General features: G+C 38.2%; 2 protein-coding genes and 1 long non-coding RNA gene across 8 annotated transcripts; 1 reads left to right on the top strand and 2 right to left on the bottom strand.

Annotated features, from left to right (window-relative positions):
* Positions 1-343: 343 nt before the first annotated feature.
* LOC127428353 (uncharacterized) lies at positions 344-9,256 on the bottom strand. 3 transcript variants are annotated; one of them, XR_007895089.1, is made up of 4 exons: positions 7,887-9,256; positions 2,706-3,192; positions 1,796-2,356; positions 346-1,699 (listed from the first exon to the last, which is right to left on the bottom strand). It is a non-coding gene; the product is annotated as an uncharacterized LOC127428353 (long non-coding RNA). The 3 variants fall into 3 exon arrangements; XR_007895090.1 differs by lacking the exon at positions 7,887-9,256 and having other exon boundaries at positions 344-1,699; positions 1,800-2,356; positions 2,706-5,737; XR_007895088.1 differs by lacking the exon at positions 7,887-9,256 and having other exon boundaries at positions 348-1,699; positions 2,706-5,737.
* A 2,568-nt stretch (positions 9,257-11,824) lies between these two features.
* On the bottom strand, positions 11,825-35,951 carry tp53rk (TP53 regulating kinase). The gene is made up of 2 exons (XM_051676675.1): positions 35,670-35,951; positions 11,825-12,479 (listed from the first exon to the last, which is right to left on the bottom strand). Exons 1-2 carry the CDS (start codon positions 35,896-35,898, stop codon positions 11,995-11,997), a joined length of 714 nt encoding a protein of 237 aa, XP_051532635.1. The 5' UTR covers positions 35,899-35,951; the 3' UTR covers positions 11,825-11,994.
* A 5,531-nt stretch (positions 35,952-41,482) lies between these two features.
* On the top strand, positions 41,483-55,647 carry slc2a10 (solute carrier family 2 member 10). 4 transcript variants are annotated; one of them, XM_051676627.1, is made up of 10 exons: positions 41,483-41,834; positions 42,488-42,579; positions 46,583-47,788; positions 47,869-47,991; positions 48,094-48,229; positions 48,578-51,174; positions 51,307-51,519; positions 51,798-51,914; positions 52,436-52,667; positions 52,862-55,647. In XM_051676627.1, exons 2-6 carry the CDS (start codon positions 42,576-42,578, stop codon positions 48,666-48,668), a joined length of 1,560 nt encoding a protein of 519 aa, XP_051532587.1. In that variant the 5' UTR covers positions 41,483-41,834; positions 42,488-42,575; the 3' UTR covers positions 48,669-51,174; positions 51,307-51,519; positions 51,798-51,914; positions 52,436-52,667; positions 52,862-55,647. The 4 variants fall into 4 exon arrangements, with proteins under 4 accessions (XP_051532587.1, XP_051532588.1, XP_051532589.1 ...); XM_051676628.1 differs by having other exon boundaries at positions 41,483-41,527; positions 52,436-55,647; XM_051676629.1 differs by having other exon boundaries at positions 48,578-51,156; positions 52,436-55,647.
* The last annotated feature ends 5,301 nt before the right edge of the window (positions 55,648-60,948 follow it).

The following is a 60,948-nucleotide window of genomic DNA, read 5'->3' as shown; positions in this document are numbered from 1 at the left end:
ATTTTGAAAGGTGGTGCCATGGCGAGGCAATAAATTAAGGGCACAAATGTGAAACTTCAAAATTTTTATCTTCTCTCTTCCATGTTCTACTTAACGGCTGATGTGGCCCTTGTACCAAAATAATTGCACACCCCTGCTCAATTGAATATGTAAGACTAATACTGTAAATTTGCAAGCAGATTTCCTTGAATCCCAGCAAACACACAAACATTCCTGAATTTTGTGAACACACAAAATACTGCATCAAAACTTAAGTGTATGATTTTGCAAATCAGTATGTCCTAATCTGCAGGTGCAGCATTTTACTGTCATTTTCAGTGACAGATCATGTGAAAAAATAAAAAAGAAGCAATAAATGTTTTGTACATAAAAAAAAAAAAAGTTTACGTTGTTTTAGTAGCATTTAAACATGATTTAATATATAAAAAATTTGTTATTACGATACATCTCCACTTTATACAGAGCACCCCCACTATTTTCAGAAGCACCCTCAGTGATTTTGATCTGGGACTGGGCCTGTTTAAATATCATACAATGTAATAATTGCAACAGGCCTAATTACTGAATCCTCATTTATGTTTTTAGTTTACAGATTTATTGTGCATCTATTTTAACCTTGGATAAGTTTTCTTTCATTGCCTAACTGCACCGTAATTTGATGACCAAATTTTCTTTATTGCAATGTAACCGATTACGTTGTGACAACCAGAAAAGTGAAATTCCTGGATTCATAGCCACAATGTAACTTTGGAACTGTGCCAGTCCGTCATGACGACTTTGTGGCAATGTTGAGGAACAAAAGTTTTTTGCTGGTTACCAGTTGGTAATTTTTGCTTTTAATGATTATTCTATGGGAGAACATGCAGTAGTCTAACCTTACTTATGTCCTTATTTTCCCAACATAATTTAAAGGCTATTTAACCTCTTTCCTAGCACCCCCACTTTGGTGAGAAATGGGGTAAATGGCATACCCAAAATAAAAGGTTTACTGCTCATGAGTCCCTCTTACTACACACATAATCAAGGTATCTTTAGAAAGCTAACACTTGAGATTTTACCATGAAATCTTCAAAATTACTCAATCTGTTACTAACACAGAGATAAAAAAGTGCAAACACAAAAGAAAAAAATCATATTTCACACTTATAAATACACAATGCTGTGGTATAGGCACCTAAAACACAACAGGCTAAAGCCCTGAGTCTTACCAAGCTATGTTTCAAATTTGAAGGTGATACTAGTGAAAAGTAGCTTTCTGTAAGCCTTTCTCTAAGTGTTTGTCTGCCTTTCTGAAAAAGCCATTTGGAGACTCCAAAAGTGACACATGTTTACCAGCTTATGAGGTATATCAAACTGTTAGATCAGTTTCTGCTTTAGAATATCACAAAAAACATTTTTTTATATTTTAATAGTTTATAGTAAGATTTACAATCATATAAATGTGTAATAAATGCTTTTTAGTCACTGTTGGAGTCTGAATGTCTGCAAGCTCCAAAATTATTGTCTCTCTGAATGCCTTCTGAGAAAGGGGTTTCTCCTTTCTTGAACTGGCCAGCTGCTGATGCAAGATGAATCCATTGACCACAACAATGTCCACAATGTGGTAAAAAAAAAAAAAGTCTAGTACCACTTTTTGGTTTTGTGGAGGACATTGTAGTAGCCAATCAGGGCATCAGAGAGATCCACTCCCCCCATGTGCCTGGATGGAAAGCAAAAGTGGAATTTTAGAGAAGCTAAAATACATAATATAATTCTATAAAAATAAACATTTTATAATATAATAAAGAGTACAAACCTACTGTAGTCATTGATAACAGCTGGAACAGGGACAGTGAGTCCAACGGCCATCTTTCCCTTTGACCCTTCTCTGCACATAATTACCGATGAAGGCCTTGTGAAAAGTGGATACCTGCAGCACTTCCCTTGTGTCTTTCCACTCCACAAACAACAGATAGTTGTCCCTTATCCAGCGAATAGTGCCGCATGTTACGTTCTTGGGCATCTTGTTCACTGTTGTATTGGGAAAGCCTTTTTGGTTTGGTCTGATGGTGCTACAAGCGTAGATCTTTTTTCCAAGGAGGTCTCTGAAGTGTTTTGGACTGGAGTAGAAGTTATCCACAAATAGCTTGTAACCAGTTCCCAACACCTTCTCATTTACAAGGGTCATGATCACATCATAGCTCAGTCCATTACCTTTCTCTGCTGCTGTAGACTTGACCTCATATACAAAGAAGTCCCAGGTATAACCACAAAGGGAATCTGCCAATACAAACAGTTTGTATCCCCACTTTGTGGATTTATATTTCATAAACTGTTTGAGTCCACATCTTGCTTTTGTAACCATCTAGAGTCATCACTATTGAATAACAAAAACAAGATTAGACATGTACTTCCAAACTCACACACTATGTCTTCGAGAAAACGAAATAAAAGGGATTGGGGCCGATTGCCGTCTGGAACATAAGCTAGTGGTGTGAACGTGTGCTAAGAGCATTAAAAAGAACAGGTATTGGGGCTGATTTCCATCTGAAAAATAAGCTAGTGGTTTGAACGCATGCTAAGAGAATTCAAAAGGACAGGTGTTGGAGCTGTCTGAACACACAGTTGGTTTATGTCTCAGATAGAAATGTGGCCAAATAAACTATTTTATCTATTTCTTTTGGCACAAATGCACATCTTAGCACAAATGAACACACTTTACTTACCAATTAGCATGAGTGTATCGTCTCTGTCTCCCTCTTCCCTGGCACCTCTGGAAGCAGCTACAGGTGTTGCAGGCTGGCAAGGACGTTTAGCTTGGTTTCGGCACCAAATGTGGCAGACCTCTGCCTTTCCTTTTAAGGAGAAAGCGAGAGCTGGGAGAACAATCCATGCAAGACTTTAATGCCACAATTTTCAGTGTACATAAATATATAAACGTTCTTTTCAGCACAATAAACAAACTCATTCACCAACACTCAACAGCCTTGCTTTTAAGCAGTCACTGTGACGCAGTCACACACAGCTCCTTGCGTCTCTCTCCTCGTCTGCCACTGTCTTCTCTTCTTAAATACTCCCACCACTCCTCCCTGGAATGTAAGACCAGTGTGGCGGACAGGTGGAACTCATTTACCATTTATCTCACCAGCCTTGCTGTGCCCCGATGTCGCTCGGCCACGCCCTTCTCGCCACAATATAGATGATAGATAGAGACTGATTCACATTAAATTATATTATGTATACATTTATTTTATCAAATAGCATCAAACATATTTACATACATAAAAGCTTATCCTGTATAATACACTTATGTTAAAAACATTTGGCATAATGATAGCAGACATTTCAGGTGATTAAAGCTGCCAAATAATCACAGATGCAAAAATATTAACAGAACTTCAACTAGAAGGTAATTGTTAACCAATCTGATGTGGTTGTTGCATTTTTATCAGTTAATATCTTACATACTGTTACCATTGCAATGTATTGTGCAAGTGAAAGCAGTTTTTAAAGTGAAATAAAAAAAAGCTATAGAAGTCTTAAGTTTATTGTAATGAAAATGTACTGCACAAACCTTTTATTGTTTATATAAATAAAATATAATACAAATATCAACTGAAGATTAAATATACTAGAAAATCAAAGTCAGTTTTGTTCCAAATTTTAGATCGAGTGACAAAGTGCTCAGGCACAGTACCAGAAATGTTCAATAGAGGACAGCCAAGCTCCATTGGTCGGAGGACAGCCAAGCTCCAAGAGGTACTCACTGCAGCCTGTAGCGCGATGACATACTGGATTTGATCCAATATGAACTGGATGTGTAACAAGCATGCACGGAGTGGATTTGGGTGATGTCATGATTGTTTGAACATGCATGCGCTAACTCAATGGCACTGATAAACTGTTATTGTATGTGTTTTTAGCAGTCATGTTTTCTTTGGTAAAATTGTCGTTAATTAATAATTATAATAATTGTATTTATTTAATCACACATTTGCACATATACAGTGAAATTCTTTTTTTTTTTTTCACATATCCCAGCTAAGCTGGGGTCAGAGTGCAGGGTCAGCCATGATATGGTGCCCCTGGAGCAGATGGGGTCAAGGGCCTTGCTCAAGGGCTCAATGGTGGCATCTTGGCAGTATTGGGGCTTGAACCCCCAACCTTCTGATCAGTAACCCAGAGCCTTAACGCTGAGCCACCACTGCCCCCCCCATCACTGTTTATGTCTGGATTAATGAAAAATATATTAGGGCTGCACAATTAATCGTATTTTAATTGAGATCACGATTTCTGCCTCATGGCAGTCAGCTAAAGTTGCAAATTGTTGCTCATTTTTATAATAGGATGTGCCTAAAGATGATAGGTCAAATCACAAGCTTTTGAGGTTATTTTCACCTCACCTGACCAATCGAGCTTTCTTCAGAAGTTCTCCACTGACCAATCACTTTTCAGTTTCAAGCACGCACTGACATATGGAACCGCAGATGTTTATGAGAATGTTTCATATATCGCTTTGATTGATACAAGGCTCGCATCAGAAAGCTGAAACATGCTGCCTTCAGAGACTGTGGAAGTAGGATGAAAATCTGGTGCCTTTCAAACTGTTCTGAGACCAGTCATTCAACAACTCTGTCTGTTTAGCCATTAACTGATTACGCAGCAAGTCAGCTGAATAAACGTTGGTTGCAGTGTGGTGTTACAGCGGTTTTATTGCGGTTAAAAAATGAATGCTTCAACGATACTAAACACAGCACAAACCAGAAGTGAGCACATACGATGAAGACAGGTGAGAGTGATTGACATGGGGACCAGTTTGGAGCGATTTGGACCACATGGGGTGGGGAGTGACATCACTGCTCCAGAAAAGTTTAGTGTTATTTCTAAGGAAGGGAAACAGATACAAGACTAATTTTAATGGCACAAATCAGCACAAACAAACGACACCGGTTTGGTGCGATTTGGATGACATGGGGTGGAGAGAGACGTCAATGCTCCTGAAAAGTTTCTTGCTATATCTAAGGAAGATAAATAATTACAGTGTTTCTTTTAATGGCACAACCCAGCACAAATGAATGACACTGGTCTGGAGCGATTTGGACCACATGGGGTGGAATGTGATGTCACACAGCCAAAAACATGTCTAATATCTCAAACACTGAACCAGCACAAACATTAATTTTTATGGCACAAACGCAGCACAAACGAATGGTATAGATTTGGTAATGATTTAATTATATGGGGTGCCAACTTCATGGAGGTTACAAACATCCAGTACGTAGTGGATTTAATCCAATACGTCATCGCGATACAGGCTGCAGCAAGGACAGACTCAATAGGCTCGTTTGAGATGAGCAATTTCTGCACAGAACCAATCACCGGTAATCACTGGCAGGTGCATGCCGGTTAGAAATCTGTCCAACATGATGTGATGTCATGAAGACGCATGTCAAAAAATGTCCAGCGAGTGCGAGGCAGACGTAGTTGTAGCAGGCAGGCGGCTCAGTTGCTTTTTCGAGTTGCGCAAACTTCAAGCACGATGGGAAATGACTGGCTGATGACACAGCTCAATGCTCATTGGCTTAAACAACCGTGATGTTTTGTTATCTTCTATCTACCTTTATGTTTTTTTACGTGTATAAATTATATGTGAATATTCCCAACACTATGACAGTGCAATCTCTGTATGAGATATGTGATAGGTATTATATTTCTGTGCCGCCTTCCTGCTACGACTGCGGCTGCCTTGCTCTCGCGGGAGTATTTTTGAGATACGTGGTCATGATATCACAGCAAGTCGGACAGATTTCTAACCGGCACGCACCTGTCGGTGATCACAATGATTGGTTCTCCACAGAACTTGCCCATCTCAAACGAGCCTAATGAAATGCATGCTGTTTTTTCTTCAATCATTGGATTGGATCATAAGCAGAGAATGTGAAACATAAGTAGCCTACTGTTGCACACGTCGCATGTTTTAAAAATGCACTCTTTTAACCATTTAAAATATGTTTTCACTGTAATGTTCTAATTGCAAAATAGACTGCAGAAGATTAAATTTGAGTTTTTACATTTAATTTGATACCAAGTATGTGAACACTGATGACATTTTTGATATAATACAAAGTATTTGTTTTTTAGCCACACTCAAATGGTCCACCTGTTGGCTAGTGACAGGTAACAGGTTTAAAATGGGTGTGTAAGACAGCCTCTGTAGCACCCCCATTTTCACCTACAATCACCAAAATTGGTGCGTATATAGTTCTCATCAAGCCAGAGAACTTGCATAATTATAGTCATTAAGTCTGCTCGACAGGAAGTCGGCCATTTGGGATTTTTTTAAATATTGCAGTCTCTGAACTTTTAAATATACCTCCTAAGGGAATAATGAGTCTGTCTCCACATTTAGACAGCATTATGACAAGACATTGAAGATGCTAAATTATGAACAGATTTTTGATATATCGAACGGTGTTGTCATGTCGAGGCATTAAATGAATGGCGAAAATGGGAAACAGGAATTGTTTCATATCCTCTGTGTGCAATGTGTGATTTACATCAAAATTGAGGTGTATGTTTAGTCTTAGGGGCTAAACACATGGATGTGACTATTTTGGGCCATGGCCATAGAGACTTTAAAATAATACTCTTGTATTAAAGTAACTGCTTCAAAATTGTTTAGAATTATGTTAAATGCCAAATACATGGGTCCATTTCCACAAAGTAGCTTTTAAAAAACATGCAAGGTGGACACATGCATTTGACATTTAACATCAGCATATCTTCTGCATGCATTGTGTGATTTCGATCAAAATAGACCTTTTTCACACTTTGTGGAATAAACATTTGCAGGGTAAACTTTGACAGCGTTGAATGGGAGATCCCAGCAAATATTATTCTCACTTACCCATTTGCTCCAAGACCAAAAGAAAAAATCCACTATTACGTTTGAATGACTTTCCAGAAGAGGAAAAAAAATAGAGAGTGGTAGATTAAGACAGTAAAGTGGTAGAAGATGCCAAATTTGCTGTCACTCAGCAGCTGCAATAGAAACCGCCTTACAGCTATGGTAATTTGTTTTTTTTGTTTTTTTTTACTAATTCCAGGGTAATATAACACAAAGCATAATGTTATAAATTTACACTCAATATTTAAAAAAATGTATAATTTAAAAAAATTTGAGATTTATAAGATAAATAAGCTGGAAACACGCCATCACAGTCTGTGAAAAAGGTCTGTTGAGCTGCATGTTTGGTAATGGAAGATGATCACAAGGATGTGGCTATTATGGGTCACAGTCATGGCGCCACCAACGGGCAGCAGAAAGTGTGGCACTTAAAACAGAATTTGAAATAGTCCTCTTACATTTACCCAAATCGTTTCAAAATTATTTCGAATAATGTCAAGACACTGCTGATGGAAAATTGTGAAGGGATCCTTGATATTTTTAATAGTGTTGTCATGGCAACGGATTAAATTACATGGTGTTGTAGTCAAACTGGAATGGTGGCATATATCTATTACGCATTGTATGATTAGGGTCAAAGTTTACATGAATGTTGAGTTGTTGCGATGTCCATCATGCATTGTTTTCCAAAAGCCAATGAGTGGAAATGGACCCATGGTGCTTGGGCCCGTCATCGCTGCTTGCAGCTATATGTTATTATTATTCTTTTCAAGGCTTTCAGTACTTTTGGGGTACTTAACATGCATGAAAACTCTTGAAATTTTGCACACACATCAGAGTTGTCGGCCATTAGGGCTGGGCAAAGTTGCAGGGGGGCTCTGCAGCGCCCCCTTTAAAATGGGCATGTAACAGGGTCCCTGTAGCACTCCCATTTTCACCTAGAGTCACCAAGCTTGGTACATATATTGTTCTCATCAAGCCGAACAACTTTCATACTTACAGTCATTAGCTCGCCCAACAGGAAGTTGGCCATTTTGGATTTTCTGAAAAACTTAGGCTCTGAACCTTTAAATTCTTGCAGGTGGTATAGCTGTCCATTCGTCTTGGCAAAATGCCTCCAGGTCATGCACAGTCTTTGGTCATCTTGCATGACCCGCACGTTTGAGATCTCCCCAGAGTGGCTCGATGATATTAAGGTCAGGAGACTGTGATGGCCACTCCAGAACCTTCACCTTTTCTGCTGTAACCACTGGAGGGTCAACTTGGCCTTGTGCTTAGGGTCATTGTTGTGCTGGAAAGTCCAAGAGCGTCCCATGCGCAGCTTTCATGTAGAAGAATGCAAATTGTCTGCCAGTATTTTCTGATAACATGCTGCATTCATCTTGCCATCAATTTTCACAAGATTCCCTGTGCCTTTACAGCTCACACACCCCCAAAACATCAGTGAGCCACCACCATGCTTCGCAGTGGGGATGGTATTCTTTTCACTATAGGCCTTGTTGACCCCTCTCCAAACAAAGCGCTTATGGTTGTGACCATAAAGCTCTATTTTGGTCTCATCACTCCAAATTATAGTGTGTTAGAAGCTGCGAGGTGTGTCAAGGTGTTGTCCGGCATATTGTAACCGGGCTTTTTTGTGGCACTGGCGCAGTAAAGGCTTCTTTCTGGCAACTCGACCATGTAGCTCAATTTTGTTCAAGTATCGTCGTATTGTGCTCCTTGAAACAACCACACTGTCTTTTTCCAGAGCAGCCTGTATTTCTCCTGAGATTACCTGTGGGTTTTTCTTTGTATCCTGAACAATTCTTCTGGCAGTTGTGGCTGAAATCTTTCTTGGTCTATCTGACCTTGGCTTGGTATCAAGAGATCCCTGAATTTTCCACTTCTTAACAAGTGATTGAACAGTACTGACTGCCATTTTCAAGGCTTTGGATATCTTTTTATATCCTTTTCCATCTTTATAAAAGTTCCATCACCTTGTTATGCAGGTCTTTTGACAGTTCTTTTCTGCTCCCCATGGCTCAGTATCTAGCCTGCTCAGTGCATCCACGTGAGAGCTAATAAACTCATTGACTATTTATACACAGGCACTAATTGCAATTTAAAAAGCCAAAGGTGTGGGAAATTAAACTTTAATTGCCATTTAAACCTGTGCGTGTCACCTTGTGTGTCTGTAACAAGGCCAAACATTCAAGGGTATGTAAACTTTTGATCAGGGCCATTTGGGTGATTTCTGTTATCATTATTATTTAAAAAGGAACCAAACAACTATGTGATAATAAATGGCTTCATATGATCACTATCCTTAAATAAAGGATGATCAGTCATATTTTCAAAATCAATGCCAAAATTTCACAATTTCTGCCAGGGTATGCAAACTTTTGAGCACAACTGTGTGTGTATATACAGTGGTGTGAAAAAGTGTTTGCCCCCTTCCTGATTTCTTATTTTTTTGCATGTTTATCACACTTAAATGTTTCAGATCATCAAACAAGTTTAAATATTAGTCAAAGATAACACAAGTAAACACAAAATGCAGTTTTTAAATGAAGGTTGTTATTATTAAGGGAAAACAAAATCCAAACCTACATGGCCCTGTGTGAAAAAGTGATTGCCCCCTAAACTTAATAACTGGTTGGGCCACCCTTAGCAGCAACAACTGAAATCAAGCGTTTGCGATAACTTGCAATGAGTCTTTTACAGCGCTGTGGAGGAATTTTGGCCCACTCATCTTTGCAGAATTGTTGTAATTCAGCCACACTGGAGGGTTTTCGAGCATGAACTGCCTTTTTAAGGTCATGCCACAGCATCTCAATAGGATTCAGGTCAGGACTTTGACTAGGCCACTCCAGTCTTCATTTTGTTTTTCTTCAGCCATTCAGAGGTGGACTTGCTGGTGTGTTTTGGATCATTGTCCTGCTGCAGAACCCAAGTTCGCTTCAGCTTGAGGTCACGAACAGATGGCCGGACATTCTCCTTCAGGATTTTTTGGTAGACAGCAGAATTCATGGTTCCATTTATCACAGCAAGTCTTCCAGGTCCTGAAGCAGCAAAACAGCCCCAGACCATCACACTACCACCACCATATTTTACTGTTGGTATGATGTTCTTTTTCTGAAATGCGGTGTTACTTTTACGCCAGATGTAATGGGACACACACCTTCCAAAAAGTTCAACTTTTGTCTCGTCAGTCCACAGAGTATTTTCCCAAAAGTCTTGGGGATCATCAAGATGTTTTCTGGCAAAAATGAGACGAGCCTTAATGTTCTTTTTGCTCAACAGTGGTTTTCGTCTTGGAACTCTGCCATGCAGGCCATTTTTGCCCAGTCTCTTTCTTATGGTTGAGTCATGAACACTGACCTTAACTGAGGCAAGTGAGGCCTGCAGTTCTTTGGATGTTGTTGTGGGGTCTTTTGTGACCTCTTGGATGAGTCGTCGCTGTGCTCTTGGGGTAATTTTGGTCAGCCGGCCACTCCTGGGAAGGTTCACCACTGTTCCATGTTTTTGCCATTTGTGGATAATGGCTCTCACTGTGGTTCTCTGGAGTCCCAAAGCTTTAGAAATGGCTTTATAACCTTTTCCAGACTGATAGATCTCAATTACTTTCTTTCTCATTTGTTCCTGAATTTCTTTGGATCTCGGCATGATGTCTAGCTTTTGAAGATCTTTTGGTCTACTTCACTTTGTCAGGCAGGTCCTATATAAGTGATTTCTTGACTGAGAACAGGTGGCAGTAATCGGGCCTTGGTGTGGCTAGAGAAATTGAACTCAGGTGTGATAAACCACAGTTATGTTTTAACAGGTGGGGCAAACACTTTTTCACACAGGGCCATCTAGGTTTGGATTTTGTTTTCCCTTAATAATAACAACCTTCATTTAAAAACTGAATTTTGTGTTTACTTGTGTTATCTTTGACTAATATTTAAACTTGTTTGATGATCTGAAACATTTAAGTGTGACAAACATGCAAAAAAATAAGAAATCAGGAAGGGGGCAAACACTTTTTCACACCACTGTGTGTGTATATATATATATATATATATATATATATATATATATATATATATATATATATATATATATAACACACACACACACACACACATATATATTCTGTGTATATATATATATGTATATTTAATGAAAATTACTTTATACTGTACATATATAAATTGCAAAATTAAATTAGAGAATAGAAAACAGAAAAATACTTACAGATTGCTGCTTGTGCTAGTACACCTAATCCCTAGTTTATAATTTAACCCTCCCCTCCTAGTTTTCATTGATGTAAAATCATCAATGACTTTGTCATATCTGCCCAGCAATCACGTTTGATACAAATTTTCTCAAGATCACTGAGGCGATCCTGTGTCATGGTGTACCTATATACTGTTGATCATGGTTATCTTATGTTTGTTCATAATGTAAAAATGCATTATGAATATCCATAATCCTAACCATATAGAGAATTTAAGGCTGAGTATCCTTTCAGGAACTACTTGGGGCACCTTTCTCCCATCGCGATCTTGCAAGCTCTATGCGGGGTGGCACAATTTGGGGCACCTTTCTCCTATCACGATTTTGCAAGCTCTGTGTGGGTGGCACGATTTGGGGCACCTTTCTCCCACTGCGATATTGCTAGCTTGGGGCGGGGTGGCATGATTTGGGGCACCTTTCTCCCATCACGATCAAGCCAGGTGCGGCACAATTCGGGGCACCTTTCTCCCATCATGATCTTGCGAGCTCTGAGCGGGGGTGGCCGAGCAGGTTCTCTGTTGTGCTGCCCCAGTGAGCGTTTCAGCCGTAGGTGGCAGCCTATATCGCCTATACCAGGATCTGCCACTGCACATGCTTATCTTTCAGGATGTCCATGCATCATCTGCTGTTTTGCATCTATTCTTAAAATACTATGAAAGCACTCAAAATCAAGATCCAAAGTGAGAATAAAACCTTTGTTTATTATAATGTTCTATTATGCTACTTCATTATTATGTTCTGCGTGTTACAACAAAGAATGAGTCAATCTAATTGACACATATACCTTTTTCAACATCAAACATTGAATGTTCTAGTGACACCGTTTCATGGCAGACAATAACTACTGCATGTTACCCAACCATAGACCTCTTCCGACCTCTTAACCGAACCTCATCCAATTTTTTGATGACCGCAGGGGCCTTTTTGGATGAAGCAGTGTAACTTTTCAGAAGTCTTTTAAACAGAGCCTCTGTATTGGGGTGAGTGCTGAGAAATGCTTTCTCTAACACATACAAGTCAACACCTTTATCCTCAGGCAGGGCAGAGATGAAACTCAACCCAAAGTCAATCAGAACCAGGTTGATGTTTTTGTTCTCAGCTCCATTGACCAGAAGCATGTTGGATGTTGTGAGGTCACCATGGACAACATCTTCATTGTGCATCTGAGCCAGGATTTCACCCATCTTGTCAGCAAGAGTTTGGAGATGTTCTGTGGTTTCTCCTGATGCTTGAGCTGATACAATGTGGTCTCTTACAGATACTGAGTGAACAATGTCCTCCAAGAAGATGCAGTGGGTGGTGTAGTCAACAAAATAAACAACTGGTGCGTTAATACCTAGGACAGAGGAAACAAAAGAAAGTGTCACAAAATACATATGAATGTGATTAACAATATCACTGACTATGCATGCTTTCACAGAAACCATTAAAAACCAACTATATAAATTCCGTGAAAAATTGTAGGGGTACAGTAAAACATTATGGGGCACAGTCTGAGTTTCGTTTGTGTGTAACTGTTAATGTTTCACAACAGAGCATGTATATACACAAGCAGGCATTAAGAATTACTAATTCATAAAAGATTCTAAATACAGGACACCTTCTCTGATAAATCTTTTTCAAGTTATTATTTTAAAATTAACCTTACAAGCAGCACCTAATAACATCAGTCCTGACTGATCTCTTTTATAAGCCAGAAAGCCACTAATAAACTAATAATATATTGATGACGCTTTATTCCATTTGCCATTAACTAACATATAGGTTAAGTAATTCTTAACAAAATAGCAGTTCATCAACATTTGTATCTATTAAATCAAACTTTCAAATGAATGTATTTTCAGTTTTAACTATCTGTTTAGCTTTGTTTAATGCAACAATGCTTAATGTCAAGGTAATTCATGAAAGTTGTAAAATGTTAATTTTCTATAACACGCACATCAGAGCATGTGAGCGAAGCATTGAGCATAGCGGTGATAATTCCACCTGAGCGGAGAGCGCCTTTTTGAAGATTCCACTCCGCTCTCTCAGGCCGCTCAGTGCCGCACGCTCAACCCAGAATGCACTTCGTGATATGCTGGTTTGGGAATCTGCGAAATAAGCAATAGGCCTGATGGAGTTCAAACATTGTTATAGTGAAGTTGCAAACCGTATAGCCAAAATAAACGCAAAGTATAAATCAAAGAACGAGGATATTGAAAGAGAGTGTGGTAAGACTGTGAGAATTAGCAAATATTCACTATTTGATAATAAATTAATAGATAATTATGATATCTTGTTGTTTTGCCATCATGTAAGTACAGGCCAGCTAGATGCAGGCCCGGTTCTGCAGGGTTGCGAACGTTAGAGCACCCTCAGTTGAATATGTAAGCTTAATAATACTGTATATTGGCAAAGCATTTTTCCTTGAATTCCGGCGAACACACACAAAAAAAAACCCTGCATCAAAACCAATAAACACGTATGATCTTGCAGACCAGTGTGTCCTAATTTGCAGGCATAGCATTCTGCTTTCATGCCTCTATTGTACAATTGAGCATTTGATTAGTAAAGATTTCCGCTCTCATATAGAGAATTTATAGCGGGATTATCTCACTTAATCGACCGCCTGTTGCTTTCGATTTCTGCTTTGGGATAAAGTGGCACATAACTGCTAGTCAGTTTCCCAATGCCAAATCCACACCTTAACGGTAAGTGAAACATAAAAAAAAAATTACTCTAGATTAGTGGTTGCAGATAATATCTTCTGACATCGTTTGCTGGATTCATGCGCAGAGAAAAAAAGCTATAAATTATTGTATTGTATTATTGTTAGAAAAAAAAAACAACTTAAACGAAGGCGGTGTAATTTGTGAATACAATTATTTAATTTGTTTTGGGATCATTAAAAATAATTTCAATCTAATATATATATTTGAAAAAATCTTTATTCAGGACAAATATTTTGTATTTGTTAAATCCATGGTTAAACCTTGCTGTACATATAAAGAGCACATGCACAAGACATGATCGTTTGATGCATATAAAGTCCAGATTCACAATATGCTGCTTTAAAAATATCAAGGAAAACAAAGGGGGCACATGGTATCTACTAATTTAATAATTATTAATTACCACAGTCCTTTAGATTGCATTTAAATTCGTACATATAAAATATATGTTAATAAAGCAAAAACACTGAAAAAGAGAAAAACTTTCACTTAGGATGAGAAATTGCTCATTTTAATTTATAGACCCAAAGTCTGATAGCATTAAATCAGTAACCTATTAATGTATCAAATCTACAATATAATCAATCCATGGAGACAACTGAAAAACAATTATAAATTTCACTTTTACCTCCAATATTTTTCCTGGTACCAGTCCTTGTTTTCATTATTGCCATAAATGACTCGAAAAAACTTTTAAGTTTAAAAGATTGTGGTTTTCTGGGTCGGTTGTATCACTCGTGCCCAGTTTAAACTGAAAAGCGCAAATCTGCGCATATGCGAGTTTCCATGCCAACACACGTGTTTTATCACTTCTAGAGGCATGTTTGATGACTTGTTTAAAGTAAATAAAGGTAATTTAGAACTGAAAAATATTAAGGCATTATTTGAAGATATGTGATAACAGAGAAATATTTGACTGATTACAAATGATAAGGAAGGTCTGGTTGTCTAACAGCCGTTGTAAACCAGTCCAAAATAAACAGCAAGATTTTGTAACAAAAACACAGCAATACAATCACATAATTTCAGATGTGTACATTAGTAATCATTTGATAATTTAATAAATGTCAGCCTATAGTCTATATTTCACCCAGCCACCTCAGCCCATGTGGGCAAAGGGGTAGTTGCTCGGGCCACTGTAGCTACCCCCTGTGTACGTGCTTGGAACCAAGTATACTACAGAGAAATTTAATGTCAGAGCGGGATTTGAGCGAACGCTTTTTTACTGGTGAGCGTGAGCGTTACTACTTGAGTGGAGCATCTGCTTGGGCCATGAGCGGTTGAGTGGAGCGCACACGCATGGAGCGGGTTATTGAGTGGAGTGTCACACCGCTTCGCTCACATGCTCTGACGCACATTAAGTAGCCTACCTCACAAAGATGAATTTCTGCCTAAGGCCTAAATGCTATTTTTTTAAAATAGTTTTTCTGTGAAAATATGCACTTGATCAGTGGTTCTCAACCTTTTTACTTTTTTTAATTAATTTTATCACACATTTGCACATATACAGTGAAATTCTTTTTTTCACATATCCCAGCTAAGCTGGGGTCAGAGCACAGGGTCAGCCATGATACTGCACCCCTGGAGCAGATTTGAGCAAGGGCCTTGCTCATGGGCCCAACAGTGGCATCTTGGCAGTGCTGGGGCTTGAACCCCCAACCTTCTCATCAGTAACCCAGAGCCTTAACCGCTGAGCCACCACTGCCCACTTTGAAGCCACCTCTACTTATCAGAAAGTCTAAACACGGCCATGGATGCGCGCTCTCTCTCTCTCTCCCTGTGCGCTGTGTTTGCGTGAGAGACTGCTATCATCGGCCTTGAAAAATGCCTTGAATGGCCTTGAAAAATGCAAAAAATAAAAAAATAAAAAATAAATGCATATATTACATTTGCAAAAGTATAATGAAGGATTAAAAAAAAAAGATGATAATATAAAAATGATTTTTGGAATTTGCCTACCATGCAGCGGGATTTTGCATAGCCGTGAAATACATGACACTTGATAAATTTTTTGCGGTTGAACTTGACAATTCGCAAAGAGTCCTGCAGCCGCTTGATAGTCTCATTACAGTTTGATTTTAATTGATTTTTTTGGCAGTCTTGCAGTGCGTGGTGGTATAATGTCATAGAATTTCCAAGAATTTTGAAGATCCAAGAAAAAGAAACCCACTTGGCACGCGCACTTGGCCACACGAAGCTCCATTCCTTCTCTGTTTGGTGCGCTTCATCTTCACGCAGTTGTGCAAAAAAGCTCAGATTTCTTTCGGCACGGGATTACGAGTTGAAGGCGGTAGTGGACGGTACATCCATGAGTTGTGTGCAGGATGGTCAGAGAAGAGCCTAAAAACATCAGATGTGGATTTGGGGGGGGGGGTTGGGGGGTGAGTATAGCGCTCGCAGCCATGTGAGAGCTGTCACTCGCCGGTGCACCAGTTTTCCACATTCGCACGCACCGATTTTTACTAGCATCTGCGAGTGAAACACTCGCACTTTAGAGCCCTGCACGTATCTTGCAGGTGCCGCTCTTAATAATACTAAAGCACTTATTAACACTAACCAAGCTTTTTGTTTACGGATATATAACAAATAATGAACATGAAGATAAATCAACACATTTTATGACAAATAACTGGGAAACTGGGAAAGCATTAAAAGTATCCCAGTCAGCACATTTCCTTTGGCACAGCTTTGGCCCAAATACACTGCGTGCCCAATTATTAGGCAAATTGTATTCCTCTGGATTAATTTTATTGTTGCACAAACACAATGCTCTCAGTCAATCCAAAATGTTATTGAACCTCAAACCTGAATGTTTAACAAAGAAAAAGTGAGTTTTGTCTTTTTCAGGGGAATATATATGTGTGCACAATTATTAGGCAACTAGTAGTGTGCACAATTATTAGGCAACTAAATTACAAAAATAATTTCTCACAACTCAATTGTTTATTTTCATTTTTTTTTTTTTAGAGTAGGTGCAACAAAGAAGTAACACAAAATGACAATTAAATAACATTTTTGGTCTTTCAAAAATATTCAGTGACCAATATAGCCACCCTTCTTTTCAATAACTGTCATAAGCCTTTCATCCATGGAGTCTGACAGTTTCTTAATCTGTTCAAGATCAACTTTCACTGAAGCAGCAACCACAGCCTCCCAAATGCTGTTCAAAGAGGTGTATTGTCTTCCCTCACTGTAAATCTCACGTTTGAGAAGGGCCCACAAGTTCTCAGTAGGATTTAAGTCAGGTGAGGAAGGGGGCTAAGTCATTATTTGGGCATCTTTGAGGCCCTTGTTGGCTAGCCAAGCAGTGGAGTACTTGGATGCATGTGATGGAGCACTGTCCTGCATAAAGATTGTGGCCTTCTTGAATGCTGAGGACTTCTTCCTGTACCACTGCTTCAAGAAAGTACTTTCCAGAAATTGGCAGTAGGTTTGAGAGTTGAGTTTCAGTCCACCTTCAACTCGAAAAGGTCCAACTACCTTATCCTTAATGATAGCAGCCCATACCAGTACCCCTCCTCCACCTTGCTGGCACCTGACACAAAGTGGTGCCCTGTGTCCGTTAGTGATCCAGCCACTGGCCCATCCATCTGGTTCATCAAGAGTCACTCTCATTTCATCTGTCCATAAAACCTTTGAAAAATCTGTCTTCATGTATTTCTTTGCCCAATCTTGACGCATCAACTTATGAATATATTCAGTGGTGGTCGTGTTTCAGCCTTCTTGACCTTGGCCATGTCTCTGAGCACTTGGCACCTTGTACTTCTGGACACTCCAGGTAGGTGGCAGTTCTGGAATATGGTAGCATTGGAGGATAATGGGTTCCTGGTAGCTTCACGTTTAATTCTTCTCAAGTCTTTTGCAGTTAATTTGTTCCTTTTCTTCTCCATGCATTTTTTGCGCCCCAGTTCACTATTCACAACAAAAAGTTTGATTGTCCGGTGGTCACACCTCAATAATTTAGCTATTTCAAGAGTGTTGCATCCGTCTGAAAGGCATTTTACAATATTTGACTTTTCAGTGTCAGTTAAATCTCTTTTTTGGCCCATTTTACCTGAGGTAATGAAGCTGCCTGATAATTATGCACACCTTGATATAAGGTGTTAGTCACTTTCGCCACACCCTCTCTCATTACACAAGTACATACCACCTGAAAATGATTGAATCCAATAAGCATTCAAGTGTATATGGTTTGGAGTTGGAAAATGTGCATGGAAATAATGATAAGATCAGAATACTCACTTTCTTATTGGGTATGCAGTGTAAACAGCTGAAATGTGTCCCAGCTCAGAAAGTCAATGGCGGCCCAAATATGGTACAGCTATTTTTGGCCAGAACTGAACCAAAACAGTGCAATAACCAGTAGAAAGACAAATAGGAATTTAAAGAAGATAAAACAACAACTAGACCAACCAATGGCATTGTTGAACAGGCTGAGATATGGACTCTTACACCTGCCTACATGTGTTTATCCAAGTATAAACTACATGTTAACCTCAAGTTAACATTTTCCATGGGTTGCCATAGCCAAGCCAAACATGGTTCTCTGCTATGTGGTGTCATCTGAACCATATACCTCAATGCCAGTTGTGACCCAAGAGAAAATTCTCTCCAATCCTAAAGCTTTGGAAAAACATTTATGGTGAAAGTTTGGCCCACATGTGTTTAGCCATGCCAGATCTAGGCCAAATATGACAGCTAACTTCCAAATTTGGCCCAAAGGTTCTTGCAATCTGGGATTACACTCTTATATAGCATTAAGGTTATAATGAACAATACAGATTGCTTAGCATGTGGCTACCTCTGGTGGACAAAATTGGTACTATTTCAACTGCTTTAATAAGCAGTGAATCAATAGATTTTTCTTAAGTTATAGGGCCCCCAAGCATCATAAATTGATGACATTTTGCACATGACCTCAGAATGTTCTGTCATCTGTGTGTTTTAGGTTTAGTTAAATTAGTATTTCACTCACATGATACAAGCCAATTAGTCATTATAGGCCACACCCAAAAAATTTTTGGCTTATAGCTTCGGGACGATTTCACAAAATTATTTTGATAAATTTTTGTTAAGAGGGTCTGTAGATGATGTTTACTTAATTTCAGGCGAATCGGGCAAACGGCCTAGGACAGGAGGTCCTGTTGATTATGTATTCCAATTTCCATGCAAATCGGACAAACGGCCTACAAGGAGTTCGAAAAAGTAGGTTTTTTAAAAAATTCAAAATGCCAGAAAATTGTTATAGACGGAAATGAAATCGGAGATATACGTTTTGTAAGGCTCAATTCAATGAATCAGGGGGAAAATAATTTTGATTTTAGCCCTTAAGGTTCCAGAGATATTAGTGAAAACACAAAAGTGCTTATTATAGTGCCACCTAGGGGCAGATGGGTATGTATGCGCCTGAGTAGTGACGTGGAATTGGGACCATCTGGCCAGGTTTGGTGTGTCTACGATTTACGGTTTCTGATGCCCAGATACTTGGAAGAAAAAGAATAATAATAATAAGAAGAAAATCAGTATACAATACAATAGGGTTCTAGCACCTTCGGTGCTTGGCCCCCTAAAAATGCACCTTTAAGTTTTCTTCTGTTTTTTTATGTGTTATCCAACATAAAGGCCTATCTCAAAACTGACCAAGTACTCTCTTCTAGTACTTTTATATCTCAGTGCTGCCTTCGACACCATGGATCATTAAATTCTATAGGACACGCAAGAGAATTATGTTGGCATTTGTGACCAGGCATTATATGGTTTAGGTCCTACAGTATTTATCAGACCACTACCACTTTGTGTAAACAAGGAATTGTCAAGCTCAAGTATAAATTGCCGCAGGACTCAGTATTAGGTCCTCTGCTTTTCGCCTTGTACAGTATATACTTCCCTTGGGAAACATTATCTGGAACCATGGAATTAATTTTCACTGTTATGCCAATGATACTACGCTTTATATTTCCTCAAGACCAGTGCTTGAAATTACTTTATCTCTGATCGTGTCACTGCATCACAACTCTACTCTTATTAACATGGGGGAGAGATGATGCTGCTGATAAAAGAATCAGGTTCCGAAGTAGAGAAAAAAATATTCAGAGCTATCTACGCCTGACAGTTTCCCAAGTTATTACAAATAAATTCAATAAATTCACACACATGATATTTGGAAATATAATGTTATTTTAGTCATACATGAAAAAGGGGCTAGAGTTTAAAAGCAGGAGTTTTGAGAGCATATTTTATCATTCAAAATCATTTATTTCAGAACAGCATATTTATGCCGTCACAGCTTTTGATGCAACGCATAGAGTTATAATAATCCATTTATACATTTGATATTTGTAATTAACATTAATTTGATCTTAAATAAAGTGGACAGTGTTTAGAGTTTTAGGAGTTTTGAGCATTTTAACATCCAACTTATTTAACTCCACATCTTATGTCAATTCGATCTTGTTTTGATGAACAGGTTAGAAGTCATTTAAATATATAGCCAAATTAATACAATTCATTGCAATCAATTCACAAATATTATATTTGTTATAAATATTTTATTAGATGGAAAATAAAATGGTTGGAAAAGCTGCACGATACGTGATGCCCGTCAACTTAATGCGCATCTCATCGCTGCATCGGGTGTATACAGTGTAAATAGCTTCCTTGTAATGAGAGCGATCTAGTTTTTTGTTATGAGCTGCTGCAGTCTTGAAAGCTTTGATGCTGACATTATCCAGCCTAAAAGCCTCTGACATAAGCAGTTTGTGGTTCTAGGCCAGCCAGCTTTTGACTGTTGGTGGAATACGGGCATAAGACAATGATTTGATCAGGCTCACCCGTGGCCACACTAGTGTAAAGTTAAGTTAATTTGGGTGTCATGTTTGATAGCAATCTGTCCTTTGAAAATCACATTTCCAATGTTTGCAGAACAGCATTCTTCCACTTTAGAAATATTGCTAAGTTATGACACATGCACTCTGTTTCTCATGCTGAAAATCTAAGTCAGTTGGTTCAAAATGCAGCAGATAGCATTCTTACTAGAACAAAGAAATATGATCTTAACAGCCCAATATTATCGTCACAACACTGGCTGCCTCTTAGGTAGTGGTCGACTGATATGGGATTTTTAATGGCCGATGCTGTTATCCAGAAAGCAAGGTGGCCAATAGGCCGATACAATGTCCATATCTCACACAATTTAATATTTAAATTAAAAGCCATTTTGAATGGAAGTCAATGGGAGTTGTTGCTAGGGAGCTCTAAATGGTTGCTAGGGTGTGGCTAAGTAGTTTCTAAGTAGTCTCACCAAAGTCAATGGAATTTTTTGGGGCAGTTTTTTGCCCCTGAGGGGTACATTGTACACCCAATCACTTAGAAATGTCATAGCACACCTCTCCTCAAAAAGCCGGTTGAACTGACACCTCATTGAAGGGTGTACGACAAATGGTGCTGGACGAGTTAGGTGCTGAAATTTTGTATGGAAGAAAAAGAAGAATAAGTATGTGAGATTATAATAGTGATGCCTTGCAAGCACCACTAATAATAATAATAATATGTATCTGATGATAATAATAGTGATGCTTGGGGGGGTCACGTGACGCCATGCGGGAAGCAGACGTGCGAGTGACTAGCTCTGCGCACTTTGCTAGTTTCTTTTATTATTTTCATGTTATAATCCGGTGAGATTCGATACACCCAGTTACATATTTGCTCTTTGAGGTAAACATGGCAAAGAAGTCAAAATCCTCAGACTCGGAGACATTAAAAGACACTTACGTGCTCAAGCTGAAACCTCTGGCGGCCCTGCGAGCTGGGGACTCGTTTTGGAAGGCAAGTCGGGAGAAGAAATTCAGCGTCAACTGTCCAACATCTTGGTGATGCTGACGAAGGTTGTTGCTGACTTGGGGGATCTCGCTGTAATACGTCGATCGATTACGGCGATGGAAACAAAATTCTCTTGAGTTGGTCACAAGAGTGGCAGATGTTGAGAAACGGATCGATTATCTGGAGTCATCGGAAAGGGAATTATCCGCTAATCCGCCCGCGTCCAAAATAGACTTGGAACACGTTTTGGAAAAACTGGAAGATTTCGAAAATAGGAACCGAAGGAACAATATATGGATTGTTGGAATTCCTGAGCATGAAGAGGGCAGAGATATGGTGAAATTCCTGGACGAGCTCTTCCCGAATCTGCTTGACATAACAGGCCATAAACTGGAAACCGGGTGAGCTCACAGAGTCCTGGCTCGCAGATCTGCTGAGGGAGACAGGCCCCGATCAATTCTGGCCAAATTTCTGAGATCATCCGATAAAAATCTCGTGTTGCGCCAGGCGAGGAGCAAAGGAAAGCTCTCTTGGAAGAATCACAATATTTTCTTGTTCCTGGATTTTGCAAAATCGACAAGAAACGCGATCGGTTCAAGGAATGTAAGAAACTCTTACATCAACAGAAGATTGCTTTTGCACTGATGTTTCCGGCCAAACTGAGAATAGACACCAAGGATGGCAGCAAAGTATTTTTATGCCCCAAAAAGGCACTGGCCTTCATACAAACTATGGGTGAGTAAACCATTGGGCGTTTCTTATGTGAATGGACTGACTTGCTGTTCAGTGTCTTGGCTGTCTAAGGAAGCTGGGCGGCATTTTTGTTTCTTTTTGCATTGGCTCCGCCTAGCGGCTGGAGTTTGTTTTGTGGCATGACTTTTGCATTGACGGAGGATCGCTTTTGCACTGAAGTTCCCAGCCAGATTGAGAATGGACACTATGGATGACTGCAAAATATCTACATGCTCACATAAAGTACGTCTTTTATAAATTTGATGAACTGAGTAAGTCATGGTGTATTTTTTTACGAGGCCTCTGAGTGAATTTGACTCTTGATCATCCGAGGAACCAGGATGCCTGTTTTGTTTCTTTGTGTGCTGGTTCCGCCTAGCGGCTGGAGCTTGTTTTGTGGAGTGGCACTGCTACGGGACAGTTGTGGATGAATCTGTTCGTTCTTTGTGCTTATGCCTCCTGTTGGCTGGAGTTAGTTTTTGTGGAGTATTTTTAAGGGACATTAGAATGATTACGTCATCTGCCGCACTCATAATAGCCGGCTCACTGAACAACTGTTTGTCTGTCCGAGGAAACTGAATGGCTTTATATCAGCTGGAGTTTATTTTGTGGAGGAACACACCTTCAAGACAGTTCTGTGAATGAATTGTAGGGCTTTACTGGTTGTTTAGATCAGTGTTACTATCAGAAATAATTAATAATTATTTCTGTAGTTATTAATATTTAAATTAATTAATTGGATCTAACTCATTAAAACCTCATATGGGGCTCCAGTAAATGTAGTGTGCTACGTTTAGGAGCAAGTTTGGTTATTAGCAATAATTAATAATTATCAAAGATAATTACTAATTATTAAAATCAATAGAACATTGATGAGAATCAATGTTAGCTTTTTTTTAATCCTTTAAAATCAACAATTATCAAAGATAATCGTTAATTGTTAACATCGATAAAACATTAATTAAAATTAACACTAGCTTATTGATCATTCAAATTCAACAATCATCAAAGATAATTATCAATTATCAAAAATCAATAGAATATTAATAAGGATTAACTTTGACGGGGCACCACCCTAGAATTAGGGACTAATAACCAAATAGTAAAACAGTCTCAATATTAGATTGTTTTCTTAGGAAAATCGACATCCGAAGAATATCGATTTTCGGGGAAAAAACAATGAATGAAGGTTTGAATCCGAGCACTGACATCCCGTCAGCATGACACAGGCGTATGCAAAACAAACCAAAACACTTCTCTTTGTAATATAAACAAAGTTTATTTATGCAGTAATATCAATTAATAATTAATACAATGCAGTCAATAAACTTCCGACTTACAACTACAAACTAAACAGTGATATGATTAGATATGGATATAAAAATAATCCTATAACACATAAGGTGTGTGTGTGACTGTGTGTGTGTGTGTGTGTGTGTGTGTCTCAGTGTGGTTAGTGAGAGAGACAGATTATCAAGTGACTGCTCAAAAGCTGATTTCGCGATAGCTGGAGAGAAAACAGCTGTGTTCAACACTCAGAGACGCAGTTTTACGAGCCTGCGTTATTTGACTCTAATGGATGAACTCAGCTGCTGTCTCACCCGCGATGGTGAAAATGCACAACAATCCAATTTGGTTGGACCACAATACAGCAAAACAAATTTGTGATAATTAATACCCTGAGTATTAATAATGAGCGGACATGGCGGTCCGTAAACTGTACAAGCAAAAACCTTGAAACACAAGAATAACACACTATAATATTCTATCTCTGCCCAGACGTAACCTCTTACTTGAATCGCATGAGGACACAGGTAGAATGTGTTTTCCTCCGTCCTTTAACTTTGACCCGGTTCCTTGAGGCTCGGGTGATAACGGGAGGCCGTTTCCATCCTTGAAGGGATGTTGCAAGCCGCTGGCACCCCTCATGATTTAATTTTGGGAGAAGACTTTAATTTATTGATGGACTCAGTCCTTGATCATAGTGAAGCAAAAGTGTGTAAGCCCCCTAGAGCAACATTGAGTTTAGAGATGTTGCCACACACAGAGAAAAAGAAAACATATAGTTGGCGCTTTAATGTATCCCTTTTGCAAAATCCTGATTTCCAACAAATGTTAAAGACTGAAATCAATGTTTATATGGAGACCAACTGGTCTTCAGTATCTTCTGTGGCGTGGCTTGGGAGGCACTTAAGGCTGTTCTTAGGGGTCAGGTCATACAGTATGCCTCATTCATCAAAAAATCCAAAGCATGAGAACTTGTGGAGTTGGAAGGAAATATTAAAAGTGCCGAAGCAGAGCTGAAGCGCCGAATGTCGTCTGATGGCCTCAGAGAATTGACCCGATTAAAATACAGATATAATACTATTTTGTCATGGAAAGTGGAGTTTTGGTTATTCAGGGCAAGACAGTCATATTTTGAGTCAGGAGACAAAGCAGGGAAGCTTTTGGCTAGATATATAAAGCAGAGAGAGTCTTTTTCTACCATTCCCTCAGTGAAATCTGCTGGTGGTGAATTTTTTACCTTGGCCATTGATATTAATAATGCTTTTAAAGAATTCTATATTGATCTTTATAGCTCCACATCTTCATCTACTTATGAAGATATTAGAAACTTTGTGGAACCATTAGAACTCCCTAAATTGACGACTGAGCAAAAAAATTCTCTTGATTCTGAGATAACCTTGGAGGAGATTGGCAAGGTAATTAAGGCCTTGCCTACAGGCAAGGCTCCTGGGCCAGACGGCTTTGCTGCTGAATTTTTTAGATCTTATGCTACAGAATTGGCTCCACTTTTGTTAGAAGTTTATCCGGAATCATTAAAGAATGGAAAGCTTCCCCAACCATGACACACATGGATCAGTCTGATTCTTAAAAAGGACAAAGATCCAAGCGAGTGTAAAAGTTACCATCCAATTTTCCTGATCCAGCTAGATGTAAAAATGTTGTCAAAAATTTTGCCTAACCAATTAAGTTATGACATCTCTTATACATATAGATCAGGTGGGGTTTATTCGGGCCGTAGTTCTTCTGATAACATTAGGCGTTTCATTAATATCATGTGGTCAGTAGCGAATGATCAGTCTCCGGTCACTGCCATATCACTTGATGCTGAAAAGGCGTTTGATATGGCAGAATGGGATTATCTTTTTAAGATTTTGGAAATGTATGGGTTCAGGAGTACATTTATTGGTTGGATTAAGTTACTTTATAGACACCCTGTAGCGGCGGTACAAACGAATGGATTAATTTCAGATTATTTTACTCTGAATAGGGGCACCCGGCAGGGCTGCCCTCTTTCCCCATTATTGTTCTGTCTTGCTCTGGAACCATTAGCAGCCGCGATAAGAAAGGAGGATGATTTTCCAGGAGTGGTGGCGGGAGGTGTGCCACATAAGCTTTTGCTTTACGCAGATGATATTTTATTATTAGTCACTGACCCCACTAGATCTATGCCTTGCCTCCACAGAATGATCCATTCCTTCTCTAAATTTTCGGGATACAGAATTAATTGGTCTAAATCCAAAGCTTTGGCTCTGACAGCGTTCTGCCCAGTAATGGCTTTTCAGCCGGGTGCCTTTCAGTGGCCCAAACAGGGCATTAAGTATTTGGGTATTTTATTCCCAGCAAATGTATGTGATTTAGTTGATAAGTTAATTGAGTTAATTTTGACCCTTTAATAAAAAAAGTTTGAGTGATGTGGAAAGGTGGGCTTCATTACAATTATCTATGATTGGGAAGGTTAATGTTATAAAAAATGTATTGTATTTCAAAATGTAACTACCTATTACAGTCTCTCCCCACTGAAGTTCCCCTCTTTTATTTTAAACAATATGATAGTATTGCTAAATCTCTTATCTGGAATGGTAAATGTCCTCTAATGCATTTTAACAAGTTACACAGGCCAATTGGCAAAGGTGGGTTAGGTCTCCCCAAAATATTGTTTTACTATAATGCTTTTGGTCTCAGACATTTGGCGTATTGGTCGCTTCCGCCTGAAAGAGCTCCTCCCTGGCTTTTTATTGAACAGGAGGTCCTTGCACCTATCTTGCCATTGCAATGTCTTCCTACCAAGCTGCCCGGAGCAGTAAAGACACATCCCATTATCTCACACATGCAGTTAGTGTGGACAAAAGTTTCCCGTGTGCTCAATTCGGACATTTACATGAACATTGCCGCAAGTATTTGGTTAAACCCTAAATTGTGTATTAACAAGTCCCCTTTTTGCTGGACAGAATGGATTGAGAAGGGAGTTGCTACACTGGGTGACCTGTATGAAAATGGAGCATAGAAATCCTTTGAAAATATTACACAGCGGTTTGGGATTCACAGGCCTAAATTCTTCAGGCACTTACAGCTGCGCCATCTACTTTGTACCATCTTTGGGTGTAGTACGCAGCCCCCTAAAGCTGCAGACACTCTTGAGATGGTACTAGCGTCTTTTGGAAAGGGTCACGAGGCTTCAGCGTACTACTCCTGGCTAATTCAGAGTCTAGGGGACGGGGTTTTGACATCTCTCAAGAAGTTATGGGAGAAAGACTTGAATTTAGTACTGGAGGATGAAGAATGGGGTAGGACAAGTCTATGTCAAGGGATGCAAGGATGTGCCTCATTCAATTTAAGATTCTGCATTGTTTTTATTGGACTCCCTCCAATAAAAGGGAGGGGGGAATATTTTGTTGAAAGTTGATTTCTTGTTTTCATGTGCTGTTTGTGTTGATTTGAGTGTGGAATCAATAAAAATTGTTAATGACAAAAAAACAAAAAAAATAATAATAGTGATGCTTTGCTTTGCAAGCACCACTAATAATAATAAGTATGTGAGATAATAATAATGATGCTTTGCTAAAACAAGCACCACTAATAATATAAGTTTAAATAGTAGATGATAGATAGCATTTTTTTCTGAATTCTGTTGTCATAAAATTTGTGTAATTTATTTCTGCATGAAGAAATTGTTAATATAATAGTAAGAAAATAATAGTACGCCAGGGATGGAAAGAGTAAAAATCAAACTCAAGTAAAAGTACAGTTACTTCCCCAAAAATGTAGAGTGAGCAGAGTAAAAGTACCTGTCCTAAAAACTACTCGGGTAAGAGTAAAAGAGTAGCTCATTTAAAAGTACTCATGAGTAGTGAGTACTGGGTTGCGAAAGCTATGCCCCATTATAATAAACACTGTATGCAGCAATTTCAAAATGTAGCACACATACCGTAATTTACATTCCCTTTATAGCTGTTTGCCAGAAAGAATGAGAAATATAGGTATTTTATAGGTATTTTTGACTGCCAAATTTTAAAATACATCACTTATCTATGATAAACACTATATGAATGTGATTCCAAAAAATAAAAGGGAGACATGATTACAGAGATGAAAAAACCAAAAAGTTATTATACACTGATCACCATTTTAAACAGTAATGTATGGAACAATTACATTAAAATCAGTTTATGTGTAGGGTCTAAATTTCCTTTAATGCCAACAGAGCGAGTTATTGTTGCGCATAAAAGCAATTTTAAAACAATGCAAAGAATGCAAAAACAACTACAAATGCATAACAAGACTGTCACGTCACGTCCTGCACAATAGAGGGGGTATAGAGCAGGGGTGGGCAAAGTTTTTTTGTACAGGGGCAACATCGGGCTTTAAGTAGTACAGTATATGTGGGACAGGGTTGGGAGGGTTACTTTTTAAATTTATTCCACTACAGATTACAGAATACATGCTGTAAAATGTAATTTGTAACATATTCCGTTAGATTACACAAGGTCAGTAACATATTCTAAATACTTTGGAATATTTCTTCAGCACTGGTAGATTTTTTCAATTGTTTTAACTATAAAAACTCTGCCAGTACAGTAAGAAAAAAAAATACACGTTAAAAAAACATTCACTGAAAAACCTAAATATCTTATGCAGTGTTGTTTCTAAAACAAGATAAATCAAATTGATCTTGTTTTAAGGATTTTTAGATATTTTTACAGGAAAACAATACAAAAATTATTATCAAGAATACGATTTTTGCCCTAATATCAAAGGTCTTATTAGAAAAAAAAATCCAACATAAAAAAATATGATTGTGCCTGGTAATATGTGCATGTAAAATGGCTAGAAATAGCATTTTAGCTTAGCATAAAGCTAACAATTTTTCTGCTCCAAACTTACTTCAAACTTACTTCTCTGTCTGCTCGTATGAATGTAACATATTATAAGAAAGTGTTTCACTGCTGTTCAAATGCTCCTTGGATCGCATCATTTATATGTATAAATGTTTTCCATCTGAAAGGACTAAATATTGCAAATGCATAAAAATGCAAACTCATCTCTTCAGTAATCAAAATACTTTTTGAATGTAACTGTATTCTAATTACCAATTATTTAAATTGTAACTGCAGTGGAATACAGTTACTTATATTTTGTATTTTAAATACGTAATCCCGTTACATGTATTCTGCTACTCCCCAACACTGTGGTGGGCATTGTATTCCTTTTGAGATACAATGTTCTGCATTGATTTAGTTCTTGTATCTTTTAAAGGGATAGTTTACCCAAAAATTAAAATTCTCGTATCAATTACTCTCTCATGCCATCCCAGATGTGTATGACTTTCTTTCTTCTGCAGAACATAAAGTTTTTTTAAAGAATATCTCAGCTCTGTAGGTCCATACAATACAAGTGATCAGACCATTATAGCTCCAAAAATCACATAAAGGAAACATTAGACATCCATTAGACACCAGTGGTTAAATCCATATCTTCAGAAGTGATATAACAGGTGTAGGTGAGAAAAAGATAAAAATTTAAGTCCTTTTTCACTCTAAATCTCCACTTTCACATCTAAAAGTCACATGTGGTGCCTGTTTAGTTTAACTTTCACATCTGAAAGTAAAAGTTAAAGTGGAGATTTAGAGAGAAAAAAAGGACTTACATTTTGTTCTGTTCTGTTTCTTTAATATAAGTCAGTGATTTTATGCAGCCCGCCAATCACCTTTATCTGACCTTCCAAAGAATTTTGATAAAATTGTGGTAAACATCCGAACGCTCTCTGAGCAAAACTCATTGGCGAGTTAAAAAACACTCAAAACGTGCAACAGCATCGGTGCTCGTCAAGCTATCCGCGATCCAGTTCCGGAGAAGCGTGCGTTTAATCTTGTCTGGACATAGTCCCACTTCCCTCTTCTCCAAAACATGAAGCAGTAACATTGGGTGAGCACATTTTATCGCATCTTATTCACTCAAATGTATTTATGCAACTGCTTAGCTGCTGGGTGCCAACCCGTTCTCATTCCCTAAGTGTCCAATTTTGACGCTTGTGCAGAAGCTGTCTGTGTCTGCATAATGACGCCAAAGTTGCCTCCTGGCATCCTCTCCTTGACACAGTGAGAAACCCCATTGTTTTCAATGAGAAAACTTTGTCATTATTTATCAATCTTTTAATATTATTTTGTGTGTTTAACCTCAATGTTTTATAATACTTATGAATATATTAGTATGATATCACATTATACAATCATATATAATATTTTAGATCCCCTAACCCAACCCCATTTCTTAACCTAACCGATAATCAACAATATAAAACATTTAAGAGACACTTAGATATTCATAATTTGATATACATTACACTATTTACGGATATTTTTAAGCACCCAACCACACATTTATGCCTAAACCTAACCAGTTCTCAACAATAGAAAAGACGTAAGAAGCAGATAAATTACAGTCACGATCATTTATTTAAAAAAATGCACTATAATATTCCAAACCATATGATGGCATTGCGTGAAACTGAAGGTTTTAATCAGTAAAAATATTCCCCCTCCATGAAGGCATCCTGATCCTGTGTCATCCTGATTCTACCGGCACATCTCATTCAAAAAATACACCTACATCCAAACTTGAGATCGTTGTAATTGGTCACAAAAAAGCGAGAGCCAATGGCATAATCGCTGAGTCTCTGACATCAAACCCGTGTCATTACGCTTGAGGTGGCAAATTTTGAATGTGTTAGAATGAAACTTGTGCAGGATGTGTTACCGTGGATGCTGGGTGACCGTGATCGGTGACTAAAAATTTACATTTAGGTTTGTTCTTCACATAAAATTATTGTAAGACTCGGAATACACCCGGAATTAAATGGGTCACTTCAGCAGTGAAGGATGTGTACAGACAAATTTAACAGACAGATAAACAACAGATTAAATTTTAACCACTGTGAATAAATGTTGCTGATTTCAAATGAAATTAAAATCATTCCCCCAACATATGTCACGATGACAAAATTGTACCTCAATGTATAATTAAACGATGCTAAAATTCTAATGACTATTGCGTCAGTCAGTTGACGTCAAAGGTTTCTCATTGAAAAGAACGCACTTGCTGGATGCATTGTAAAACTGCCGCCAGAAGGCACTTTCGGTGTCTATAGATTGATGCGCTGGGCTCTTGCACAAGCATCAATCTTTGACACCTTGGGAGTGAGAACGTGTTGCGGGTGCAGTCAAAACTACAGACTTAAAAAAAAAAATAAAACCTGTTACAGAAGTGATGTTAGCTCATATGCACAACCTTTTTTCACAAGAGGCAAAACTTTGATTAAAGACGAACCTTCAAAGAAAATACATAGGAAAATTTGCTTTTAATCTCCATTCTTTTCTGTAGTGCTCGTGAAAAGATCATATGAATTGTCATTGAACTTGCCTATGCATAAACCCTGACAGTTTATGGTTCTACATCGTTCAAAACCCTGAACATCATCAAATCAGTTTGTTCAATGTTTCTAATGATTATTGTCTGCACAAGTATCTGGCTCAGATAAGGAAGGCAAATTTTGCCCTCACTGAATGTGAGGATAATGAAAATTTTAAAAAGGAAAAACAGACATAATGCTCTTTTTTCAGTTTTAGGCTACATTTATTTTGTGTAAAAAGATGGTTCTACATTAGATTGGCATTGTTCTCTTATGCGTGTTGATATTGACAAAGATACAGTCTTTGGCAGATCTAAATATTCCTTCTCAGTTTTCATTTAAAATAAAAACATACAAAGTAGGGTTATTGTTAAAGCTAATCAAAACCTATTTGTTAGTTGAGGTCTAAGGTCATATTTGTTCTTCAGCCAGATCTTAAGGAATTTATGGCCAGACCTTGAAAATGTTATTTAAATACCTCTTTTAATGTAATTAAATACAATTTTAATGTAAATAAACACATTAATAACCGTTTTGTTTTTACATGTTAGTTACAATAAAAGTGTTAGGTAAGTTTATAAATACGGATAAAAAGTGTATAAATCCAAAGGATTATTTACTTATTTTTAAATAAACATATATTGCGAACAAAAAGAGTACCACCCCCTTTAAGAAAATATTTGAGAACTTCTTAAGAATTTTTCAAGAACTGCACTTAGGAACGTTCTTACGAACTTCTTATCATTTATTTTAAGAACTTTCTTAATTTTTTAAGAACAATTTCGTGAATCCGGCCCCTGGTCTGGATGTAGGCTAAATATAGAAAATTACTCAAAAATGTATCATCGATATCATGGATTTTTTTCCTGACAAATACTGAGATCGTTTTATTCCCCAGTAAACAGAAAAATGAAATTTACCTCAATATGCTTCTTCAAATTAGATGTAGAGTTCATGCTGATATCTCAACTGGCTTGAGCAAGCTAAACTCACATGACACGATCAAGCAATCTGCCGCCTTCATTGTGAAAAGCCCTTTTAGGTTCGGCCGTTGATGTTCAGGTGTTGAAATGTTGCTTGACGCATCCTCCACATTCATCATGATAGCGCGATGGGTGAAAGGTGCCATGTGTTGTTCCCAGCAGGCTACTCAGCCTTACAGGCTCCATATGGTTAGGATTAGTGTGGGGGCGGGGTTAGGATATATGCTGCCTCCCAGAAACAAACTGAGGCACCTTTGTACAACGGGCTCAAGATAGCAGTTAGTGCTCCTCCACCTGCAAGTATTCTATGCGTGTTTTGATTTGATGGGAATCACGAGACTATCGTAGCCAAACACATTGATGGATAAAAATAAAATAGGAACAGGGAATTAGCAAACATAGACAGAGGGAATATAGTGCAGTAAAAGTACAGAAACAGCCCTTAAAATGTACTCTAGAAAAAGTATCCCATTTTAAAACTACTTTAAGTACATTTCATGAGAAAAACTACTTAATTACAGGAATGAGAGTATTTCTAATTCGTTACTTTACTCCCCTGCAGTACACACAGTAGTCCATCAACCATGGATGGCATATGTGCATTAGCAATCGCATTTTCTCACAAAAGACCGAATCAAATCAATTGTACATACAGTACACAGTGAATATGGCATTTACGCATAAAACACACGAAGAGCTTTTACTATGAAGTTGCATACAGCATGGGTCACCTGCTTGGATTGTTATGGACTGACCGTCATGATTTGTGAATTATTAGAAGAACTTTTGATCCTGACTGATGGAATTTGCACTTCAGAGGAAGATATTAGTTGAACGCTCAACAAGAAAACGTTGGATTTTCATGAGTTTCGTGAATTACATCTGTTTAAACAAAATATCCACATACAGTATTTGCATATGGTAAATATATAAATTTGATTGATATTTGCCTTTTTATCATTAGACAAGAAAGCTAAAAGTTGCAGGGAACTGCTGAGGAGAGGCTGATCAAATACGCTTTAGAGGAAGAAATATGAGCGCTCCACAGGATGCTGGATTTGCTCAAGTTTTGTGAGGTTTGTGTATTCCATGTTTAAACGAGGTATCCGCTAATGGTATACGACATTAGTTTTATTGATATTTGCCTAGGGGATTCATGTTACAGGTACCAAATGTGGGCGACATCATGCCAAGACATTGATGATGCTGAATTGCGAATGGATTTTTTTTTATATATATCGAACGGTGTTGCCACGGCGACACGATAAAGTAACGTAAAAAATGAGAAACAGGAAGTGTCTCATATCTTCTGTGTGCAATGTGTGGTTTAGATAAAAATTTGTAGCTCAGTGGTAAAATATGCTGGCTACCACCCCTGGAGTTCACGAGTTCACTAGTTCGCTAGTTCGAATCCCAGGGCGTGCTGAGTGACTCCAGCCAGGTCTCGTAAGCAACCAATTTGGCCTGGTTGCTAGGGAGGGTATAGTCACATGGGGTAACCTCCTCGTGGTCGCTATAATGTGGTTTGTTCTCGGTGGGGCATGTGGTGAGTTGAGCGTCGTTGCCGCAGTGGATGGCGTGAAGCCTTGGTAACCGTGGTAACACGCTCAACAAGCCACGTGATAAGATGCGCGAGTTGGCGGTCTCAGACGCGGAGGCAAATGAGATTCGTCCTCTGCCACCCGGACTGAGGCAAATCACTACGCGACCACGAGGACTTAAAAGCGCATTGGGAATTGGGCATTCCAAATTGGGAGAAAAAGGAAAAAAAAATATTGAGATGTATGTTTAGTGTTGGGGGCTAATCACACGGATGTGACTATTTTGGGTCATGGTCATAGAGCCACCACCTGGCAAACAGAAGTGTGGCTCTTCCAACAGACTTTAAAATAGTCCTCTTATATTTACCCAAATTGCTTCAAAATTGTTTAGAATAATGTCAAATGCCAAATGCATGTGTCCACCTTGCATTGTTTTCCAAAAGCCACTGGGTGGAAATGGACCCATAGTGCTTTGGCCCGTTATCGCTGCTTGCAGCTATATTTTTTGTAATGCCTTAGATATATAGCAAAAGTCGTAAATGTGTATGCCATTGTGAACTCATCCCATGAAACATCCGTCACATCCAATATTATCGGCAAGTCTGGCCATTCCTGTATAATCTGAGTCGTCTTTAAAGCTTGTGCAGCAGCTTTGGAGCAACTGTGCTGGCTGACTCAGGCGGCTGCTCTCGATTCGCTGTCGCACTACTTTGTGGCATACATCAGGCGGTGGCGGCTTCTAAAGTCGGCCCTGTTTTAGATAAACAAAATGAGATTTCACTTGAATGCCTGCCAGCTCGCGAGCAGGGGGTATGCATTCTGTTCCTCTCATGTACTCTCAGGAGAAGAGCAACGGTCGGTGAAGATTTTCACTAAATAATACTGTGATGAGAGCCTGCGGGTCGGTCTCAATCACGAGATTTTACTGTGTTCAAAGGACTTTTTTATTGTTTTACTCGCCAATTTTCAATATTTATTATGGTTTTATTATGCAAATGTTTTATCCATCCTATTTATTGGTTTTGTTTTTAACTCTCATTTAAGCTCATTCTTATGTATTTATTCAAAGATTTTGTATTTAAGAACGGGGAGATGAGGGTCAATTTTATTTAAAATAATGGTTTGTTCCAATTAGTGAAGGTGAGAAGATTGTGTATTTAAACCAGCCGCCACTAGGGGAAAGGCAAAAATATGGATGACAAGTGTTTGAGCACATGGACAAGGTTATGCCAACACTGCTTGAGTGCAAATATACTCCGGCCTCAATTGTTTAGGGAGGGGAGTAGGTACTGCTGTTAGTACCAAAAACAGGGATAGTTTTTAGACTGTTTTTTTATTATTTTATTTTTTATGTAATCTTGTTTTTATGATTGCTTTTAAATACTATTTATTTGCACATTTTGCACCTGGATTAAACATCTTTTTAGAACGCCATTCCTTCTCTCCGGTGTGATTCTCCTGTGATCACAAATACATTAGATTTCGGTTTGCTTCTCACCAAATTGCACTGTATGCTTTCAGAACAAGGCATGAGTTGCATACAATATTTTATTAGACTTCTGAATTATATTCTGTGTCCTTTTGAAGCTTGAAGAGGTGGTCACCATAAACTGTCATTGTATTATCCCTGAGCACAAACTTTTTTTCTAAATTTCTCCCTTTGTAATAAGAAAATAAAAGAAAGTAATATGGGGTTATAACAAGGGTTGTGTAAACAATGACTGAATTTTATTTTTTGGGTTCACTATCCCTTTTAAGGGACTCCTTTTTTTGAAGCAGAATATTCAGTCATTGCTACTGTTTAACAATTTATTTCGATTCAGTTCTATAAAATACAGTGTTTTCTAGCTTTATTAGTGTATAATAGGTATACATATACTCTATTTAATGTTGACACCCTTGTTCAACCCTAACGAAAATTAACCATTGTTTAACTATAGTAATAGTGTACTAACCATGACTGTAGTAACCATGTTTAATTTAGTGGTTAGTTACGATGGTTTTGCATGGCTTAAACACACTAAGCACTGGAGATATTTGTATACTAACCTGCCCTCCTGCAGCGCAATATGGATCGCACCTCCTGCGTGGTTCTGCGGCGCGTCAGTTTCTCATCGACAGCAGGGTGGCGATATAATTTTGGGAATCTCTCTTTAATAATTACGGACCGGCCCAAAAGCCTGCCTCTATAGACACGGGCTTCAGCACCCTGTTTAATCAACTGTGCCTCTGCTAAATAAGACGACGCATTGTGTTTAGGTAAGTCTGATTGTGCCATGTTTCTAACCAGAATCTTTGACTGCCACAATGTGCTTATCTGCTTCCGGAAAATATTCTTCTTCTTTTGTTGGACACAAGCGTATACCGCCACCTACAGTTGTAACACCTACTTAGCTATATTTAATACTCATTCACAAAAGAAAAAGCTAAGCTTGCCTTTGTAAAGGTCTAGATCGCTTTTATTTTACCCTTGCTGAACATGAGTGAGGATGGATAAGGAACATCTAGGTATGGTTTATATTAACATACTTCAATTTAATCATTAACTTATGTAACACCTTACTCAGTTTTTCACAATGTCTTCCCTCCTAGAACTTAAGGCTACTTCCACATATACAGTCTAAAATTTTCTTATTAAACAAAACCAAATGTAGGCTATAAATCAACTGCATACATTCTCTGCACAAATTCACAAATATTCTGTTGTTACAGATCAGAACCATTTTTTAATAAACGTACTATGTCCATATCAGAGTCCGAAAATCACTTTTATTATTATTATTATTATTATTATTATTATTATTAAGGGGCCATTTTTGCCCCTGGGTTTGACTTTCAGGGGCATTAGCTACCTTTATGAGGGCTTTTTTCTAACCAATTATAACAAACTGCCTTATAGTCAATTCATTGATACAAATTCTATGAATGAGAATCCTCTTACCCCCAAAAAATCAATAAACGTCAACTCATATTACGCCATAACTAGAACTATAATAAAATATGAAGAACTATATCAGATGTCACAAATAAAAAACAAGAACAGAATTCATTAAGATGTTCTTTTAATATACAAATAATAACATACACTGTACAGTATACAATGCGCACTATATAGATACACTTTATTGAATAATGTGTATCTATATAGTGCGCATTGTATACTGTACAGTGTATGTTATTATTTGTATACTGTTGAGTGTAATTATGTGTTTAAATTGTGCTGTGTTAATTTGATGTTATTGTAAATTGGTATATGTCTCATCACTGTCACGACTGCTATGTTGATCGGAACTGCACCCAAGAATTTCACACACCATTGCACTTGTGTATATGGCTGTGTGAAAATAAAGTGATTTGATTTTGATTTTGATTTTTTTTTCTTTTTTTTTTTTTTAAGTCATTTTATTCATTCTCCATGACATTTTTGCTCTGAGCCCTCCTCAGTTTCTGACCCTGATCCATATCCAACATGCAGGATCTTAAAATAGGGTAAACAGTACATTTTATTCTTGTGTGCTTTTCACATATGTTCATTTTAATGCACTTAAATCCTATACACTGTGATCTTTATTTCTACATTTAATTAAATGCTGTACTGCACTGTCATCATTGTTGTCTATCAACCAAATTTATGAAAAACAATAAAATATACGATAATGAAAAATAAAAAGGTGAACAAAAAATAAAACCTAAAAATAACCATTAGAGAACGTTCGGTATATATATATTTATATATATATATATATATGTTGTACTTCCTTCACCAGTTGAGGAAGTTCAACCTGCCACAGGTGCTGCTGATACAGTTCTACTCAGCAGTCATTGAGTCTGTCCTCTGCACTTCAATAACTGTCTGGTTTGGTTCAGCTACGAAATCGGATATCAGAAGACTACAAAGGACAGTTCGGACTGCTGAGAGGATTACTGGTTGCCCCCTGCCCTCCCTTCAAGAACTATACACTTCCAGAGTGAGGAAAAAGGCTGGAAAAATCACTCTGGACACCACTCACCCAGCCCACTACATTTTTGAACTGTTGCCTTCTGGCCAACGCTTCAGAGCTCTGAGCACCAGAACCATCAGGCACAGGAACAGTTTTTTCCCCCAGGCTATCCATCTCATGAACAGTTAAAACTGCCCCTTTGAGCAATAATTTATGTGCAATACACAGCTTAGTCTTTTTATATTATCCAACACATCCTACCTCTTCTGCCATTACATTCCCTTGCACTATATATAACCGATTTGTATTTAGATTTGCACTACGTATGTGTATGTGTGTGTGTATGTATGTATATATATTCATATATATGTATATGTGTATATATGTATATATATATATATATATGTATGTGTGTGTGTGTATATGTCTGTATATGTATGTATGTGTGTATGTGTATATATATATATATATATATATATATATATATATATATATATATATATATACACACACACACATATTGTCTATTGTGTATCTATATATACTTTTTTCTTTTCAATGTTTATCTATTTTTTATTCAATTTTAATTATTTTTTTATAAGTCTTGTTGCTGTTTTTGTATTGTTGTGTACTGTTAGCTCCTGTCACCAAGACAAATTCCTTGTATGTGTAAGCAACGTTAGGAGAACGTTCTGTTATTGCTGGGAAGTAATAATATGCTAAATTAACGATGCATTATAACCTATAAGCCTACACACACCGGCACCACAACAAAATAAAGAATGTGGAAAATGTAGGCGGCGAAGCGTCTCTCTTTACGTTTAGCCTAATACGCACAAACATCTGTTAGAAACATATCAACATGTCGACGACGCTATTATTGCCTATTATGTAAAAGCAGCTGAAGTGATAAAGACTTAATACATTCCACTGATAGATTAATGGTATAATGTGTAGCCAGCGAGGTAAAGTTGGTTGCAAGTTCGATATTCGTTAGATTTTCGCCTATGGTGTTGAAGGGACCGTCTGAAAACTCCACACACTGCGCTAAAACGTTACGGGCGTCTGAGCATTCATTCAACTGACTTGCATGTTCTATCGTGAAAACACTGCTGTTGCACAGACTGACTGAATACAGGTGAAATTATTACAGTATACCTTATCATATGAGTACAGTATTCAATTATTTTAGAAAAAAAAATCTCAAAAACTAAACAAAATGAAATTTTCACATTCTAAAAGTTGTAGTAAGCTGCTATTGGACAGACTGACTTACTACAGATGAAATGATTACAGTATTCCTTAAGATGAGTACAGTAATCAATTATTTAAAAAAAATCATAAAAAATCAACAAAATGTTATTTTCACATTCTAAAGGTTGAAGTAAGCTGCTATTGGACAGACAGACTTACTACAGATGAAATTATTACAGTTTTCCTTATGATATGAGTATAGTAATCAAATATTTTAGAAATAAATGTATACAAATTCAAGAAAAATTTTATTTTCACATTATAAAGGTTGCAGTAAGCTGCTATTGAACAGACTGACTTAATACAGATGACATTATTACAGTATGCCTTATGATATGAGTACAGTAATCAATTATTTTAGAAATAAATTCATAAAAATTAAACAAAAATATAATTTTCACACATTACAGGAAAAGATGAGAAACAGTTCATGCTTCCTGTAAAGGCTTAAAGGTAGAGGAGGTATAAAACAATTCTGATCGAAGTGGACAGGAAAGATCTCAAGTATCACTAGAGCAATATGCTCTAAGAAATGCTGTTGTGCAGAGGATGCTGTAGCAACCTCTTATCTGCCACTGAGTCCAGTTAATTTAAAAGTCTAGTTGTACAGTTGTCTTTCCTCATCATGTTCTTCACACATTCTGAGTCATCTGCTCTGATGTACTGTTGCCTCCTCTGCCTGGCTAATAATCAGAATCAGGTTGTCCTTTTCCCTTCAAAATCCACCACCAGCACTTTTATGTTTGTGATATTCAGCTACTGGTGGTTCATACTAAAACAATAAACATAGTAATCTATCTACCTCCTTTTTGTTTTCAGAGTCAGCTCCATTTTCAATCATGCATCCTGTTGAAGAATAATATTAATTCAAGAACTTAATACAAGAGCTTACTCTTCAATACAACAAATAAGTGTTGTTGTACAAGTAGTATCTCTGTATCTGGACATTTAATTTTATTTCAAGTAAGATTTCACATAAAAGTTATTTTACTGTGATAATGCCTAGTATCAGCAATATCAAAGTTAATTAATGTTTGTATACAGTAACTTGTAAAATGATTGAAGTTATGTTAATACTGTCATAAATTGTTTCAGAAATGCTCTACTTTTCCTTTAATAAAAGGTACAAATATTTTACCAACATGGCTTATCACAATTATTATACTTTTATTACTATTTAAAGACCATTTTAAATTAATTTGAGGTCTTCTTCAAAGAACGCGTGGGACCCATTTTGTGTTGTAAGTAGTTTTGTTAGAGTAAATAACAGAATAAATTGTTACAAATTAATGTTATTTGAGTGACATTATTTAAGGTGGTTATTGAAGAAATACAATGGCTGTTTAAATAGATGGCTGTTTCAGTTAGGACCACTTCCGTCAACTTTATTGACAACTGAAGCAATCTGATGGATGTATGGTTCTGTTCTTTGCCTTCCCGTTCCATCCATGCAGCCATGCGTGGTCTGTGTGAGGAGAGCTCACCCCCAGGGGTAACAGAACAGATCCAGCAGAATTATATTACAACATGGTACAGATTGTTTTATTTGCATTTATGTACATTTATTATTATTTATTTTTTTTATCATTTGTTGACACTTCATATAACTCAGGTGTCTGGGTTCATGGAGAGGGTAGGATTGCCAATTAAGTACATGAATTTGTAGAGAAAGTCCAATCAGCAGGTGAAATGATGAAATCAGGGTAAATAAAACATAGCAAGTGTCACAAAACAGGGGAGATCACAGACTGAAATCATGACAAGATGTTAAGGAATTTTGAATACACATTAAGCTTAATCAACAGCATTTGTGGCATATTGTTGATTACCATAAAACATTATTTTGACTTGGCACTCCTTTCCTTTAAAAAATGGAAGTGAAAGGGGGCCAATTGGCAAACATTAAAAACTCACTCTTTCAAAGTTATAGCCATATATATGTAAAGAATATGAATGTTAACATGATTTTAGTGTGAGAAGATCGCTTACTAACCTTTGTGTGTGTGTGTGTGTGTGTGTGTGTGTGTGTGCGTGTGTGTGTGTGTGTGTGTGTGTGTGTAAAGCAATATCCAATTTAACAATGTTGCCATAAGGGCTTCATGCTGTAAACCCTAAAACCATGAAATTACCCAAACAATGACTGTTTAAACAACTTTACAATTGTAAGAGCTTTCATAAATGTTCAATCTTCACATTTACACTGGCACTTCCATTGTAGATGACCCACAATAACAAGTGAAAAATCAATGTTTGTGGTTATTAACACAATGCCACAAATGCTGTCAATTAAACTTAACTTGTCTTGATAGGAAATACTGTAATAATTTGACCTGTAGTAAATCAGTCTGTCCAATAGCAGCTTACTTTTAGAATGTGAAAATAACATTTTGTTGAATTTATGAATTTATTTCTAAAATAATTGATTACTGTACTCATGTGACAAGACATACTGTAATAATTTCAACTGTATTAAGTCAGTCTGTGCAATAGCAGCTTACCACAACCTTTGGAAGGTGAATATGTGCTTTACTGGGTTTATATGTATAGCTTGCAACGGAATGAACGATTGGACACCACCTATGTTTTAGCGTAGTGGGTGGAACTTGAAGATGGTCCCTTACTTAAGCTAGGCAATGAAAACGCATCGGAGCGTTTTCAAGCATAATTCTCCAGCCACATCAAGCGTTGACTGTTCGGAGTGCAATGATTTATGCAAGTATAGTATTGTTATATACCCTTTAACCCAACTGTGCTAGTGATATCTTTGTAAGATTGTCGCCTGCCGAGAGCGCGGTAAGATAAACTGATTATCCAACGAATATCGAACCTAAAACTAACTTTACCCAGTTTGTGTAGCCTGGGTCTTCATCCAGTAGCAAGTTCCTGTGTAGAAGAGTTCAGCCTCCTGCCACGTAGCAGCGACTTCCTTGGATGCAGACATCAATAAAAGTCCAAAATTCCAAGAAACTTTCGAAGAACAGCCTACATTGAACAGTAGCAGATGCAAAACTATGCTGAGGTATTTACTCATAAAACGTAACTGTGAATGAACAGAGAATGTACGTTTTACCGGAGTGGTGATGCGTTTAAGCACATAACTTGTAATCAGGAGGTTGCTGGTTCGATCCCCACAGCCACCTCCATTGTGTCCTTGAGCAAGGCACTTAATTCCAGATTGCTCCGGGGGAATTGTTCCTGTAATAAGTGCTCTGTAAGTCGCTTTGGATAAAAGCGTCTGCCAAATGCATAAAAATGTAAATGTAAATTTTGATTCAGACTGTTTCGGCATAATCTCGCTTAGAGGAATGTTTATTAGTCAGAAGAGAAAATGCGGATTTGTTTTCGTTGTCTAAAACGACTGTAGCCATCTCCATAGTTTTGGGGCTTCTGTTTTGAATAACGGTTCTTGCCGACGATCGTCTGGTTTCCTTTCCTTAGACAATGCTTCTGAAACTTTGCAGAAACTCGGACTATACGCCCTAAATTCAGAGCTCAAGTGGACGCGTCTAAAAGCAGTAGCACCAAGACCAGTGGTCACGGTGACATTTGTGAATGAATTGAACACTGGTTTGAACTCCTTGGTTAGGACGACTAGGCAGGAGAACAGACTCGCACCTGGACATTTCTAAACACCTATGTCTATGCTTTCTTTTTTTTTTTATATATAAAAAGGGTTATGTTGGACAAGGCTGGACAAGACAGACCTGTTGCATATTTGATGAGCCAGCGTGATTAAGTTCTGTATTTGGGGAAAAATAAAATGGGTAAGTGTGAGACCTTTTCAAGGTTCATTTGGTTTTAAATATATATATATATATATATATTAGAAAGAAAAAAATGCCTTTGTATTTCAGAAATCAGAATTAGAATGTTTTATTAAAATTTGAAATACAATCCAAGTGATCTCAATCCACAGTTTTCCTGACCAACCACTGGGCGGCGCCACTATGATTCCGTTTGCCACTGAACTTTTTTTTAATTTTTTTTTATTTATTGCAGAATTTATAAACAAACATGCAACATATAATACACAACTTCAGTATAAAGATATATAGCAAACAGTCAGAGGAAACAGCTCTTAATAACATGGATACAAAATAAAAAAATAAAACAAAATTATTAAAATGAAATAAATAACCCAGTGATGAGACATTGTCGTACCAGGGGAGAATTTAGTCTAAGTTCAGTTATTTATTTTAGTGTTTTAGGATGTCGTACAATTTTTGTTCTTTTGGGCCTTTTAGAGGTTTTAGAAATTTCAAATACAATTTAAATTCGTTTAAAAAAATAACAAATTTGGGGGATGATTTTATAATTCTACACTTGTGGATAAAAATGTTTGCTAGGCACAGAATTGTATTACAACAGAGTTAATTGTCTTTGCTTTGCAATATCAAACCAAATATTATGTCATCTCTGGAGATAGAAGATGGGAATGAAGAGATCTTTTGCTGTATCCAATTATGTATGTCACACCAAAATATTTGTACCAGGTTGCATGAAAAAAATACATGGTCCGTAGTTTCAACATCATTTTCACAAAATGTGCATGCATTATCATCAATACCAAAGTGATTCTTTACCTAAGATCAATACCTAAGTAATTCTTTAGAGGGGTAAATGTTGTTCATAACGCTGAAGTGTGTTTCTTTCATTTTGGGGGGTATAGGAAGTGTTAAATACTGTATATTGTTCTTAGTTTAGTTATTGAATTTGTATCAAATTTATGCAGGATGCCATTTTTGTTGGGCTTTTCAGGGTAAAGGTATTCAGTGATACAACTTCTAATAAAATGATTATTGAACTTTTTATCCAAAATCAAAATCCCTTGAACTGATAGTGGAGTCAGTCGTGGCTGTATCAATTGGTATGTTAATATATTTCTTATTAGACAAACAAATTCTTGGGGAAGTGCTTTATGTAATTTAGTGAAGTCTGACTGTGAGGGTTTGAAATTATGTTTAGTGCAAAATTGTTCATAGTTTAAAAGATTACCACTGGCATCCTTTAAGTCAGTTATGGACCATATATTCCTCTCAAACCAATCTTCAAAAAATAAAGATCTGTTGCGGTGTAATACATATCTATTATTCCAGAGAATAGAGGTGTGTGGTGAAAAGTTATGTACATATAACATTTTCCAGTATAACAGTATTTGTTTATGGAACTCTGATAGTGATATAGGTAATTTGTTACGTTTGCCACTGAACTGTTTTCCTGTTCCGGTCTCCATAAGAAATGTAAAAACTACTTTAAAACACTATGGAGCCAGATGTTTGTTTTATTTGGCAATTTTTACAAACTTAATACACTAAAAGTCACTTTATCAGCTAAAAACATATGGGAATTTGAGTGAAAACACTGGAAACCAGAAAAAAAGACTTCCGTTATCCGAATCTGTGGCGTAACAATGGCTATCTCGTTTGGAAGGCTGCGTCCTCCGGAGGTCGCATTTGTCGGCCACATACGTCATCGAGGCTTTTTTTTTTTTTGTCTTTCTTTTTCTTATATTTTATCTATTGCCAATGCCTTTTATGTATATGTACTTACATTTATACAATTGTTAACCTTTTTTGCATTCCCAATAATAATAATAATAAAAAAAAAAAAATTAAACGAGACAACCTCGATGACGTATGCGGCTGACAAATGCGACCTCCGGAGGACGCATCCTTCCAAACAAGACACAGCCAATGATTTTACGGGCCCAAGTGCAAGGCACCAGTCCCCTCATTTTCATCGCCCGTCGCTCCCGCGGTCGTTTCAATCATGATTACAGTTACAGACTTTCAATTGATTTAATTACTTTTAAATACATTACTGGGTTATACATATTTCTAAAATAATATTTATGTAGAATAGAGATGCTCCGATACCAAAATTTTGGCTTCGGTATGATACCAGCCCTGGTACTCGATACTTACAAATAAAAAAAACTCAGATTTCTGATGAAATTACACAGAAAATTAGTTGTCTAAAAGAACTGCATAAAGTCTTATAGATACATATTATGCCTTTTCTGTTTTCTAGATTCCATGTTAAATGTTTTAATTAAATCTTATGATCAAATTGTGTTTAACCAAATACATATTGTACAGCTTTATTCAAATGAAAATATAATACTTTTCAACAATATATATACTGTATATATACAGTGTGTGTGAGTGTGTGTGAGTGTGTGTGTATATATATATATATATATATATATATATATATATATATATATATATATATATATATATATATATATACACCGATCAGCCACAACATTAAAACCACCTGCTTAATATTGTGTAGGTCCCCCTCGTGCCGCCAAAACAGCACCAACCTGCATTCTGAGATGCCATTCTTCTCACCACAATTGTACAGAGCGGTTATCTGAGTTACCGTAGACTTTGTCAGTTTGAACCAGTCTGGCCATTCTCTGTTGACCTCTCTCATCAACAAGGCATTTCCGTCCACAGAACTGCCGCTCGCTGGATGTTTTTTATTTTTGGCACCATTCGGCAAAAGGCTGCCAAGACTGAATCACAACATACTGATATTCAGTACACTTGCTTATGTGATATTGCTTACAGATGTTAATCTAATAATATAACTGTTTAATATTATATTATTGATACTATGAGTATTATTGTGACTGCTTTGAATATTACACTTTTATACAGTAGTAATATTTTTCTTTCATAATGCCTTTAATTTCACGCAATCAGTTGAACAGAGCTCTCATTTCAGCTGGGCTTTTATTTTGAAAGATCTTTGAAGTTCTTCCTGTTTGTGAAGAGTTTGTTATATCAAGCTTCCCATGACTCGTGAGCTGAAATCTCTGAGCTGCAATGGAGAAAAAGTTAATTATAGGGTTCACAGCTGTTTATACACTCAACACACTGATCTGTAGCTCTGCATATGGATACTATTGGACACACTGCATGAAAATCATGCATTAGTAGTGTGTTGCTTTTGTGTGTTCGTGTGCGTGCCTGTATGTGTGTGAAGGAGATGACAGGGCAGAGAGATGCCTCTTATTCATACTGTGGCGCGCAGCGTATGTGACCGCATATTATTTCATGAAATTACATCCTTCTGCTGTTTAATGATCATATAGAGGCTTTTTTAGTATTATTTTCAAATGGTCTTTGATTTCATCTCAAAACTCTCACATTACATTACATTTTGCTAATGGCAGCATACTTTAATATGGTACTGAAATTAACAACAAGATGATATTATATCTTTTTTAATTTTTTGTTGTCGCGATATTTCTTTTGTACCGGTATACCTTGCAACCCAAATGTAGTATCAGGGCTGTTTCTGATGATTATTGCGCCCTAGGTGAGATCCCTATTGGCGCCCCACTTGGGTGTGTTATTGGGGTGCATGGTGGTGGCCTCCTCTTTGTTACAGCAGAAAGTGTTTTAGAAAGTAACTTAAAAATAATGTACTTAGTACTGTGATTACTGTTTCAATAAAGTAATCATAAATGTAATCTGATTACAATTTTAGATAAGTCATTAGTCATTTGTAGTGGATTGCTTTTTTGAGTAACACTCACTGGCCCAACACTGCACTATTTAAATTAACTGGAAAGGATTAAAAGAAGAAGAAAAAAATGGAAATAGTGACCATTTACAGCACCTAAAATATACCGGTACCCTTTTCTTTCTAAGTGAATATAAATTGAAGTAGAAATCATGATGTTGAAAAAAATGTCAATTGTCAACTCCCCAAATACTGACATTCTATTATTTCACTGTTTTTCTTTTCTAGGTTGTCCCATCCTGGTGCTCACTATCATTGTGTCCACTCTTGGTGGTCTTGTGTTCGGCTATGAGCTTGCAATTGTATCTGGAACTCTACCACAACTCCAAGCTCAGTTCCATCTGGATTGTGTTCAGCAGGAATCTGTGGTTAGCGCTCTTCTGATCGGAGCATTGTCGGCCTCTGTGGTTAGTGGTTGGATAATTGATCGTCATGGCAGGAAGGCATCTATTTTACTGAGCAATCTCCTCATTCTGGGGGGAACACTTATCCTGACTACAAGCACATCTTTTCTGTCATTGGTGTTTGGTAGGGCAATCATTGGCTTTGCTATGAGCATATCTTCCATGAGCTGCTGCATCTTTGTCTCGGAGATGGTTGCTCCAACATGCCGAGGTGTGATGGTGACCCTGTATGAAGTTGGTATTACTGTTGGGATCTTGTTGGCCTATGCTGTCAACTACATTTTAACTGGTGCCCAAGCAGGATGGAGGTACATGTTTGGGCTCGTTGCTGTACCTTCCCTCATGCAGTTGGTCTCCATTGAGTTTCTGCCTCAACAAAATGGTTCCTCTGTAAGTCTCATGGCTGAGGATGAAAGCCAGCAATCCGATAGATTAGCAGAGGGAACTTCAAACCAAAACCAACCAGACAATGTGCAATATAGTGTCCTTCATCTTTTTAAATCCAAAAATAACATGTGGAGAAGAACTGCTATTGGTCTTGGGCTGGTGCTCAGTCAACAGTTCACAGGTCAGCCGAATGTCCTCTTCTACGCTTCCACCATCCTTTACTCTGTTGGATTCCAGAGCAATGCATCTGCAGATCTTGCCTCTGTGGGTTTGGGTTTTGTCAAAGTCATTGCTACACTTGTAGCAATGGTCTGTTCAGACAAGGTTGGCAGAAGATCACTGCTGATTGGTGGTTGCTCAGTGATGGCAGTAGGACTGATGCTTACTAGTATCTTGAGTTGGCAATCAGTAATTGATACAACAAAACACTGCAGCTCTTTGGAGCCAAATTCAAATCTCACCTTACTAGTTGAAAATCAAAGGAAACTAGACAACAACTCACTCATTCAGGACCAGAGTTCTTCATGGAGTGCACATGAAACACATGATACCTATGAATATTCAAACAATGAGATGTATAAGTGGGCTATTTTTATCTGCATGATGGCAGTTGTCAGTGCTTTCTCAGTGAGCTTTGGACCAAGTAAGTGTTGCCTCTTTGAGTTTAACATGAGTTACCAATAATTACATTTTAATGCATAGAATTGTTTATTTGGTTCACAGTGACATGGCTTGTGCTAAGTGAAATATTTCCAAAGGAAGTGCGGGGAAGAGCATTTGCATTCATTAACTGCTTCAATGTGGGGGCCAACCTCATAGTGTCCTTTTCTTTCTTGAATATAATTGGTATGCACAACCAAGGCCAAAGACAACAATACAATGAAAAGACACAGTTAACCATTGTATAAAAATATATGTAATTTATCATTTGTAAATTATCTTACTCAGATGTGATAGGTCTGTTTGGAACATTCTTAATGTATGGAGTTATTGGAATGGCAGCTGCTGTGTTCATCTATCTTGTGCTACCAGAGACCAATCAAAAATCTCTTTATCAGATCGACAGAGAGCTTTCTCACAAACGGTAAGACAATATATTCTTTCATTATAATACATGAAAGCATGTAAATATGTTAATCTTTCTCTATACAAACTAAAATCAAACTAAAAAACAACAACTTAATCGTCTTTTTTTCTGATTTCTCTTATGTCCATGAGAGTGAAACATTAGCTTCATTTTGTTAAATGGTATTTAAACAGAATAAATATGAGCAGAAAAGCACACCACTCTACAAACTGTTGAATGTTATGCTTTTGGAAGTCCTGTAGGGATGTTCAGTTTATTTGAATTAGAATAGTGATGGACACTGACCTGTGCTTGATGCAGTAGCATTATCTGACTACATTACTCCAAATCCGTTCTTTCTCATAGATTATTCCACAGCAAGGAATTCTGCAATATTTTCCAGAGAAGTTTCTCTCCGGGTTATCAGAGAGTGCATTGGACAAGTACATCAATATGAAATCCTATGCAACATCAATGTCATCATCAGAAATATTGGGTTGCTCTCAATGTCACTTCACTTTTGTCATCATATGTCCTGCTAGATGTAGATCTAAACATTTATCACATATTTGCCACCATTAAAGGGATAGTTCACCTAAAGATGATAATTCTCTCATCATTTACTCACCCTCATGCTGTCTCAAACTCTCTTTGTCCATACAATGTACTAACATGGGGTCCAAAAATTTCAAGCTCCAAAAATGACATGAAGGCAGCATAAAAGTAATCTAAATAACTTAAGTAGTTTAATCCATGTCTTCTGAAGCAATACCATGGCTTTGGGTGAGAAGCAGACCAAAATTTGGTCCAAAAGTCTGTTATACTCTCTAAATCTTCTTGCTGCTAAAACATAAAACATGCAGTTGAATTTGAATGCTAAACATTCTATCCACATTTTCCTACGTCCCGTGATGCTTAGGGAGAAATATAGGTGTTACTTCCGTTGTCAAGTAAACACAGCTGTGGTTGCGGTGTACATCCATTGATTCTTTCGTTGTGTGTTGGGATTTTGAGGGGAGTGTGTATGATTTCGTGAGGACATACATCAATCACTATATCAGTGTGTTACTGAACAATAATAAACGTAAAGTCATAAAGACAAAGAAAGCACAAACAAAACCGGTGCGCTGTTTATCCCAGATGCAGTTGAGATTTAATCTAAGCACAAACGCAACATTTCGAGCTAAATTATTGGTTGTTTTAGTGGAGTACTTGTGTTAGTTCAGCTTCAGATGTGTCTGCTTGTCATCTTGTCACCCTGCATGTTCAAATCAGACAGACACACTAAGGAAGAGCTGTTAAGTTCTCATACTTTTTCAAGTTTTCCGATCGGATGGTTATTTCCTTTTAAATGCACACGTAAATTTAAACATTTGTTCAGTGGGTGATTGACTGGTGAAGGGCACCTATTATGCTTTTGAACATTCCTAATTTTGTTTTAAAGGCCTCATACAATAGATTTACATGCATCCAAGGTCAAAAAACACTTTAATTTGCTCATAATTTAAATTGCAGCATTACCTTTTTTTTTCCAGTGTCAAAAATGACTCGTTCAATGATCCATTCTAAAGGATTCATTCTAAACTCCTTTCAGAGAGCCTACTCTGTTCTGATTGGTCAGATGTCCCAGTCTGTTGAGATTGGTCTACCGCTTAGTGTAGTGTTTGAGGGTGGGTCAAAGCTGTTCGTGAGCAGCCACTGAAGACCAGACGTGGATTTTTTGTTACCAAATTAAGTAGGTTAGTACAGGAAGTAAATCTGGAATTACTAATGACTCGTTTCAAGTGTTCAGAATCGGTTCTTTCTTTTGGGAGTCAGTAACTCCATTTGTCATGCACTTAGATTTTTGAAACTTTGCAGACTTTTTTACATTCACAAACAGCTATATAACACACTACATGAAAGGTAATATTTGAAAAACCATAATAGGTGCTCTTTAAACCTAAAATGCAATGTAGTGTGTGATAGAAGAAATGTGTGATAGAAGCGATCTATCTACATGAGTCTGCAGTTAGGTGTGTTTATTTCATTGTTTTACTTTGTTGTAGAGTGGTATTCATTGCTAGACTTGTGTTGTTTGTTTACTGTCTTGAACTCGCATCGCTTAAAGGTGTGTTGGTGTGTGCTATATTGTTTTGACTTGTCCCAGGGTATTCACTGCTAGATTTAGAGTTGGTTGTCCAGTGTGTGTAAAACTATCATTGTTTTTAGTGTCTATAAACAGTGCTTCACTTGTTTTGGAGTATTATTTATTGCTAAAGTGCAGCATAATTTATTTGCAGTGTACAGAAGTCACGTTCGTACACGCGCTTGTCACCTCGCGCGACCCTTAGTTTCAGTTGACCACGTGACTAGCTTTGTTGTGCTAAGTAGCATTAAGGCGTGTCCTGCTTTTTCACTGAACGGCTTGTTAATATCATGTATATATTTTACTTGAATGCTGATGCGGAAGTGGTAGCCCTCGTGTAAAGCCCTCCTCATATGAAGATCTACTCATGTAAAGACCAGCGAGTCTACCTGTGCGAGTCCACCGAGCAAGGACACCAACAAGGCGCCACTCACCGTAGCACTTAAGTATCTTAATTTTATCTCTTTTCTTATTTTCCTTGTACATACTAACATGTCTACTTCACGAATAACATATGCCTTCAAGCACATCCCTGTTATCTGTTACAGACCATTCAAACGATACAGATGCAAGACAAAACACAACCCACACAACCTTCGGCCACTTTGCAGTTCAGCATCTGCTTCGCTCTCTTTCTCAGTGGGACTCTGGAATTGCCAGTCAGCTGTGAACAAAGCTAACTTCATTCCAGCCTTTGCCACACAGTCCACCCTCAGCATCCTGGCACTGACAGAAACATGGATACGTCCAGAGGATACAGCAACACCTGCTGCTCTCTCCAACAACAACAACTTCTCTCACACCCCTCGACACACCGGTAGGGGTGGGGGAACAGGTTTGCTCATTCATAACAATTTGACTTTTTCACCACACTCTTCACTATGTAACAATACTAGTTTTGAATTCCATGCTATTACTACAATGCAACCCACAAAAATACATGTTGTTGTCATCTATCGCCCTCCAGGTCAGCTGACAAACTTTATTGAAGAGTTGGATGTCCTGCTGTCCTCCTTGTCGGAGGATGGTAGGACACTTGTGGTTCTTGGTGATTTCAACATACACCAAGACAAGCCCCAGGCCACTGAACTGAATACTCTTCTGGCCTCATTTGACTTGGAAAGACTACACACCACAGCAACTCACAGATCGGTCAACCAGCTGGACCTCATTTTTACACGTAACTGTACCAACTCAAATATTCTTGTTCTAAGATGTCTCTAATCACTACTTTGTTCAATTCAACATGACTCTCCCATCTACATTAAAACAGACTCCACCTTTGGTTTCCTTTCGCCGTAACCTCCATTCTCTTTCACCCTTACGCCTTTCCACTGCTGTCTCTACCTCTCTTCCCACACTAAATGTATTTTCCACCCTTAATATAAACACTGCCACAGATATAAACGCTGCTACTTTAACAACCTGTCTAGACAAAATCTGTCCTCTCTCCTCTAGGCCAGCACGTACTACACCACCCAGCCCCTGGCTGTCTGACATCCTTCGTGAACATCGGACTGACCTCAGGGCAGCTGAGAGGAGATGGCAGGAAATCCAAAGATCCAGCAGATCTAGGTAAATATCAGTCTCTGCTTGCAACTTTTTCAGATAACGTTAAATCTGCAAAAACCTCCTATTACCAGAACAAGATCAACAGCACCACAGACACTCGCAGCTTTAGAACATTCAACACACTTCTCTGCCCTCCCCCTCCACCACCTGACACATCACTGACAGCAGATGTCTTCGCCACATTTTTTACTAATAAGGTTTCAACCATCAGAAATACATTCTCAGCACTGCACCCTGACAAACACCTGTCCCCTGTATGCAACTCTTCTGTCTCTATGTTCTTTCTTCTGACTGACACTGAGGTCTCTAAACTCCTCCTCTCCAACCACCCCACCACCTGTTCCCTTGACCCCATTCCTTCTCACCTTCTCCAGGCCATCTCTCCGTCCATCCTACCTGCTCTCACACACATAACACATCTCTTCTTACAGGCTATTTCCCACTACATTTAAGCAGGCTCGAGTAACCCCGCTGCTGAAGAAACCCGCACTTAACCCTGCCTAATCTCTGCCTATCTCTCACAGAACAAGCTGCTGGATGACAACCAGTCGGGCTTCAAAAGTGGACACTCCACCGAGACTGCCCTGCTGTCTGTCACACTGAGAAAGGCGAAAGCTGAATCGAAATCATCCGTCCTGATTCTGCTGGACCTTTCTGCAGCCTTTGACACAATCAATCATCAGATCTTACTCTCTACCCTCTCCTCGCTGGGCATCACAGGAACTGTGCTTGACTTGTTTAATTCCTATCTCTCAGGTAGGTCCTTCAAGGTAGCCTGGAGAGGTGAGGTATCCAAGCCTCATCAGCTACTTACTGGGGTACCTCAGGGATCAGTGCTTGGGCCACTTCTCTTCTCTATATACACAACATCACTGGGACCCATCATTCAGGCACATGGTTTCTCTTACCACTGCTACGCTGATGACACGCAATTCTACTTGTCTTTCCAGCCCAACGACATCACAGTGACTGATCGAATTTCAGCCTGCCTGGCGACATCTTGGCCTGGATGAAGGAACACCACCTGCAACTCAACCCAGCCAAGACTGAACTCCTTCTCTTTCCAGCCAACCCTGCTGTTGAACACAACATCACCATGCATCTGGGTGCAACTACAGCAACGCCTTCCAAAACGGTCAGAAATATAGGGGTAACCATCGACAACAGACTAAATTTCACAGACCACATCTCAAAGACCGCAAGATCATGTAGATTTACACTCTACAATATCAGGAAGATAAGACCCTTCCTCTCTGAACATGCCACACAACTGCTTGTCCAGTCACTTGTCATAACTAGACTGGACTACTGTAACGCTCTCATTGCAGGCGTCCCTGCATGTGCAATTAGACCCCTGCAAATGATCCAGAATGCAGCAGCACGTCTGGTCTTTAATGAACCAAAGAGAGCGCATGTTACACCACTCCTTGTCTCTCTCCACTGGCTGCCAGTTGCTGCACGTATCAAATTCAAGGCTCTGATGCTGGCATACAGAACAGTCACTGGGTCTGCTCCAGCATACCTAAAATCATTTCTGCAGAGCTACGCGCCCACTAGAAGCCTGCGGTTGGCTAAGGAACGTCGCCTGGTTGTACCAACACAAAGAGGCACCTAAACACTTTCTCGGACTTTCAGCTTCATCATACCACGATGGTGGAATGACCTTCCCAACTCCATCCATGACTCACTCTCTGTCTTCAAAAAATGACTAAAAACACATCTTTTCCATGAGCACTTAACCAGTCATTAATAAAAAATAAAAAAATAAAAATAATAATTCTTGTTGCACTTTAATCTGTTTTGAATACTATTCTGATGCTAGTGAAACTTTGTAGTATGGCACTTTTCATACCACTGTCTCCTTAAGATGATTCGCTTTTGTTTTCCTCTTTTGTAAGTCGCTTTGGATAAAAGCATCCGCCAAATGAATAAATGTAAATGTAAAATGCAATGTGGGTTTTGACTACCTCTGTATGTGTTTTTTGTGATCCAATCACAAAACATTTTGCACCCCGTTTACAACTATATTTAGCGCTGACCTCTGCAATCGGATCATCCGAAACACGTCTTATTCCCAGCTGTAAACAGTCTTAAAATGCCTGCAGCTAGAGCTAGCGAATGCTGTAGAACGACTTCTGGCAGAAGTTCCACCCACATTCGTTTCCCCAGTAAGACCCGCAGGAAAAATGTGGATATGTCAGTGGGAGATTTTCAAACTTTTACCTTTTAATTCATTATAAAGTAGTTTCTAAAAATGTTATTAAAAATATAACATAACACACCTAAGTCTGAAATTATTATAAAATATTGCAAATATCAGGATTTCAATACAGTGCTGCCTCACAACATGTCATTAATTCCTTTATATCAAATGATTGTCCTTGAACTACCTGTTTGTCTAAAATCTCATGTCCATCAAAAAAAAAAAAAAAAAACTTTTCCTGAAGATTATACTGAAGAATACATGATGAAATAAAAATCTGTGTCATGTTTGTAAAAGCTGTTTAAAAAAAAAATATTGCAAAAATTATATTATTTATTATTTTCTTTGAAATAATCAGTTGAAGAATAATGGGTCTTGTAGTCAAGAATCTAAAGTCTAAAGAGCTGTTGGGAAATCTCTTTACATCCTCGGGTAAGGATGAGGTGCTGATTGATTGAATCAAATGATACCCTTGAATAACAACAATTTTTTTATTTATTTTAAGACATTTTAAATGACCTCTTATTAACTGTAATATACAGGTAGAATCAAACATTATTATGGCCAACTAAACTAACACAAGGCCTTTTAAAAGGAAAGTTCACCCAAAAATGAAAATTCTCATTTATGCATCCTCATGCCATCCCTGATGTGTATGACTTTCTTCTGCAGAACACAAATTAAGATTTTTAGATGAATATCTTAGCTCTGTAGGTCCATACAATACAAGTGAATGGTGAACAGAACTCAGAAGGTCCAAAAAGGACATAAATGAAGCATAAAAGTAATCCATACAACGCCTGTGATTAAATCCATATCTTAAGAAGCGATTTAACAGATGTGGGTAAGAAAATTATAAAAGTGCTTTTTTTTTTCTTCTTTTTTTTCTTTTTCTTTTTCTTATAAATCTCCACTTTCACATTCAGCATCTACTGGTTGGGGCAGGTCAAAGGTGGAGATTTATGGTTAAAAAAATGACTTACATTTGTATTTTAAAAAAATTATTTTATGCATTTGGCAGACGCTTTTATCCAAAGCAGCTTACAGTGCCCTGATTACAGGGACAATCCCCCTAGAGCAACCTGGAGTTAAGTGCCTTGCTCAAGGACACAATAGTGATGGCTGTGGGGATTGAACCAACAAGCTTCCACTTACCAATTCAGTGCTTTAGTCCACTACACCACAACAACTCCCACACATGTCTTTGTTGGTTTAACGTTCCCATGCTCAGTGAACACGCTGAACTTGACACTGAGAGATACAGTGTTGAAGCACCCAAATATTGAATTTATATTATAATGTATGTTTTGATAAATGTGTTAAAATATGTGTTTATGTGTTTAATGTTCAAGTGGGTTAATGTGTGGTTATGTGGGTGGAGTATTTTGTCCATAAGTTGATTTTAATCAAGTATAATATGGGGCTCGTTAACAGCCTTATTTTGCCCTTGTTGTGCTGCGGCCTTAGCTACATGTGCGCAGCATGTGTTCCCCAGATTCCCCAGGCCAATAAACCAGCCAAGTTGAATTTGTATACCAGCGTCTGTTCTCATTATTCTCCACACACACAATGCAGAGTGGTAGCGCTGGACATCGGCAGTTACATTGGTGCAGTGACCCGGATCTCTTCACTTCAGATCACCGCCAAATTGATCGCCAGGGGTTGCTGTCATCAGTATTGCTGCATCATCAGGACATTGGTACATTTAAAGGACACTTGTACATCTTAAGGAAGTAGAGTCATTTAATGGACATAGGGACATTTTGAATTACTTTTATTTATTTTTTTTAATTCAAATTTTATGTTTTTTGAATGTGTTATTTGAAATCTGTTGAAATTACATATGTTTGGGGTAAAAATTAAGATGGGTTACCTGATTTAAAATCAACAACATGTGTAGGGCGAGGTAGGCCATGGGGTGATATAGAACCAACTCCAGTAAGAGGTGCTGTAGATTCACAGCCTTTCTGTTCTACTAACGTTCCTTCATCCATTCAGCAAATACCAAATTCAGATATGAGTTCAACAGAGATGGGGAATCTCATAACACAACTAGCACACCAAATTGGACAGAGTATCTCTACCAATTACAAAGTAGCCAAGTTACACAAGTGCATGACTCAAATCTAGGGCTAAATGTTTCTGAGCTAAACATGACTGGTGTTAAGCTAATAATGAAGACTGATGTCAAAGAGCCACCACATTTTAAGGGTGATGGGGCTGATGAGTACTCGATACATGAACGGGAGGATGAGATGGACTCATACCTCAGAAAGAGAGGAATTCCTTAAGATGAGCACTTCCAAGAAATTGTGTCTAGGTTAAGGGGAAAAGCCAGAGACATTGTCAGGTTAACCTTGCGTAATAATCCATCTCTTGAGCCATCTGAAAACCCCAAACTTGTCATTGACATACTCGGACAACATTTTGGAGAGTTAACTTACTCAATGCCCCTTGCTGATTTTTATAACATGATTCCCTTGAGTGGTTAAACTGCAATGGACTATTGAATCCACTTGATTTAGGCAGTAGATGTCACAGACAAATGTTTAAGGAGGCAGGAAGGTGGTGTTGAAGACCCCAGTCGAGATGTCACCATGATGTTTGTAAAACACTGTCCCGACCAAACTCTTTCAGGCATTTTTAAGTTTAAGACCACAGAGAAGTGGACCGCAAAGGAGGTCCAAGAGCATCTAGTCAAACACCACAGGGAAGCTAGGTCGAAAGCACCTGCAAAAACTGACATACTCACAAATGTAAAGCACATTGGCACTCATGTCCAGTCTTGCACTGCTGAAAACATACAGACTGAGAATCAGACTGATGTGACAGTGGCACAGCAACCACAGTCAGATAGTGGATGCATTAGGTCACTTATAAATTTGTTAGATTGCATCCTAAAACAAAAAACGCAGTCAGTAGCTGCAAAACCATTACTTATTGTAGCTAATTTCCCTCAAAGGAAGTGTAAAGTGTGCCAATCTTCCGAGCATTCTACTATAATGCACTGCAGACAAGAGAACCTCTGCCTTAGCTGTTTCAAATGAGACTGTAGATGGCGTAGACCGTTCACCCCTGTTGAACCCAGACATGCACCCATGCAAACTAAGGGTGGTGAAGAACAGATCAATTTAAACAAGTTAACTCACATTTGGTCAGGGGAAGTGTGGGTGAAGTACAAACCCTCAAAAGTGATGAAGACCTGGAAGAGATGTTTGTGAATATTTGTAAAATGTTAGGAGACATAAAAGTGATTATCCAAAACATCCAGAAAATCGAGCCATTCAGTGAATTGTTTTATGCACCTGTTGTAGTTAATGGAGCTTTGAGCTACAAGGCATGCTTGATTCAGGATCTATGGCCTGTACCTTGAGTGATGAGGCAGAATAGAATCTTTTGGCCAAAAATGCACTCCCAGCAGCAGAGCAAAAGTTAGATCAAGTCATGCTTGTTGGCTGTGGAGGATCACAAGTACATCCAAAGTGTTTATACGATGTGGAACTGAACTCGTATGGAGTTAAATGTGTGGTTCTTGTTTTAGTAGTTCCTGGACAGAAGGATAATATCATCATCTGTGCCATCGTGCTAAAGCATGTAATGCATCAAATGAAAAGCATTGAGGATTACTGGAAGCTCATTGCCCGCAACACTCATCACAGAAATCATCTGAATGTGAGGATTTCCTTGACATGATGACCAATCTCACCAGAAGGAAAGCAGCTGTAATACCTGAAAAAATTGGCATGGTCAGACTAACACAAGCAGTGACTTTAGTCCCCAAGATGGAATACCTTGTATGGGTAAGCTACCCAGTCATGTCCCTATGTCTCCAGGAAGCATTGTAATCATAGAACCTACCTGCTCAAGGTCAATACCAAAGGGTGTTTTAGTCAGACGAGTAATTATACTGTTATGGGGAGATGGATGGGTCCCCATGAGAGTGACTAACCCAGACATGGGCAAAATACAGCCCCAGGGCTGGAACCGGCCCGTGGACCATCTCAATCCGGCCCGCAACGTCCTCAAAGGAAAACAAAACGACCCCCCAAAAAATCAATAAAAGGCAGCACTATGTTAATGAATCTCGAGGCGAATGACAACGAGTCTGTACTGCTATTTAAGTAGATTCCAACAGAGGGCGCTGTCTACATTTAGATTGGACTAAAGGCCTCAATTTGACTCTTGCTCCTCAAGTTGGCGGTTGTGATGACAGAATCAGTTAGGATGAATGCTTCAAAAAAAAAAGAGAAAAGTTGACTCTGAATGTCGCATTTTTAACCAAGAATGGACATCTAGATATTTCGTCACAATTGCTGGTTTAAAGGCGGTATGTTTGACATCAAGAGACATTTTTCAACCATGCATGCTAACTATGCCACAAACTTTTCATCATGGGAAAGAGATGAAAAAGCCCTGAAATTGTCTTCCAACTTAATTGCAAGGCAGAATATTTTTACAAAGAAGTTGACCATCCAAGAATCGACAATGAAAGTTAGCTACATGCTGTCACACAAACTCGCGAAACAGAGCAAGCCTTTCTCTGATGGTGAATTTTTGAAAGACTGTATGGTAGAGGCGGCTAGCATACTGTGCCCTGACAATAAAGGTCAGTTCGAAAATGTCAGTCTGTCTCGTCGCACAGTCACACGGCGTGTGGAAGTAATTGATGAAGAGTTGTCTGCTGAATTGTCAAAAAGAGCAGCTGATTTAACATATTTTTCCATTGCGCTGGATGAAAGCACGGATATCAACGATACCACCCAGCTACTTATTTTCATTCGAGGGATCAATGACAGGTTTGAAATAGTGGAGGAATTTCTTGCCATGGAGTCGATGAAGGGGACAACAAGGGGATCGGACCTCTACGACATGGTGTCGGGATGTTTGGAGAGACTGAACCTGCCATGGGCTAAATTGCTGAACGTGACCACTGATGGATCTCCAAACCTCAACCGTAACTGCACCAGTCAGACTGTTTGGCAGCCCTTGGTGGGAATACTTACTTAAGCACAATGGACTTAACATCTGGCTTTTACAATATGCTAATACATGAAGAGGATGAAAGGTATACATACTTAACCACACCATTAGGCCTATATGAATACAGTAGGATGCTGCAGGGGCTTCCAATAGTCCTGCATTGTTTATGAGGATGAATATGAGTATTTTTGGGGACCTCAGTTTCAGTACACTGCTGTGTTATTTGGATGACCTATTGGTCTTTGCCCCTTCAGAAAGAGAGGCTCTTAGCAGGTCAGAGATTGTCTTACAGAGGTTAAGGGAGCATAATTTGAAGTTGAGCCCAAAGAAATGCCATATTCTTCAAAAGTCTGTGAAATTCCTCATTGATGGAACTGGAGTGTCACTTGACCCCAAAAAGGTATAATTCATAGCCAAAGTCCAAAAGGGACTTGATGGAAGATGATGGGTGCACGCCTTCGGTGAAAAGAGTGAAGTCTTTCCTTGGTATGGTATCCTATTACCAACATTTTATACCAAACTGTTCTTCCACTGCAAAGCCCCTGTTTGCGTTAACAGCAGGCTGAAAGAGGAGAGGGAAAGTTGGGAAGCTCAAGAACTCTGGTGTCTTCAGAAAACTAAAACCCTCCGACTGGACTGAACAGTGTGATGATTCCCTGATCTGCTTGAAGGAAAAACTTCTGCACTGTGTTGTCCTCGCTCATCCCGATTTCACCAACTTTCTCATAATCTATAACCTGCAATAAATTGAATGGCATCTACACTAATATTTTTCTATTTGTTTCCCTGTCTCAACCTCGGAATTCATATACCGAGGTTACCAGAGCCAGCCAGATCCAGCTCCGTTCCTGCTTGGTGTCGGACTCCACTGCTACGTGTCACTGAGTGATGATGACTAACTACAGCCAGTGCCAGCCAGACATCACTTCAGCCTACTAAGCTGGACTACATAGAATGTACACTTCATATGACACTGCCTGAACCTTGGACTTAGGATGGACCTCACAGAACCTCACCGAAATGACCTGCCGGTTGAATTACAATGCACCTCACTGATCTCTGCCCGCATCACCTTGGTCTAATGATGGATTACACTCTTAAAAGGAATACATATATTATCAACTAATTGACAACAAAAGCCTTCATCAGTCAACTAACAAGGACAATGCATCTATGTGAACTTCTGCAGTTATTCTAGGATGGACTTCAAAGACATTAGTCATTAATCTTACAGTTTGCACAAAATCTTTGCTTAAACACCGGCCCTTAAGACTTACTGAGTTTACTCATTTTAAACCATTACTTGCACTGTACACAAAAAACTAATATTGGCATTATATTCATGTTGTTCAGCCAGAGGAGAACTGGCCCCCACATTTAGCTTGGTTTCTCCCAAGGTTATTTTTCTCCATTAACCACCATCTTATGGAGTTTTGTGTTTCCTGCCACAGTCACCTTCAGCTTGCTCACTGGGGATCTAAATACAATTATTATTTACTTATTTATTTCTATACACAATTTACAATCATATTTAATCAGACTACACAATGATGACTCTAAGACTTTATACATATTACAGTTTCATTTTCTGTTAAAGCATGATTTTCTGTAAAGCTGCTCTGGAACGATGTGTTTTGTGAAAAGCGCTATACAAATAAAAATGACTTGACTTTACCAAACTGCTCATTCTGTCTATAGATGCATCACTTGGTGGACTTGGAGCAGTTCTTTCTCAGATGTCGGATGGAGAAACCAAAGCACATCCCATAGCCTTCGCAAGTAAGACTCTGTCTGGCTTCAAAAAAAGATACCCTGCTCATCGGCTAGAGTTTCTAGCATTGAAGTGGAGCATCT

The sequence above is a fragment of the Myxocyprinus asiaticus genome, chromosome 37 (genome assembly GCF_019703515.2).
Source record: "Myxocyprinus asiaticus isolate MX2 ecotype Aquarium Trade chromosome 37, UBuf_Myxa_2, whole genome shotgun sequence".
Classification (NCBI taxonomy): Eukaryota; Metazoa; Chordata; class Actinopteri; order Cypriniformes; family Catostomidae; genus Myxocyprinus; species Myxocyprinus asiaticus.
The sequence above is the reverse complement of the archived record's forward strand: the minus strand, read 5'-3'. Positions and strand labels throughout refer to the sequence as shown.

Bases quoted from the DNA above. Each gene is read 5' to 3' on its own strand.
- tp53rk (XM_051676675.1), bottom strand. From the start codon at position 35,898: ATGGCACAATCAGACTTACCTAAACACAATGCGTCGTCTTATTTAGCA. The intron at 12,480-35,669 runs GTTAGTATACAA...CCTCTGTCCTAG, and splicing joins ATTGCGCTGCAGGAGGGCAG to GTATTAACGCACCAGTTGTT.
- slc2a10 (XM_051676628.1), top strand. The intron at 47,789-47,868 runs GTAAGTGTTGCC...TTTGGTTCACAG, and splicing joins CTCAGTGAGCTTTGGACCAA to TGACATGGCTTGTGCTAAGT. The intron at 48,230-48,577 runs GTAAGACAATAT...TCTTTCTCATAG, and splicing joins AGAGAGCTTTCTCACAAACG to ATTATTCCACAGCAAGGAAT.